The 72,089-nt window shown below is 42.0% G+C and overlaps 3 protein-coding genes across 5 annotated transcripts in view; 1 reads left to right on the top strand and 2 right to left on the bottom strand.

Moving 5' to 3' along the window:
- dhh (desert hedgehog signaling molecule) overlaps positions 1-12,765 on the top strand; it is a 15,697-nt gene extending 2,932 nt beyond the window's left edge. The window contains exons 2-4 of one of the 2 annotated variants that reach the window (XM_041239314.1): positions 1,867-2,289; positions 10,214-10,475; positions 10,802-12,765. In XM_041239314.1, the coding sequence (XP_041095248.1) occupies positions 1,990-2,289; positions 10,214-10,475; positions 10,802-11,484 (1,245 nt within the window). In that variant the 5' untranslated portion in view covers positions 1,867-1,989 and the 3' untranslated portion in view covers positions 11,485-12,765. Of the gene's footprint in view, positions 1-1,863; positions 2,290-10,213; positions 10,476-10,801 lie in introns of both variants that reach the window. The other variant, XM_041239313.1, reaches the window with a different exon arrangement.
- A 5,732-nt stretch (positions 12,766-18,497) lies between these two features.
- On the bottom strand, positions 18,498-41,611 carry acvrl1 (activin A receptor like type 1). Its single transcript, XM_041239267.1, has 12 exons — positions 40,788-41,611; positions 33,890-33,955; positions 31,261-31,434; positions 30,046-30,084; positions 29,152-29,373; positions 27,217-27,422; positions 26,595-26,694; positions 25,711-25,857; positions 24,815-25,090; positions 23,142-23,339; positions 19,917-20,047; positions 18,498-19,315 (listed from the first exon to the last, which is right to left on the bottom strand). The coding sequence occupies exons 2-12, from the start codon at positions 33,951-33,953 to the stop codon at positions 19,181-19,183; spliced, it is 1,692 nt and encodes a 563-aa protein (XP_041095201.1). The 5' UTR covers positions 33,954-33,955; positions 40,788-41,611; the 3' UTR covers positions 18,498-19,180.
- An 8,384-nt stretch (positions 41,612-49,995) lies between these two features.
- On the bottom strand, positions 49,996-57,237 carry ankrd33aa (ankyrin repeat domain 33Aa). Of its 2 annotated transcripts, none has more exons than XM_041239230.1 (6): positions 56,876-57,237; positions 56,035-56,159; positions 54,764-55,102; positions 53,958-54,087; positions 53,701-53,841; positions 49,996-52,406 (listed from the first exon to the last, which is right to left on the bottom strand). In XM_041239230.1, the coding sequence occupies exons 3-6, from the start codon at positions 55,046-55,048 to the stop codon at positions 51,604-51,606; spliced, it is 1,359 nt and encodes a 452-aa protein (XP_041095164.1). In that variant the 5' UTR covers positions 55,049-55,102; positions 56,035-56,159; positions 56,876-57,237; the 3' UTR covers positions 49,996-51,603. The 2 variants fall into 2 exon arrangements, with proteins under 2 accessions (XP_041095164.1, XP_041095166.1); XM_041239232.1 differs by lacking the exon at positions 56,876-57,237 and adding an exon at positions 56,808-56,841.
- Positions 57,238-72,089: the final 14,852 nt, after the last annotated feature.

The following is a 72,089-nucleotide window of genomic DNA, read 5'->3' as shown; positions in this document are numbered from 1 at the left end:
TGTAATAACATTTCAATAGGGAAATGCAAAATAAATAATTCAAACATTGTTGCATTTAAATAATAATAATAATAATAATAATAATAATAATAATAATAATAATAATAATAATAATAATAAATTGTTGTTTTATTAAAATCCTAGAAAACAATTTTTTTTTTCATTTAATGTAACCCATATTTAACCCAGACAACAGTGATTTCAGATTCCTATTCAAAACATCTTCCCAAACGAAACACTGCAGTTTTTAATTTGATTTGAAATTCATTCCAGTCATAAGCAGCCGCAAACTGAAATAAATTACACCCAAAAACCAGTGGACACTGTGAGAAGAACCAGCCTAATAAATGAATCAGATCTTAAATTGTAAACTGTAATAGCAGATATAGCGAGGCTTTCCCAGGCAGGGTTCTGTAAACTAACCCAATGATCCAATCGCATAGCGTGCAATGAAGAGCATTCAAGCATAATATAAAAATCGCAGTGACAGCAAGATAAGACGCATAGCATTCTGTTATAAAGCATCAATCTTCCCCACAGTAGTCTATAAATTACCGGTATTCAAATTGTATTTGCATATTTATGGGAACGGGGCATCTAATATATAATAATAATAACGATAATGTGGGTTGGAGATATCACGTCACGTAATTTATATGTGAATGCATGTTTGTCTTAATGAGACACCTATGGAAGTTTTATTAAAAAGACTATTTAAAATGATACAATATGTACCTAGCAAAAATAATGCTACTACTACGAATCACTGCTGCTTTTATGACTACAGGTATCACTACTGTGACTAATAATAGCAATGATATTCCTAATTTCTTTAAGTATAGACCAGGGTATGGGGCTGCAGTTCTGAACTGTTGTGTCTGTGCGGGTGCGTGTGTGGGGGTGGCGTGTGGCACCGGTGTCGGGAGCGCGCAGGGATGAGGGCTGGCTCCAGCCACTTTCGGCTCTTATTAAAGAGCGGAGCCCAGGCGACAGGGCACACGCACCGCGTCAGACTCTTGAATTCCCAACACGGGACAAGACTAGAAAGATACAGATAGGCTAGGGCACTGAAAAACTAATCCTAAGAGTCTAACATTTCAGATTCTTTTTAAAGGATTTAAAACACATCTGTGTGGTGAATTTGAAGAATACGATTTGACAGTGCTCCACAACGCGCTCACCTGACCCGGCTATGGAGCTGCGTGTTTTCAGAGAGCAGGCAGCGCGATGAGATATTTATTAACGTTTTCAAAATATTATTTACATGGTGAATGTACAGTTGGACAGCAAGCAAGTTCAACAGCAACTAGTCAATTATTGGACTATAGTTTTGTTTATTGTTTCTTTTAAAGGGGTTATTATTATTATTATTATTATTATTATTATTATTATTATTATTATTATTATTATTAAAGATAAAATAAAAGGAAAAAAAAATGTGAGCAATATATATATAAAACTCTGTATTTTATAAAAGTTCTGAACCCCAAACAGTGCGATTTGTTTGAGACGGGGAGCTACTGCGATAAGGTTGTAATAAATAAATATCTGGCGCTTTTGAAGGTATTTGATTGCGACTAGTTTCATTTATTTATTTAATTAATTTTAATTCATATATTTTACCGAAAACGAAGACATTGAAAGTGGAAGGTGTCTGACTTAAAATTGGCGGTCTTTTTTTAGAAGAAAAACTGAAATAAAAACAATTTAGTGACTGTGCGTATTTCTGTGCAAGACAATAATAATAATAATAATAATAATAATAATAATAATAATAATAATAATAATAATAATAATAATAATAATAATAATAATTTAAAATATTTTATTTATTCTATTGTTTTAAACAACAACAACCACCAGAAGACTCAAATCAAATTTGATGTCGGTTCTGTCGGCTTCTTGACTGGACTGGTCTCGAAGTTGGATTATCGTCTTCACATGGCTCCTGCTCGAGTTTGCGACTGAAGGTCTCAGGGTCGGTGAGGGATGCTGTCCTGGCACAGGCTGGCACGGCTCGGCCTGCTTTCCCTCTTCTGCTGGGTGCTAGCCCAGGGCTGCGGACCGGGACCGGGTACCGGCCACCGAACACGACTCAAGAAGCTGACGCCCATGCCCTACAAGCACTTTGTACCCAACTTCTCCGAGAACAACTTGGGGGCCAGCGGGAGGCCGGAGGGCAAGATTACGCGCAACTCGGAGCGCTTCAAGGACCTGATTCCAAACTACAACCCGGATATCATCTTCAAGGACGAGGAGAACACGTCGGCGGACCGCCTGATGACACAGGTAAGCTGGAGCTTGTGAAAAAACTAACACCGCGCATCTTTTACTTAGAGAGAACCATTGGACTTTTTCAACAGGGCGCAGTCTCCCTTATAAAAGTGTACCACAGTATGTGTGCAGCTTACCATGGCTGCACTATGCGCTTACCCTGGTTTGATACGTTTATTAATATGCTTTGCCATCTCTATTCTTTACTGTGCCTATGCTTTAGCATGCCTTCACTGTGCTTTATGGCATCTTCCTATGCTTTTTACTACAGGAAGGCTTGGTAAAAGCGTACACGTTTTAAATTCGACTTGTTTAAGAAGGTATGCTAAGTTCGGTGGGGTCCTAATACCTGCTACACAGGAAGTGCATTTATTGTGAATTCATTAAAAAAGAAAGGCAGACACAGAGATAAGGGTGTGAAGTTTAAAAGACCAACAGCTACAACTAAAACTTTATTTGACAACATTATTATTATTATTATTATTATTATTATTATTATTATTTTAGCTTTACAGCCTAATAACAATGCTTGAGTTTGCTTTAAACTCGAGATAGCAGCTGCTAAATGTGTTCAGTGTGTTACTCACAGTTTATTTTAGTACATTCTCCAATGATTACCAAATGACAGCTTCATTTTGGTACTGTTTGCAGTGTCTTTACTGGAGCTCTAAATGTGGTACAGTCTAGGCGTTTCTGAGTGTAAACGGTACAGATGGAGCTGGTGGGCACATTTACGAATACAGAATCACAGTTATGTGAAGATTAAAGTTACAATTACAATTTTGAATTGCACAATTACAGTTGTAACTGACCCCAGCTCTGCTGCTAGGGTAAGCCACAACTGGAGTATTAAGAGCATTTTACAGTGCCAGGGAGTTTCCATTGACCAGGTGGATTCCATGAAGCTGTAAAATGCTCTAAAGTAGGTTTACTGAAAATAAAAATGGGATACATAGGTAATCTAAACAGGAGAATAGACGAGTTGTAAAAACGATGATATCTCAGTACCAAGTTCCCAGTTTGAAAGAGTGGAATCCCAAGCGCCATCTATTGCCAGCGATATGGAGGGACACTTGAAGGGGTAGATCTCTGGATGACACAGGCTGCTACTTCTAGAAGGACACTGTCCTTGGAACTCCACAGTATTTGAGTAATTTCAATGCGACCAGCCAGGATGATTTTATACACTGTAAAAAAGGAAAGATGAAGAAAATGCCATTTGAAGTAACACGCTCCTTACTGAAAGAGTGCAGGGGTAATATCACTGAGTTTAGTCTAAACGTTTGGGGGATGGTTTCATGTTCAGAGCTCAGCTAAAATGAAGAGGTTATTGGTGCTGGAGACCTCAGGCTGCAGAACCTTGGTAAACATCTGCTATTTCACTGGGCAGTATTAATCCATCTTAATTTGAGGAACCTGTAAAGCACCCTGTAGTGGCCAGTGAATGGAATGCAGTTGTTTAAGGGTATAATTTCCCTAATCATGTAATTATATTTTCATAGCTTATATATTTGTGTTCTATAGTATTCTCCGTTTCTGCTTAGATCAGTATTTTCGAGGCATGCTAACTGGGTTTTCAAAGGGCGGGTTGAAGAATGAACACTAAGGGGTGTTCAGCTATCATCTCTGTCACTGTCGCAAAGAGGGCAAATATTGCAGTAACACACCCCCTAGTGGTCACTCCAGTAAGGGCACTTTTAGAAGTAGCTGCTGGAGCTGTTGGAAAGCATGGCAGTGGATCTGTATAGGAATGACAGAAAGCACAATAGCATATAGACAAGGTAAGCAATGGAATATTTTGAAAATACATATGGTATAAATGCTCCCTTTCAAGGTGCTGGAGAGCTGATAATTAAGACCGGCGCTCCTGATCAAGCTGCAGAGAGTTTGAGAATGCTGTGCTTTAGTGCTCCTTTCCATTAGACGCAAACAGAGTTAGAAATTGTGGTAAAGCTACCAGACGAATCAGGCCCTTGTAAATGCAATGCCTTCTCTTAATCTTTAAGTGAAATCTCATGTACCAGGACAGGGTAAATATTCTCCTAGTTCTGCTGGCCTGCCCTGCGTCTCACTGTAGGAATGTTTCACTTCCTTACAACAAGGTTTGAAAAATCCCATTGGGGTTGCGTTATAATCTTAGCGTACAGTCTTGCCATGAAGAAATGCCAGCCTAGCCAGCCATGGCAATAGACTGGGTACTATTGCATGGCGGTCCTGCTTTGGCAGCACCATGTCTCTCAGCTGTGATACCTCCGTTCTGCAGTAGATTACCAAGCAATGTGTGTTTATCCTTCATCGAAGACTTCTAGTCAAAATGTCGGTCATCGAATTTGTAAAGGTTCTTTTACTGTGGCTGTAAACATTCGATATTATCAGAGACTGTGAAACTGGTGCTGCTACTGCATTGCTGAAGATTTTAGGATTAAAACACCAACCCTAATAAAAGCTGACCCTAGTAATACAAGCTTATCAGAGTATAATAAAGCATAAGTCAGAGAGGTGTAGTAAAAAATCCCTTTCTGTTGTTCAGGATACCCATATGTAGTGTCTGTGTGTTTTGCTCTGTGCCAGTCACCGCTAGCCCTGTCTCTCACAAGCTCTCTCTATGATGCCCAGGGCATTGTTTCTTGTTCTGGGTGTCATGGTAACTGGGATGGGGGGAGGTGGGGTTTCATCCGGTTGCCTAGGAGACAGCAGTCCAGTCTGCATCCTGTTTCCATGGTGATGCCCCTGAGGGCTGCTGCGGTCGAAATGACCTGCAATTCCTCCCCTCCCTCTCCTGCCTCCCCTTCTTGTTTACCTCCGCACTGGTCCATCTAGCAAATTCGAGCGGCCAGCATTCATTTTCAAAGTGTTTTTATCAAGCTCCTTTCCTGGGCAATTTCTTTTGTGAAATGAAAATATATTGATCATCCTCATGTAATATACACGGTTAATCATGAAGCCACTCTCAGCTAAAAAAAAAAAAAAAACTGAAGAGATTTCATTACATTCCAGCACATCTTATTCTGCTGTAGGTGTTGTCTTTTTGCACGCTAGGCTGCCAATGGTCTAAACTTCTAAAGAGACAGATAACAGCAGCTCTTCTTTTAATTAAAACGTGATTTATTTGAAGTTAATATGGAGCGCTGCCCCTGACTCTGAATGTTGTAAAAGTGTCATGTCGTTTCACACTCTGGGTGACAGAACCACTCAGCTGCACTTTGCAGCCCTCCTGCTCACCCACATTTCTCATGAGAAACCCTCTTAAGCTGGGTCCACACCTGAGCGATCACTTGCAAAACGCTGTCAAAATTGCACAACTTAATCACCTGCAACTGCTTTGTTCACATCAAGTTTCCCGCGGGTAGAAGTGTGTGTAGTTTGCGGTGCTGGCTCTGTCTGTTATTTCCTTCAGTCCATCATTATCTTTCATTAACGATGGCTTAACCAATTACCGATGAAGAACTGGCTGTTATAGTCGCCTCATCTGTATTTGAAATGCGATATTAAAAGCAGAAGCGAAGCCACGTAAATGCTGGGCAAGACTTTGGCTGAGGTGTCATCAGAAACACGAGGCATGTAGTTGACAGCTTTTTAAATTCACTGCCTCTTTACCACACAAGAAAGTAAACAACAGTCAGGAGATTGTAACAACCAATCATGTTTCGCAAACTGTGCACGCGATCAAAAATGTTACCACAAATTGCTCAAATTTAAATTAGCGTGTGTCTCTACTGTAAGCAACCAGTTACAAGTGATTCAGTTGCACACAACCAAGTTGGGCTACTGATTGCTCAGGTGTAGACCATAAGAGAGGCAGGGTCAGCTCAACTGTACATATTCAAGAGTAAGTTGCTTCAGATTTCATTGTTCTTTGTTTTTCTTTTACTGTCCCCTTAACTTTTTTATGATGTTTGCAATCAGTCTTGCATCCTTTTACATCCTTTTAAGGTTCAGTTCAGGCACTGTGCTTCAGTTCTGGTTTGCCTGCGACCGATTTATGTAACATAGACAAGATCGGGGAAAGTGTTTTGTTAAGAGCAAGCCAGCGCCATCTAGTGGTCTGCCACTTTGGATCAAATATAATTTAGTTTCCCCAGCAATACACTGCTGTGCACTAGCTGGTGCTGGTGCTTACTTAAATATAAAGACACTCAACCTTTCTAGGCTACATTACATTTATCTGTGGAAGGCAATTGGAATGAAAGACAGCTCCTCAACTTATAGCCAAAACTTAACTGTAAAAGAAAAAAAACAGTGCCTGAGTATTTGTACTAAGAATGCAAACATGATTAAAAGTTAACCAGGGCTTTGAAATGTATGTTCTTACCTCTTGTAACGAATCTCCTCCTAGTGTTTGATGAGTTAATAATACTGACGTCAGCCTCAGACAGGCACTTAACTTTCCATTCAATTCAATGGGCTGAGATGCCAAATCACGAAACTCCTATTAGCTTTATGAGCATGCCAGCCCCCCTTGTATTGTGCTGAGAATGGCTTCTCTCACAATGCTGTGGAATAGATAACCTGCTGCCACCTGTGCTGTAAGTTTGAACTAGAACACATGATTAGGTATCAGGAAGCACAGTAGCTTTGACATGCCTGCTTATTGCAAAATATATAAAATCTAAGCAGAGCACCAAGAAAGGCTTCATTGTGTAGCCTGGTTCCAGTGCGGGGTCGCCTGCCTGAATTCTCGTCTGCTTGAGTAATTCACTGTTTGGAAAAGCCCCTATTGTTGTCACGAACAATATCACTGCTTCCCAGCAAAGTGCGAGAACTGTACGGGCGCTCTGTCGTTCTCTCCGTCACATTCTCGCTCTCTCGCTCTCTCTCTCTCTCTCCCCCTGCATTCTTTCCATCTGCCTCTCACTCCTGACACAGTCCTATCCTTTCACAAGTCTGTCACAATGCATCCAGCATTGTGCTGAGTGTTCAGTGAGGGTTCATTGGGGGTCTGTTAGAATGACCTAATACCGCAGTTTTTAATATTAATGCGCCTTGTGTGATTGATTGACCCTCTTATTAATATCACTAAATGCATTCATCTTGCATGGTTATGAAATATTTCAGTTATCCCATGCATTCTTCTAGCAGTTAAGTACAGTTGAACCCGACTCCATGGTATCAGATCATCTTCTCATGGCCCCTTTTGTGGATGGCAAAGATACAGCCCATAGGTGTAATTCACACGGGGGGCGTAGGGGTCATGTCCTCCCTCACTTTTTCAATGACGAGGAAATGCCCCCCTCACGTTGCAGCCCTTCTAAAATGTTTATTTCTCAATAATGTATTTATATAATCACTAGCTAGCGTAGAAGTCTCCTCTAGGACTCGGCGGAAATGAGAATCAACCCAGGCAGTGTTGCTGTGCATTGCATTATGGGAGATCTCAAGCAGAGAAAGAGCAGACCGCCAGTAAAGAGGCTTTTGTTTGGTTTTTATTGCCAAAAAGATACAAATAAATATTATGCAAATGCAGAATCTTTAATTCCTTGTAAGTTTACCTTGACTGCTTTTTTAAAAGTTATTTTTCTTCTAGAAATGTTCATTCATCGTCTGCTTGTTTACATAGAAAGTAAAGCGCTGGTTCACTTTCCTCCATAAACACTGTGGATAAGAGCTCGCCAAACACTCTTGTTTGCGATTATAAGATATGATAGCAAATAGGCTTTGACTCAGAGCACTGCTCAATGTTGACTCAGCCAAGAAGCATATTTTTATAACAGTCAGGTTTATTCTTGGGTATATGCTTTTATTCTGTGAAAATGTAGTTTTTGTATATAAGACCATGTGTCTATATCTATGCATAAGCACTGGCAAAATACCAAAGATATTCCAATAGATATCCAACAGTTTCTTTTGTAAAATACAAGCCCACATGAGTCTCTCGCGTACAGTATAAGTGCACTCACCAATTGTAAAGTAACTGCTTTACACTGGGAAGAAACTACATCAAACAATGTATTGACTATACTGACTAGATTCAATCAAAACAATTACAGCACCCGCTGTTATGTCCCTGTTCTATGGCGGCATTCATTCAAACTTTCTAGAGCTGCTGTGAATGTCTTTTAAACAAAGTGCTTCTAAAATGTAACACAAGGCTCTCGCTAATGCAATGATGTGTTAAGGGAGTGTCCTCCTATGTTTGGAACTTGATGATTGAATAGCTCCATAGTGCAAGAAACACTGATTGAGTAGCGCCATAGTGCAAAGAATGCAGGTTAAATAGAGCGATTGTTAAGGGAAACAAATCTGTGCTGTATTTTGGATTGATTCCTGCCAGTTTTCTACCATTCAAATAGTTTTTTCCCTTAGAAAAGTTTTTTTTTCCCAGCTACACACACAAACACTGAAAGTTATTCATTATTAATAAACACTCAACAATGCTGAATCGAAAAAACACTGAAAGAAACTCAAATTTAATGACAAATGTTCCAACTAGAAGTATTTACAGCCAAGCGTTTTTATCATAGCATTTGATGACCATAAAAACATTTCCAGACCCTTGCCTCAGAACACACTACATTTATTTCTTGCAAAACATTTTTTTGTTAGATGACAAAATATAAAAATGAGAAAAATATAAAAAGGGTTGTTAATTTTTTTTTTTTTTTTTACATGTTCTACCTTTTAGAGGTATGTTTTCAATAACTGAACATTTTTAGAAATAAGTTATGTTATCTTAGATGCTGTGGGATAAACTAAAGTGATTTTTTTTAAAAACTAATTTAATTATTTTACCTATAGATGTAATACTGAACATAACCAACTGCAATGATAACAGGATGCCTACAAACACTTTATAAAACTGCCAAAAGTTTATTAATCAAACCTGGTAGTTGATATATGCCCAGGTAACAATGTCAAAGCCCTGCAGAATACAGTGAAGACTTGCAGTCGAAACATTTGGCATTGAATTTGAGTTTTAGTATTTCTTACAGCACTGAAAGTCCCAGCGCGGGTGCGTTGGGGAGTCAGGGAGCTGTCTGGCACACAGTGTTACACAGTTCTGCACAGCCTCCCTCTCTCCATTAATAAGTGATCAGGTAGTTTCAAGGGCCAGTGCTTCCTGCAACCACAAGGGCATGGGGAGGGCTTGCTTAGAGAGATGGGTTAATTCTTTACCGGGACAGAGCCTTGCCTGCCAGCTCCTACCAGCCCCCCTCCCTCTCTATCTCCCTCAAACCTGGAGTCTCAAAATCCTCTTACCTGCGTGGCAATAATCACCCGGAGGCTAGTTGCTTTTTCATAGACCGGATTTGATCCTTAAAGGCTACACATGCAATTTAAATGATTTTTTTTAACCCCTTCATTTTTTGCACACATCATTAATATTGCTGAGGGTTGATATCTTTTTATTTTCTCTATTACCCCTTATCAGGGTTGAGTTCAACTGCATTCAAACGCAAACAAGGTGTAAGCATGCAAATGCAAATCCACCTGAACCCAAACCCTGCTCCCTGAAGGCGTACTTTTCTTAATATAATGCAAACATGGAAATAAGACTCCCATTGCACAGCAGTTTGATCCATTCCTGATTTTACTAGGAGTTTAATAAGCCACACTGGAGCTTGTTACCTACACACTGTGGCTAGTCAAGCTCGTTATAAAACCTGGAAGGGGTGAAACTGCTATGCAGTAGGATTCTTATTTCCATCCCTGTAATATTAAAGAGTAAGCAGCTTCTAATTCTAATCTGATTCTTTTTTTTTCACTGTCATCTTGCCCCTTGCAATCACGCTTGGTGTTGTGATTTTTTCAAAGATAAATTCATTTTGTACCGAAGGAAGGGTGAAGGAAGGCTGGTGAAAATACAGTAAACATCCAGCCAGGAATCGTAACACTGAACCTGACTGTGGGACAGCTGGAAATGATTTGGGCCTGAACTCGGTTCTGCAGCTGTGTCTGTGAAGCCTGTCCTGTAACTCCCTCCCTCCCTCCCTCTCTCCAGCGCTGTAAGGACTGTGTGAACTCCCTGGCCATCGCAGTGTTGAACCAGTGGCCAGGAGTGAGGCTGCGTGTGACGGAGGGCTGGGACGAGGACGGACACCATGCCCCGGATTCCTTGCACTACGAGGGGCGGGCCGTGGACATCACCACCTCGGACCGGGACCCCCGCAAGTACGGGGTGCTGGCACAGCTGGCTGTGGAGGCAGGTTTCGACTGGGTGCACTATGAGTCCCGCTCACACGTGCACTGCTCCGTCAAGTCAGGTGAGAGGGGCGGGGAGGGGGCTGGAGAGCACGGCTGCAGCCCAGCGATTGCCTGCTGTGATCTTGATGAACAGTTTTAGGGGACTGACTATCTTGTGTTAATTGCACCCCCTGCTGATCTAGCAGATTCCCCATGCTTTTTGTATGCATTGACAGTAGTTTACCATGCTTGCCATAGTTTAATTTGCTTTACCATACCTGTCTGGGCTTTACAATGCTTATCAACGCTTTACCAAGCTTTCACTATACTTTATTACACACTACTGTGATTTTATTATCTAATCTTTTGTAGGGGTATCTAACCTCCCCTCTCTCCTGCCTCTCAGATCACTCTGTCACAGTGAAGAAGGGGGGCTGTTTCCCTGGCAGTGCCCGGGTCACTCTGGCTGGTGGTCAGCTGGTCACTCTCTCAGCCCTGCGGCCGGGGGCTCGGGTCCTGGCGGTGGACGGCTCGGGGCGGGTGGTGCCCAGCCAGGTCTTGCTTTTCCTGGACCGCGATGTGGGCTGGAAGACCCAATTTGTGGTCCTGGAGACAGAAGAGACCCAACTAAGACTCACCCCGTCCCACCTCATCTTTCTGGCCCCCAACAGGACGCTGGACCCCAAACTCTACCGAGCTTCGTTCGCGAGCCGGGTCCAACCGGGCCACTTTGTCCTAGTGGGGCACCAAAGGGAGCTCCGCCCCTCCAGGGTCCGGGCAGTCTCATTGGAGGAGGGAGTAGGGGTGCACGCCCCCTTGACGGAGCATGGCACCCTATTGGTGGATGGTGTCCTGGCTTCTTGCTATGCACTAATCGAGCACCACAGTTTGGCTCACTGGGCTTTTGGGCCTCTGAGGTTCCTGCACCTGCTGTACAGTGCAGTCGGGATGTCCCACACAGGGAACCTGACCCAGGACAGTGTGGGGGCGCACTGGGGTCAGGATGGGAACACTGGGGTGCACTGGTATGCAAGGTTGCTCTACACAGTGGGACGCATGGTTTTGGATCCAGAGAGATTTCACCCCTAATGGTGAAGGGACCCCAACGAAACAAGTTATTGCACCAAAAATCAGCCTGCCTATTAGATCTAGTTATTAGAAGGGTGGTTTCAGACTAACTAAAGAGATTAGTATCTTGAAAACTAACACAAAAATTATATCGAATCCAACCAAAATTACTGAACTGGTAGACAGCATACCCTATTCTCAAGACTTTAACCCCTATTCATTGCCCTTTTACCCAGCAAAAACCTCTTCTGAAAACACTCCTTAATGTTGAATGTGGGAAAAGGAGTTGGGGAACACATTAACAGTGCACTGAAGCCTGTGCAACACAAATATGCTTCCCCGCCTCACTTCCCTGCAATCTACCTTGAGTCTTTTCACAGTTTATGCTGGAATAGTTAGTAAGCATGGCGATTAGTAATCCTAGCATAAACCTTAGAGAACTCTACAGAACACACACAGGCAAGACAATTATTATTAGGAAAATGTAGATGATTTAAAGTAGCCCTTTTAAAATGAAGTGCTATTCTTTTTTTTCAATATGATGGAATCTATTTAACCTCCCACTCCCTGTGCAGCAGGTATTAGGACCCCACGTGAAACACTAAACTCCCTTTGCTGCGCACAGGACTATAGGCGGAGTCAGGTGGGACCCCTGTAGCTGCCGCACAGCGAGTGAATCTGCGCTCTGGTATTCAACCTGTCGCTACTGGAATCATAGTTCACATGAAACGTCCTTCTGTTTCAAAGAGAGTTTTCTAAATAGAGTTATCTGCCCCTGGCTAAGATATCCAGATAATATTGTGTTTTGTAAACACTACGCAGTGCACTGAAAACGATCGTTATGAGAAACTAACTCAAGCAGACAAAAGCTTCGTCTAGAGCCTTCATCGAGGCACAGTACGCTTAAAAAGGAATGAACTGAAGCATTTGTCTGTTTGTTTCTTGTAACTTGATAATCTGTTACCTTTAATCCAACTGAAAAATATTTTGACAAATCAAAATGCACATTTGTCCCAAAATCGTCCAATTCCGCATTGTTGGTCTGGTTAGAGATAAGAGATTAGGAAATATATTAGCTGGGGATACACCCTAAAGATGTTACAAGCCTGCTAGTTTTGCAATCCTTCTGGGGGGAGATGTCTAATTCTTGTATGCCTGCATTTGAATATACAGTTGCTGAGTTGAGTGCATTCTTCTAAAGAAAACCACTAGTTATGCTGTAACTGAATTGTCACTGGAGATGAAGATGAAAATATTTAGCTTTTGATGTTTTGAAAGTTTAAGTATATATATATTTTCTAATATATATATATATAAAACTAAAAAAGGAAAAAAAAAATGTTTCCGGTATTATATGTTAAAACTATTGCTTTTTTTTTTTTTTTTTTTTAAATAAAACGAAACCAAAAAATATTGTAATTTGGGCGAGTACCAACCAAAGCTTTATTTTTATACCTGTTTGAATCGTAATATAATTGTTTCATAATTTGAATAATGCCTGGAGGCAGAGTTTGTAATATTGTATGTTATTTTAATCGTTATTAATAATGTCATTTTTGTTCTGGGTTTGTATAATAAACTAATGTGTGTGTTTTTTATCTTATGATCGAAAGGTGTTTTATAACGGGGTGTCTGACACTGGGGAATTTATTTAACAGAAAAATAGTCTGGATGAGTCATGCAGTCAGGGGAGCGCAGATTCACTTCCTGGCTGCGCCAAGTTGCTGATGTTGGCTGAGGATTCTATAGGGAGCGTCGTATTGGCTCTGGTTCTCCAGCAGGTTAGGGAGGCAAAACTAGCAGGGCCTGTTTCTCCTCGGTGCACAACAGCGACCCCTACTGGCTAAACACCCGGTGAACGCAAAGCAGACACCTGCAAGGCTGGCCATTGTCCACCAGGGGCCGATAGCTCGTTGATATTCAGTGCAGAGCACTGGGTGTAAAGAGATGATTGGCTTGGGATGTCCACTGACCTTCGGTTCTCCTGAGCTGTGTGGAGATTGATGCAAGAGAGAATATAATTGGACATTCTAAACTGGGGAGAAATAGGCAGGTAACATAACTGTATATAAAAAAAAAGTTACCTGCATATTTATACTAGATTACACACCCAGACGGATTCTTTACCTGCTCCCAAGCTATAACACAGCGTTTTGTATATCCATGCATACCTAGAGTTAAATGAGTCAGATCTTGAATGCAGAATTCTCAGACGTTTGGACTCTATACTAGTCCCTGTCTGCTGTTTGCCCATGCTGTTCTGTATCAGGTGAGTGAAAGTCTAGTGCAGCGGTGTGTTTCCAGACAGTACGTGCTTCCCGCTGGTTTTCCAGCCTTTGCTATGCTGCTCAAACCCCAGGGCAGTGCCCGCTGCCAGCACGGCACACACCATCGCTCGGGGCAAACATGCTCTGCAAAACATTAACCCAGAGAGCAGGAACTTAACCCTTCAGAAGAGCTTTACTCTGAGCAGGAACACCATCTGACTGTCGTGATATACACAGCAGGGATAGGCAAGAATTGCCCTTCAATGGTCACTCTTTATCTTCTCTGTAGCTCTCCAGTGTCCAGTGTTGCTGCGGGAGGGAGCACGATCTGGATACGGTGAAGTTTGTAAAATAAGTTTCCTCGCAAATTCTTCCACAATAAAAGTTTAAAAATATATTGATGCGATTTAGATGGGATGGGATACAGCAAAGGTACAGTATTGAGTTTCTAGTAAACAATACAGGGGCCTCTGTAACACCTGAAATCACAGCTTCACCCCCAAAACATGCAACTTCGGATGTGTCTGGACTGCCAGTTAGCTTAACCAAAACATTCTTCCTGTTGTTTCATTTTGGTTTCAGTCCTCCCATTCTGCTGACTGTTTATCAGTAGAGTGCTCAGAATCCTGCCTACCCTCTAAGTATATCTGTGTCCTGGACTGCAGAGAAGAAATATTGCATTTGTTCTATGTGCTATTTCTTACCAATCTGTTATATCCACTAGACCAGAGTGTTGCAGGGGGGGACAAATTAATGGTTACACTCTGGTGTACCGGCTGTACTTAAAGAGAATGTTTGAGAGACAATCTGATACCTCAAGAGTCAGGCACAGTGCAGAGCAAACAATAGCTTGGGGAAAACATTAACCAAAGGAACCAAGAACTTTACCCTTCTACAGTAGATCCATCTCTGAGACCATACAGGGCGGGCATATAACATGGATTACACAAGAGATGAAGCATCAGAGTTCTAGCATCAAACAGATTTTCTATTTAGAGTGTCTTTGAAACAGAATACTGCCTGCACGTTCACTGAGTGCTTATTTCATTCATGTGGCTCGTTGATGATTGGTTTGTGGAATAATCACTCCATAAACATTCATTGAGGATCATCTATGCAGGTACAGCTCAGGGCAGATACGGAACACAGTGACTAGCAAAACACACACACAGTAGACACGGCACTGCAGGGGTTAAGCAGCGCTACCTGGATTATATTAACCTCCGTCGGGCAGGTAGTTAATCAGCAGCCAGGTCCTTGTTTTGTGTCTGGGCTCGTCCCGTCGCTCTCTCGCCTTCTCAGGCTGTATTGTGGAATGTGCATTGTGTTTGCAGGTGTGACACAGAACTGTGTATTTAAAGTGAGCCCCCCTGCCCCCAGCAGATCCAGTCCTTGTTAAATACAACCACAGATCCACAGTGAAGGGGGTGTAGCTGGCATAATCATCCCCACAATCTTGTCCACTTCTGTTCACTATACAGTATTCGGGCTTATTGAGGATACCAATTAAAATGTGTTGTGTCGAGATCGCAAGGGACACGATGCAGTTTTTAAAGAAACAGATTTCATAGCAAACTTGAGTTGTTGACTTCTAAGAAAAAAAAACTAAAACATGCAGTGTGTCTGCTGTCCAGCAGGGGGCTAGGACTCTAATACAATGCTGGTGTAATGTTAACATAGTGAAGGAAATTAATAATGGGGAACAGATTGACTGTGCACATTTCTAATGGGAAATGTTTTCCTTGGCTTGTCCTTGCGTGTGGAGAAGTGTTGTCTCTCCTTCTTCTTAATTCTGACCCCTAGACCCTGTGAATAGGTTCCCTTGCACCCCTCAGATGAGCAGGAATGTGTGATCTGCAGTCCCGACTTTGATCAGTGCTGCTAAGAGAGGGCTCCCAAGTTAAACTTTACTCCTCAAGTTAATCATTGCGAGCCATTCTGCTAATACTGCTTCTTATGATGTGGAAGCTTGGTATGGATTAATAGAAATATTTGTTACTGTATAAATGAACTTCAATAAAATGCAGTTAAGTCTGAGACTCACACTGACACTGAGCAGTGAGTGTGACACACCGATACTGATATGAATGGGTAAGCACAAGGGAGCAGGGTGCAGAGCAGGGAGCAGCACAAGGGAGCAGGGTGCAGAGCAGGGAGCAGCACAGGGGAGCAGGGTGCAGAGCAGGGAACAGCACAGGGGAGCAGGGTGCAGAGCAGGGAACATCACAGGGGAGCAGGGTGCAGAGCAGGGAACAGCACTGGGGAGCAGGGTGCAGAGCAGGGAACAGCACTGGGGAGCAGGGTGCAGAGCAGGGAACAGCACAGGGGAGCAGGGTGCAGAGCAGGGAACAACACAGGGGAGCAGGGTGCAGAGCAGGGAACAGCACAGGGGAGCAGGGAACAGCACTGGGGAGCAGAGTGCAGAGCAGGGAACAGCACAGGGGAGCAGGGTGCAGAGCAGGGAACAGCACAGGGGAGCAGGGTGCAGAGCAGGGAACAGCACTGGGGAGCAGGGTGCAGAGCAGGGAACAGCACTGGGGAGCAGGGTGCAGAGCAGGGAACAGCACAGGGGAGCAGAGTGCAGAGCAGGGAACAGCACTGGGGAGCAGGGTGCAGAGCAGGGAACAGCACTGGGGAGCAGGGTGCAGAGCAGGGAACAGCACAGGGGAGCAGAGTGCAGAGCAGGGAACAGCACAGGGGAGCAGAGTGCAGAGCAGGGAACAACACTAGGGAGCAGGGTGCAGAGCAGGGAACAGCACTGGGGAGCAGGGTGCAGAGCAGGGAACAGCACTGGGGAGCAGAGTACAGAGCAGGGAACAGCACAAATTTTCACTTTGAATTTTTTATTTCAGTCTGTTTCACTCAGCCTCTTGCCAATTCTAAATTACAAATAATCTTACTGGCTGCTGTCAGTCACTAGAGGAAGCAGCTGGATCCTCCCGGTGAGCGAGGAAGAGGGCACTGCTCAACCTGGTCTGCAATCAAGAGAATGATTTAACCTGGTCTAGCACCAGAAGTGATGCTTTCATTTAAAAACACATGTCATGCAATACATGTTTCTTTCAAAACTGCACCTTTGAGACCTGCGTAAACAGGTAGATTATTCTGTTAGCTACAGTCTAACTAGTACCCCCTGCGGGGGACAGGAGCCTCAGACATTGAGCCCTTGCTCCACTGCAAGGTCACACTCTACTGGCAGCATCCCTTCCTGTTTTCTGCATGGCTCACGTTTAAAAAATAGCCTCTCTGTCTCTTCGATGGTCCTCTGTCGCTTTGCTGTGGTCGCCTTGTCCTGTTCCTGTTTGAAACCCAGCCTCGGCACACCTGAGCTGCGTTGGGGGCACAGGTCTGCAAGTTTAGATGCGGTTTCCCTCTGAAGAGAAGAATGCGACGGGCTTGGCTCACTATCTGCTCGATCGAATTCGACTTATGGATCAAATGTTTAATTGCTTTTCAATGCCATAAGTCCACATCTTAAGAAATGTATTTATTTAGCTATTTGTTTGTTCAGATTTACCCATTGAGACCGAGGCTTCAGTTACAAGGGGGTCCTGAGACAGGCTCTCTCTCTCTCGAAGTTCTGTTTAATTCGTTATGAATAAGACTCTGATCAGAATAATATTGCAGTACGGTGCAGATAAAAAAAATTCTCGATAAATGAGTATCTGGCGCCCTCTAGTGTTGATAGCATGTATTATAAATTACACACTGAGCTGGCCAAAATGATTTAAAATGGGTAATGAAAAGGAGTACTGTGTTTTGAATTGGAAATAATCACTGTCTGAGCACATCTTGTGGTTTTATTAAGCAAGCACACAGCAGCAGCATGTAATAACAAGATACAGGGATAGTTTAAAAAAACAATGCTATGAACTGGAGCAACAGTAATGCACTTTAGTAATACAACATCAAGTCTTAATGTAAAAAAATACTTTTTATTTTGGTCCAATAGTAGTTAAGTGATACTATACTCACGTACAAGCAGTTCAAAGTTTTAAGCTTATGTCCAGTGAGCCGGGCTGCACCCAAAAGAACTACCCACTTAAAAATGGTTTGTTCCACAATCACTATTGGACATCTTACTAACGGAGTGCACCATTTCTTTAAATGGAAGGGCTCTTTTCTCTCCTGTGGATATGCTAGTGGTTTGGGTGGAAAACACCCTTAAAACAAATTGAATATGTTAAAAAAGAAAAGTGCGTTAGAAATAGGCTTTTCACTTAACAGGAGTAACACAAATAAAACATGTATCAGCTGAAACCCAGTCAGTCTGTCTCGACGGTGTTAGCAAATAGCCATGTTGCAGTAAAACAGAACTACAGTCGTGAGCAAATGTGTCACTGATATCCTTTATATACCTGCCTGCATGAAAACCTCAGGGGGTGAGAATTTCAATTTCCACTAATTGTTGATACAGAAACAACAGGCACCTCTGTGTGAATATGTTAGACCCCTTGTGCTTTAATTAGGCATCTTAAACGACTTCTAAAAAGCTGCTTGTATTTTACCATTGGTGGCGATGTGTTCCTTTTCTCTCACTGTTTTAAATGAATTGCCATGTGGCCAATTAAAGTCATCAATTAAATTAGACAATCACTAATTTGGCAATTTTCCAAGATGTTCAGTTCCAGTGGTTTGATTTCATGTGCACAACAAACCAACACTGCAGAAGCAATGGGGTGTTGTAATACAGAAGAAATGGGGTGTTCTGATACAGAAGCAATGGGGTGCTCTAATACAGAAGCAATGGGGTGTTCTGATACAGAAGCAATGGGGTGCTCTAATACAGAAGCAATGGGGTGTTCTAATACAGAAGCAATGGGGTGCTCTGATACAGAAGCAACTGCTGTAGGTCTGAATATTCAATTCCCAATTCCAGACACAGAGGAGTGTAAATACCAGACAGCCACTTCTGAAAGACTTGCCATTAATATCTGCTTGATATCCATCTGGTGAGCTAGCAGATTGTCTGCTTCATTCCTGTATCCTATCTTGAATGATAATTATTTTGCTTTTCCGAACCGGTCCTATTAAGGCCACTGTAGCTGAAATGCATTGACTGAAGGCTTAGTTGGCTGTTATACTCTAAATGACCACCAGGTGGAAGCACCATCACAGCTGATGGTCAAAGCTACATAACTCCTGATGCTACCTCTTGTCCTGTGTTGAAGGATTCAGTTCTGTTGATTAGACTGTGTGGACTCAGAGCTGTGGGAGAAAGGGGGTGGAGGATAGGGGATAGGGGACAGGGGATAGGGGCAGAAGGAGGTCTTCCCTTTAGCTCTTGTTGTGTGTTGGGCTTCAGAAGTGTACGAAAACAAAGTCTCTTCCCATCCACTGAGATTTTAAATACGTAAAATATTACTATTATAAGTATACTATTATATACACATATAAATACACAGTATATATTTTGATATATAATATGTATGAGAGACGGGTTGTCTAGTTTAGTAGTCTTGTTTCAGCTTGTCCACAGGGTTGTCCAGCTTGGACAGGGTCTTTTTGATCCGCAGGGAGGTCAGTCTGGCTGAAGGGCTGGCATACCAGCACTCCTTCATGACCTTGGCAATCATGGACAACGTCTGGGAGAAGAAAAAACAGCAAGTACCAGACTTTACTGGAGCTGCCTAACTAGAGCTGAATCATCTGCTAAAGTGAATCTCACACCGCATCTCTGCTGTGAATTTCAACAGCAAACCAAGGAATTAGTATACACTATACTTAACTATACTACACTGCTCTAAACTATACTGAACTATACTACACGGCACTACAATACTATGTACTGTGCTACACTACAATAAACTCGGTCACACTACACTAAACTGAACTATATTACACTGTACTACGCAATATTAAACAGGATTACATTAAGTTAAACTATACATAAGCAATAATTTGTTTTTAAGTGTAGTGTATGAGGAGGTAGGCATTGTGATCTGTAATAAATATTTGTGTTTTTCTCCAAATTCACTGCACTTAACAAATCAATGCTGTTACAGCAGGTTCTGTACTAAAACAGCCTCAAATCCCTTTCTGGACTGAATAAATGACGCATTAAACTCTACTGCAGTTTTGTCGAGCTCAGCTCAGCTCATCTGCCCAATTTATTTTCTTTCCTAGACTGCCCTGTAGGGGTGGTTTGTGAATCTGACCCGGTTCTTCAGGGTACTGAGTCCTTACCGGGTCGGAGTAGTATCTATTGGGGATGTTGGGTCTCTGTTGGTCGGTGCACACCACTTTCTTCATGTCCTCGAAGCTGGGGTCTGTCGGGACCACGTCGAAAAACGGGGGGCGGTACTCCTCAACGATCCCTGCACACCAAGCAGAGACGAGAAGCATTAGATTTCCACTGGGATAACCGTGCTCCTTCACCCCTTTCAAAGCCTTCAGAAGCAGCTCCTTTCTAAGAGTGTTGAGCTTCATTTATTTTTAGCTGACAGAAGACCTTGACAAGTGACCCCCAAAAGCCGGTAAACAGTTCAATTATGTTTTTTTTGTTTTATATTTATATATATATAAAAATGTTCCCCCGTTTTTCTCCCAATTTGGACTGTCTAGTTGTATTTAGGCTCAGCTCATTGCTACCACGCCTGCGCTGACTCGGGAGCGGTGAAGACGAACACACACTGTCCCCCGAAGCGTGTGCCGTCAGCCTCCCGCTTCTTTTCACTCTGCAGGCCCGCCATGCAGGCGTCCAACCAGCCTACAGGGGTTGCTGGTGCGCGATGAGCCGAGGACACCCTGGCCTCCCGGGAGGCGCTCGGCCAATTGTGAGCTACCCCTGGGAACTCCCGTCCACGGTGGGCAGTGGAATAGCCTGGACCTGAACCCGTGATGTCCAGGCTATAGAGCGCATCCTGCGCACCACGCGGCGCAACTTTACTGGATGCACCACTCGACAGCCCGATAAATGACATCCCAATATCCCACACGATCACCCACAGCGACGCGCTCAGCGTCTAACACAGAGAACAACTTTACCACTTCTCAACTGCGTGTTTCTATAAACAGTCCCGGAGGCTGAGGAGTCCTCCTCTGCACTACTTACATCAAAACGTCCTCATGAAAACACTCTGAGATAAGATTAGGCTCCAGCCTCCAGGCTGCAGGAAGCACAGCGGAAAGAGAAAGAGCTGCAGTAAAGGCCGGCCCTTTGAATCACAATCTGGAGGGCCTGAGCGCGAGACCGGCCGCTGTGCCAGTCTAACAGCGCACAACCTCTGCTGGCCTCTCCCGTATGCTGGCGGCGACCTCTAATCAGGTTAATTTCTCACGCACTCTTTACTGTGTCGGAACTGTCTTGCAAGGGAGCGCTAGAGAAAGCACACCTTCAACCATTATCACAGGTGAAACCGTTTCGAATGTTTTGTCGTTGACATTCTGCATAGAGGACTTCCAGTCTCAGTTGGCTCCAGTGGGGACACGACTTTTAATTAGGGATATTAGCACCCCACAGCTAGTTCCACAGACCCCCGACTGCACTGCCCTCAGGTAGCATTAACCCTTCACTGACCGCTGAATCACCCTGGCGCCCTATTCAGAACCTCACGGGGCTGCTCAGTACAACACGCTATCCTCGCGCTCTGCTGGACTAAAGCTCTTCCGTTTCTATTCATTGTGGGATGAGAAATGCCAGAATCTAAGGAAAGATGGTCTTCTTGCTTTTTATAATAAAGTTTTCTCAATATATATTATATTACTAAGTATGGTGACATGTACTTTACATGCACAGCGCTACCAGATTTCCAGAACGAAAAACTGGGACATTGCTTTATATCTTTTTACCTGAAGCAGTTAAAATTATTATTATTATTATTATTATTATTATTATTTTATTTAGTAGATGCCTTTATCCAAGGCAACTTACAGAAACTAATCTCTGTGATTAGCATAATCGTCCGGATTATATACATATATATATATATATATATATATATATATATATATATATATATATATATATATATATATTAAATATATATTTTGTTTTAACATGGTCCAGGGAGTCACGCAAAATATTAATTATTAAACACATAATCATAAATATTAAACAAGTAATCCATAAATGTGTTTTATTTTTGTATGATAAATGACTGTGCTGTCGACTTGCTGAGCACACGGCTACAGTTTCAGACTGGGACAGAAAGCTGGGAGAGCAGCTGTTTTCCTGGCAGGTCTGACAACCCTGAACAGGCTTGCTTTCAGCAGGCTTTTGTAAAGTCTGCAGGCTTGTTCTGCGTCTTGCTTTTGAATAATAAAGTGTTCCTAATGCACCAATTACTGTCTGATGTAAAATTAGGAAAGGGGCTGCAGATTACAGTTGCTCCTCTGGAGATCATCCTTTAGAGAGCGCTGTTTCCTGGCCTAGCCGGGGCCTTCTCGAACGCAGACTGGGAGTATCAGTGAAGCCTGAGAGCTCTGACTGAGGAATCAAGGCCAGAAATTCCTGTCATCGTCTCTCTCCCTCTCCCTCTCTCGTGTTTCGAGTGCCTGGAGCGAAACACGATTAACGCCTCCTTGATTAACGCTTATTATAAACACTCTAATCTGGTGTCAACACCAGGTTCCGGGATAAACCGACCCTTGAAGAGCTCAATCAGGAGTTTATTTGTGAAAATGCTGACTCCCCCCCCCCTCGAGGAGACAGCCAGACACACAGATAGGGTGAGCCGCTGGACTGCGTCCAGATTGCACAATGAACACAGCAGAGACCAGGCCTGTGAGTGGAGCACTGCTCAGTAAAAGAATCCCTTTGGTACGGCGTGCAGCGACGTATCCATACATTACAACATAGCCTGCTGTGTACAACACAACACAATGTATCCCAGAGCGCTGAACAAAGTTACAAGAGCGCTCATATATACAATACACTCTACACCCAATTATATAAAAGCGCATTCCAAAAAAGGATGCTGTCAATTTAGATTTAAAAGGACCTACTGTTTCAAACTGCCGGAACAGAGTGCCACAAACGAGGAGCACTGATTCAGCTGACTTAAGACGATTTTTTGGAATAACTGAAATCTTCGATCTCAAGGAACGAACGGGAATTGCACAGAGCTAGCAGTTCTTGAAGACAGGATGGGCCTAATCCATGAAGGACCTTATACATTATTACAGAAACTTTCAAATCAATTCACTAACTCACTGGTGTCCATTCTAAGTACTGGAGTAATATGTTTCAATATTTCAAATGCAATTTTCTGGACAGTAAGGGATTAAGGTGGAAGGCATCAGTTTACGACGACCGTGAAAATGCTTTTTTTAGTTTCTGTGATGGCGTTTACATTACCATAAGAATGAGTAAAAATAGCAGGAACTGTTTTGCAGGGCAAACGCTTCTTTGAGGTGATTATCAGAGGGAGGATGGGAGTGCCAGCCCTATGGTGGCTGCTGTGACGGTACCGTTGATGACAGTTCTGCGGGTGATCTCCCACAGCACCAGCCCCAGGGCCCACACGTCCGTCTGCTTGTAGGACTCAAAGCAGTCCGTGCGGATGCTCTCCTCCAGCACTTCTGGGGCCATGTACCTCTTGGTGCCCACGCGGAGATTGTTCCCAATGTCCAGGCTGTCACTGGTCTGGCAATGCATCACAGCCAGGCCTGCGGAGAGAGCAGCATGCAGTCTCTTTATACTGGCTAACAGGTTACAGCAGAGCTGTGCATCTCTATACTGCTCAATGGATACAGCAAAGCTGTGCATCTCTATACTGCTCAATGGATACAGCAGAGCTGTGCATCTCTATACTGCTCAATGGGTTACAGCAGAGCTGTGCATCTCTATACTGCTCAATGGATACAGCAGAGCTGTGCATCTCTATACTGCTCAATGGATACAGCAGAGCTGTGCATCTCTATACTGCTCAATGGATACAGCAGAGCTGTGCATCTCTATACTGCTCAATGGATACAGCAGAGCTGTGCATCTCTATACTGCTCAATGGATACAGCAGAGCTGTGCATCTCTATACTGCTCAATGGATACAGCAGAGCTGTGCATCTCTATACTGCTCAATGGATACAGCAGAGCTGTGCATCTCTATACTGCTCAATGGATACAGCAGAGCTGTGCATCTCTATACTGCTCAATGGATACAGCAGAGCTGTGCATCTCTATACTGCTCAATGGATACAGCAGAGCTGTGCATCTCTATACTGCTCAATGGATACAGCAGAGCTGTGCATCTCTATACTGCTCAATGGATACAGCAGAGCTGTGCATCTCTATACTGCTCAATGGGATACAGCAGAGCTGTGCATCTCTATACTGCTCAATGGATACAGCAGAGCTGTGCATCTCTATACTGCTCAATGGATACAGCAGAGCTGTGCATCTCTATACTGCTCAATGGATACAGCAGAGCTGTGCATCTCTATACTGCTCAATGGATACAGCAGAGCTGTGCATCTCTATACTGCTCAATGGATACAGCAGAGCTGTGCATCTCTATACTGCTCAATGGATACAGCAGAGCTGTGCATCTCTATACTGCTCAATGGATACAGCAGAGCTGTGCATCTCTATACTGCTCAATGGATACAGCAGAGCTGTGCATCTCTATACTGCTCAATGGATACAGCAGAGCTGTGCATCTCTATACTGCTCAATGGATACAGCAGAGCTGTGCATCTCTATACTGCTCAATGGATACAGCAGAGCTGTGCATCTCTATACTGCTCAATGGATACAGCAGAGCTGTGCATCTCTATACTGCTCAATGGATACAGCAGAGCTGTGCATCTCTATACTGCTCAATGGGTTACAGCAGAGCTGTGCATCTCTATACTGCTCAATGGGTTACAGCAGAGCTGTGCAGTCTTTCTGGCTGAAAGGCCATCCGTGGTTACTAGGAATTCTCCTACAGTCAAACAAAAATAAATATGCCTCACTCCTCTTTACTAAAAAGCTGCAACACAGCTGCTCATTGAGCACATTGCACGTTTAAATGACTGCGGTCTGCTGCTGGTCAGCTTGTAAATGCTGCCTCAGTCTCAGTGGGTTTACTGCTGATCTCAGGAGGAATTAGTCTGTAAGTAAAGCATTATGGACGGCAGGGATTCCCTGCCTGGTTCTTTACCCAGGTCTGCGAGGCAGCACTGCCGGTTCCTCTTCACCAGGATGTTCCTGCTCTTCAGGTCGCGGTGGGCGATGGCTGCCTTGCCCTGGGTGCTGAATATCTCAGTGTGCAGGTGGACCAGGCCGCAGGCGATGGACAGGCAGAAGCGCAGGCAGCCCTGGGGGTCCAGGGTGGTGAGCTGCAGGTAGTCGTACAGTGAGCCGTGCTCGTGGAAATGGGTGATGAGCCACAGCTGCGTACTGGAGTTCTTGGAGGTCATGTCCGAAGCGATGAAGCCTGCCAAGCATAGCGGGGTTATCACTGATCCTGGAGTCTCCCAAAGCACCAGAGTTATTTCAGTCTTAAAAATAAGAAAGCGCTGAGCCCCATACAAATTAAACAAACTACACTGCTGCTGAATTAGAAGAAAAGGGGGAACCTGAGAGTCCACTTTACTGTGAGTTTAATAAGACACAACCAAGCTTGTTACCTGTATACAATGTAGCTAATCAAGCTTGTATTAAAACCTGGAACAGGTGAAACTGCTATGCAACAGGAGTCTTATTCCCATCCCTGCTATACTAAAACAGGGCTTCTCAAACTCGGTCCTGGGGTCCCCTTTGGCTGCTGGTTTTTGTTCCAACCAAGCTCTCAATTACTTAACTAGATTTAGAATTAGATATTTTTACTTGTTTTCAGCTCTTGAACAGATGCATAGTTCAAGTTAGCTGTAACATTTGATAAGTAACTTGAACTGCAACTGTTTAAGAGCTGAAAACAAGTAAAAAGGTCTAATTAAGCACATTATCAGTTCAATCAAACCTACATCAAATGGCATCAAGTAAGAAGGCGTGATATTTAAACACAGGAATCCGAGTGCCGGACAGCCGTTCCCGTGGCTGGCTGCACTCACTCACCCAGGATGTTGTCGTGTCTCAGCTGAACTGTGTTGTAGATCTCAGTCTCTCTGAACCAGGACTGCTCGTCTCTCGAGGAGAAGATCTTCACAGCCACATTCTCCCCCATCCACACCCCCCTCCACACCTCACCATACCGCCCCTTACCTGCGCGCAGAGCAGGGAGACAAATACACACTGTCAGTGCTCAGGGTGCTGTAGACCCTAGAAGCAGGGCTGCGTTTTTACACTGTTGCTTATTTCAAGATCTAAAAACAGTATTTCAAGTTACTTCATGAGTAAACTTTATATCAATTAAAGCAGGAAAAACTGTCCCATTCAAAATGCCTCATTTTTCCACATGTTTCAAAATATTAAAATTCTTACCTGGAAAACAGTAGAAGCTACATTGTAGAATATTTCATTTTTTATGTACACATTTTAAAGACTTTCTATTTTCACCGTCAATGAATTATCAAACCAAATAAAAACATACATGAATGTAAAAATGACAGCAGACGCGTGAAATGCCTCTTTAAAAAACTGGACAGAGCGATCTTTAGCAGAAATATTTCTGATCTTTGATGCCACTGGTGTCTTTTTGGTTGAAGATATTTTAAAGTGCAGCTCTATGCAGTGTGTTCTATCATTTACCTGCCAGGTTCCTAAATGCACCGTAAGACGCTGTGCATCAGTAAGGCAAACGTTTGCTGTGTTTATTTTTAAGTGATAAAAAAATATGTATTTTTCGAGGGACAAACTAGCTATTCGATTGATGATTTGTTCTGGTATTGGAAGCGCCTAGAATATGCTTGATGTTACGCGATTTTAACTAAGGTTAAGATCGCTGCCAGAACCATCGTTTTGCTTAATGGATTAGAAACTTCCAAGGGAGACAGACTCACCCACACACTCCATGAGAGAAATCTGTCTGGCCACTGTCCTCTGGACTAGGTATGGGAGTCCAGATCCACTCCCAGAGGTGCAGAACTCATCAAATATATCCTGCAACACAGAGAAAAGCCAAGGTCTGATCAGACTGAAAAAGAAATTCACCTTTTATTTCACTCCCTCTCAAGAGGACTGCTAGCAAAAGTAACCGTGATAGGCATTATTAGTCACAGTTACAACTACACTTCTAATTGTGCTGCGCGTTTGGATCTTGCACTCAGATTGTCAATGACACAGCAAGCTTATAAGTGTACGGTGGCTAGCTCTGATCAAGCTGAGGGTGTACTTTCTCTAGCGCTCCTTGTATGACAGACCTGACAAAGAGCTAAGAGAAATGTGCTCTCGACAGAACATACATTATAGGTGCTACGATCTGAAACATTGCATCATTATTTCATGCATTTTAGTGCTCGTGTGCTAATAATGAGTGCGGTTACTTTTGTAATTGTACAGTATTTGTTTGTCTGCTTGTGATGAGGGGGACAGGGGACGGGGGACAGAGGGCTGTTATACACTTGATGAGGTAATACTCCCACAGCTTTGACCCTGATTCAATAGTAAATCAGTAACTGGTACCCCACAAGTGCTCTCTCCCAGGCTGGGAGTCCGAAGCACGTTGACGTTTCCAAACTCTTCCTCTTTGGCGATCACCCGTTGGCGGCGTTGGGAGTTCATCCACCAGAAGACCAGTATAACCAGTGGCACCAGTACAATGAGAACCAGCACTGGGATCACAGTGAACAGAACCAGCTGCTCCACACTGCCCTCTGGTGGTGGGGTGGCTGTGGATACATGGTTAAGTAACAGTTAGCTCTCTTGAAAAGGATCTCAGGGTTATAGAGTCACCATTGAAAGCATCTCGCCAGTGTGGTCAGGCAATCAAAAAGGGAATTGAATGTTAGTCTGTATTGCAGAAAGCATGGAATACAAGTCAAGAAAGATTATGCTATGATTACACTATGCCCCAGTTACAGCCCACCTAGAATACTGTGCACAGTTTTGGTCCCCTCGTGACAAGAAATACACCATTTCACTGGAAAAGGTACAGAGAAGAATAACTACGCTGATCCCAGGACTAAATGACATGAATTATGAGGAGTGTGTGGGGGATCTTCCTTCAATTTCTAATCCATTAAGCAAAGCGATGTTTCTGGCTAGGATCTTAACTTTAGTTCAAATCATAAGAAGATAAGAACATAAGAAAGTTTACAAACAAGAGGAGGCCGTTGGGCCCATCTTGCTCGTTTGGTTGTTAGTAGCTTACTGACCCCAGAATCTCATCAAGCAGCTTCTTGAAGGATCCCAGAGTGTCAGCTTCAGCAACATTATGTCAGCTTCAACAACATAGACCATGAAACATCAGGCATATTTTAGGCACTTCCAATACCAGGGAAAGAGGGGACTTTATTGAAGTTTATAAAATATAATGGTATAGACAATGTGAACCCAAGACACTACTTCAAATGTAGCACAGAGAGAACAACAGGGTATAGATGGAAGCTGAGTAAAAGTATGTTTAGAACAGACGTTAGGAAGCACTTTGTCACACAGAGAGTTCTAAATGCATGGACCTTGAAGGGCTGAAGGGCCTTTTCTCATTCTCAAACTTTTCTTATGTTCTTACAGCAGTGTGCAAATTTATCAGAACTTGTTGCTTCTGTATTAGAGCACCCCATTGCTTCTATATCAGAGCACCCCATTGCTTCTGTATCAGAACACCCCATTGCTTCTGTATTAGAACACCCCATTGCTTCTGTATCAGAACACCCCATTGCTTCTGTATTAGAACACCCCATTGCTTCTGTATCAGAACACCCCATTGCTTCTGTATCAGAACACCCCATTGCTTCTGTATCAGAACACCCCATTGCTTCTGTATCAGAACACCCCATTGCTTCTGTATCAGAACACCCCATTGCTTCTGTATCAGAACACCCCATTGCTTCTGTATCAGAACACCCCATTGCTTCTGTAGTTTTGATTTGTTGTGCGTATGAAATCAAACCACTGGAACTGAAAATCCTGGAAAATTGTCAAAATAGGCAAATTAGTGATTGTCGAATATAACTGATGACTTTAATAGGCCACCCACCACCTCAATTTAAAATACTGAGAGAAAAGGAACACACAGACACTAATTATAAAATGCATGAGACTTTTTCTAAGTTGTTTAAGATGCCTAAGGGTGGTCCAGTGGTTAAAGAAAGGGGCTTGTTACCATGAGGTTCCAGGTTCAATGCCTATTTCAAGAACACACGATTGAACATTTTCACACGAGGGTCTATTGTTTATTTATCACTGATCACTGACCAAAAATTGAAATTCTCACACCCAGAGGTTTTCAGGTGTATAAAGGATATCAATGACACATCTTGAGGTGCTCTGATACATTTGCACACTGCTGTATGTTCTTACCGAAAGATTAACAGTGCACAGAAATAACTGAATCAAGCAATACGGACAGTCAGAAGGATTCATTGTGTACTCAGGTAAGACTGAAGCAATGCGTACTGGGCAGGGGCACAGTCAGGTTGGCGTTACAGAGGGTTCCTTCACAGCACTTCTCTCCCGGGGGCGGCTGGCGACAGCGTTCCATGATGTGTGTGGTGTAGCAGCCTTTCGTAGTGTGCCCCTTGGCAGGCACAATCACGAAGCACCTGCGACCCCGACATCTACCGTCTTTACATTCCCCGGACCTCTCGCACACACACTCCCATTGACCCAGGTTGGGTTCTGAAAAACCAGGGAAAGAGAATGGCTGTTTGGACCCCAGGGATGAAAACAAGACTCCCATTGCATAGCAGTTTTACACATCCTAGTTTTACTGGGAGTTTAATAAGAGCTGGCTACCTATACACTGGGGCTAATCAAGCACACAGTAAAGCCTGGAATGGGTGAACTCTGCTATGCAATAGGAGTCTTATTCTCATCCCTGTACTTTATGTTTGTGCCACACCTTGTATGTCAGTAACAGACCACTGCAAATCTGAAGTCAACAAAAAATAGATTGAATCAGAACTTAAAATTGGCCATGTAGAGATTTTTGAGTTTCCGCTGCGTGTTTGAAGGCGCAGAGCTCCTTGGGAGTTGTATTTCCCAGGAGTGTCTGCTTCGAATCTGTTTAATGTTTACTGTATATGCTGTAGGACTACAATACCCAGAATGCACCCCCCCCCCCCCAACACATTTCTCCGGGTAACGGTACTTTTATTTTGCATTTCAAGCTCTGGATATAACAGATCCCTAAGACCACAGTGTGCAAACAGGTACAAATAAACATGAAACCTCCCTTCTAAGACCAGTCAAAATGTGGCTTTAACAAGCCTTGCGACTGAAGGTACGCAGGGCAGCTGAAACATTTCTCAAAGGATTTTTATCAAGACATCATTCATCTGTGATTCTTACCATTTTCATTTTCCTCATAATCACCGAACGTGGGCTTCGCTGGAATAAAACGAAACACAATTTCAATAGCAAACAGCCCTGCTTGCAATCCTCAACAGAAGAACTCAATAACAGGGTTCCTGTGCACAGATGCCATCCCGTTTATAGAACATATAGCAGTTCTACCCATAGTTATTTAACACCAGTTCCTAAGTACAGGATCCATTGTGTTTGGGGTAAGGGTTTGCCGATATGTTCAGAGTAATTGCCTTTAAGAAGTATTTGTGGTTGGCAGGTATAAAATAAATCCACTCCATTAATGTGTTGGTTTCAAAACAAGAAACACCGTCCTTCCCTCACCTTTACAATAGAGTACCAACCAATGGCAATTTAGTATTTTAAAAAGCCGTCTCGAAGCACATGTTCCTCTCCTCCTGACGTTTTTTTTTTTTTTTTTTTACTTGCTGTACTGCTGAAATGAGGCTGTAAACTGTCAATTAAAATATGTTGCGAAATCAGCAAAGGCAACCGACTTGTCACATAATTTGTCCTTTCTTTAAACCTGACCGCTGAGGGAACAGGGAGTTGTGTTTCTTCGTCAAGTTGAATCAGAGATTACATTTTGCCCAGGACTACAATCCCAGAATTCACTGCAGGGATTACACATTTCTAAGTGAAATAAGGCTCTATATTAAAAACACTGTGAATTTGCTATTGATTGAAACTCAATAACTGTGCAAACAAGGGAAACCAAGGGGCCGCATAGCATTGTGTTGAGCAATTAACACGTTTTATTGTATTTAATTAATACCTAACAACTTCAAACTTCTTAAAACTAATCACTCTGGAAACAGACATCATTTCACACAGTTTGAGCAGGCAGTATCCTATTGCCCGGTCTGCTTGATATGATATCTCTTAAACAATAAAGAGACGCCCGACATACATCAAAGAGATAAGGAGAGGGCTTTTTAAGACTTGGATGGCATTAATTTCAACTCATAGCAGAGAAAATGGGTAAACCGGAAAAAAAAAGCAATTTAATTTGTTTCTGCTATTATCAATAAAAAGAAACCGTGAACCAATTATTAGCAAAAAGTCCTTTCAGCCCAGTATCCAAGACAAAAAGCGACAGAAATAATGATAAATAATAATAAATACAGAAAAAAAATCTGAAAGCCACAATAAATGTGCCTTTATAACCCAGAAAAAAAGAGTTTGATTATAATCACTTACCAGGGGATGGCAAGATGGTGTTTGCATTGCACATCTCTGTCTCACAGCAAGTAAAGCCCTCTGGACAAGTATTATTCAGACAGCCTTTCACAACTGTGTTTGCAAGTCTAGCAGTAAAGCACAAGTCCCCCAAGCATCTGGACACATTTACTGAATCTTCGCATGGAATGTGTTCTTGCAAAAGAAAACAGAAAAGCACACTTATTCCAAACTACAGATCAAATGGGATCCTTCGCCTGTATTCTGTAGTATATACATGATGCATCTCCCTGCTGCAATATAAGATCAGTTCACACCAAGAGCTTTCTTGAGCCATGTTTCATTTTGGAGAGAATGAGCAATGAATATAAAGCCCAAGTTTTTACAGGTTTTTTACAGGTTTACAGCAACAGACGGTCTGTGTTTGGAATTTCTACAGCTGATCAAGTGTTCAAACGAATGTCTAAGTAATTATAAGGACAGCCGTTACTGTTGTGCATGTGTGACTGAGTGGCAAATGGAAAGACACTTAACTTTCAACACTGAAGATGCATGGTAAAGAAAGTTCGATAGACAAACCGCTCGAAGCAACAGACCAATGAAATGTATAATGCATGCTAAATATTTATAACACATTCCCATTTATATTTTCTTCGGCAAAAGATGCAGAACTTTATTAATTAATTACAAAAATAGAAATAAAAAATATCTGCATTTTGTTAAGGAAATGTTGTGTCCAGTGACAGTGTTTCGGGTTGATTAACACCTTTGGATTGAAAGCAACTTTGACAGCGTCAAAACACACCGGGCAGTGACACTTTGACGCGACACGTTTGTGTGAAAAGACCTTTAGATTCACAAATCATGAATCCAAGATTACAACATTTGTCAGTTCAAATGACATGCTGAAAGCAATTCAGCTGGATCACGGGAGTAAAAGTGACCTACATCACAGGAAGCCCTTAGGAGGAGAACAATGTATTCCTTTATTAATCTATAGAGTTGTATTTGAAAAGGATAATCCTGGATCACACTCCCTTACGTTGGAGGACTGGGGCTACACATTAAATAACAAATACATGGTCCTGTAATCAGAGCAGTGGAATTTCATGCCGGCTATGAAGCTCAGCACAATCTGAAGGGCTGTGTTTGCAGAGTTAACAGCTACATTTAGACACGATCATAGCGATATAAAGAGAAAATTAAAAAAACAGGTAGATTTAAAAATGTCACAAAAAACGTACAAAGTAGCCTGTCCTCAGAAAATAACGGGGTATTTTGTCAACTAGAGGCTGAGCCCTCCATGCCGAAGGGCAGGCAGCGGGATGTGTAAAGGGGAAGAGAAGCATGTGCAGCTCATACATGCTGACTCAATGAGGCTCTGCTTGGGAACCACGAGCCAGCATGAACCAGACAGCCAGTCACCAGACAGGAAGCCAAGAGGAAGCTTTCCAACACTGAGCACGGAGGCCCACACATTCCCCTTACAAAGTAAAAATAGTAATCAGTATAATAAGAATTATCAGAATGACAGTAATAATAATGATAATAATATTATTAATATACAATCTTAGCAGGACAGAATGGATTCAGCTGAAGATTTAAAGGGCACCTTTTTATTTTATTGTGTTACGTGTTCCCATGTGTTGCTACAACTGTTTACATGAGGTGTGTGTATTGTTTTATTTTTTTAAATTTTGACCACTTTTTTTAAACTTTTAAATTGCATTCCCTGCCTCAAGATGGCTTCCCATGTACCCGCATGGACCTCTCAGAACTACATTTCCCATCCTCCTCCTGCTCACATATGTAACTGAGATGGATTTACCAGTGAGCAGGAGGGTGATGGGGAATGTAGTTCTGAGAGGTCCGTGCAGGTACATGGGAAGCCATCTTGAGGCAGAATGCATTTCAAAAGTAAAAAAAAAGTGGTCAAAATTTAAAAAAATAAAACAATACACACACCTTATGTTAACAGTTGTAGCAACACATGGGAACATGTAACACAATAAAAGGTCCTTATGTGCCCTTTAAAAAAAGAAGATTATGAATTCAGTTTCACTTTGTTACAGACTGTCACTTCATGTAAAACAAATTGCCCAGTTGAACCAGGTTTAATAAAGGAAAGCATGAAACCAGGAAAGCGAGGGATTCATCTGCTTGCTGCACCCTTAGAAAGCTGAAGCAAGATTTGCTTGACCGCTGAAGCCAGTTTGTGTTTGCACGCTCTGTTGTTCTTTTTTCAACGCCAGTTCTGTCTCGGGTTAGCATGGAACCAAACTGTCAGATTACTTTGACATGCGCTGTTTCTGCAACGCTGTTTTGAAAATTGCCGAATCCTGTATTCAATCATTTTCACTGATGTTCTTTGTACAGTGTGCGTGCTGTAGTGTGGGGTTTTACACACACTGACGTACCTGGCATCGTTCATAAAGCAACTACAACATAGTATAACGACTCCCTCTTAAATATTTTCACATATCTCATGGACCCCTGGAAGCAATTCAATCAGATGTGACAGGCTCTGCTGTACTAGAATGTTTTTTGTAACCTTTAACAGCTGGCCAGTGTGGGTCTATTGACTAAATACAACCGATTGTGCATTGGAACATGTCCACAAGAATGACGCTTGTATTTGGGCTGTGCCTACCTGTTAGAACACATGAAAGAACCAGGGTGGCAAGAAGCACAGTGCAGGTTAAACCACTGGACATCTCTGTTAAAAAACAAAACAAAAGAGAAAGACTATCATTACACTGAAACCACCAATCTCATTTCACTGAACCCGGGTTAAATAAGGCTTTTGCAGGGATGGGAATAAGACTCCCATTGCACAGCAGTTTGATCCATTCCTGGTTTTACTGTGAGTTTAATAAGACACACCTGAGCTAGTTATTTACATCATAATAAACCTTTAAAAGGGCAATTATACAAACACAATAAAAATGTGTGAGGATCAAACTTCATCAGCAGCATACAGAGAGCAGAAAAAATAAACTATGTGTTAAAGGGGACTGAAGGGGACTGAATTGTTTCGAACCTCTTGCATTGGCAAGAGGTTCGAAACAATTCCCAAATCTTTAAAAACCAGAGAGAGAAAGATGATCAGCTTCCATCTTCATACTGTGATGGGAACAGCTCCATGTCTTCGGGGGGTGATCTGCAAAAGATAACTCTCCTGTACGTGTTTGAACACTTGGAGCAGCCAAACGAAGTCCTGAGAGAGAACCAGTGGTAGTCCTTTCAAACAGAGCCCTCAAATAAGGCGGTAACAAACCTTTAAAAACCTGAAACACAAAACAATACCAAAGAAAACCCCTCTGGTTCATAAGTAAAAGCCAACCTAGTTTTATGTGTCAACGGGGAACAATCCGCCACATGAATTACACAGTACATCTAGTAGAAACTGCTTACAAGTAAATATAATCACCACAGACTAAAAATAGTAACAGTCACTAACTTTACCTGCTAGACAGGGAAAGAGCCTTCTCCTTCCTAAAATGAAAACCCAATTTTAAAACCAATTTATGATTAGGGTCATTATAAGTAAGATTCTCATCAATCTGTATACCTAGATATTTATAAAAGGAAATTTTCTCTAATAAGACTCCAAAGAGACCTAACACATTTTGCACCCTACTGTAGAATACATTTATATTTATATGTTTCAACAGCTTTCTAAATATCTCAAACATGGTATAATGTCATTTCTGACAAATCTTGAAGAGGAGTTCCTTAGTCTTTTTTTTTTATTGTTTATGATATTTATTTATCAGGGTCACACAAAATTATAACATAATTGTCACTTGCATGGCATAAGATTGCATTTTCAACTGAGCAAGTAGGGTAACTTCCATTGATAGGCCCCGGGCAGACATTGATGTTCAAAACTAGACATCACACAACCAGAACAGGCATTTTCTGTTCAAGGAACAGGGCATTTCCCACGCTAACTTACTAACTTCCACACTCCAACTTTGTGAAATTGAAAACCCAGAAGAAAATGTACAACCAGCCTCTGCCAAGGACAGCGAAGGACCTGCCTTTAGCTGCTGCATCCATGCCAGGAAGCTTGAAGCAATAGTTCCGCATTTAGCTGTGAAACGGTGAGGGAGAGTCTGGGCTGGTGCTTCAGTACTAAGGAGGGGGGCAGTGGAGAGCTGATGGACTACGAGGGAGGCAGAGTGGCAAGTGTAGGAGCTAGTGAAGTGGTTAGAGAGGTGGAGGCAATGTACATTAACAGCGTGGGCTAGTGGTTTCAGCTGAGGGAGCAGTGTAACCTGTAATTAATTGTGAGGGGGCTGTAAAGGAAGGCACTGTGGCTTAGAGCTGAGGAACTGGGAAGCAGTGTGACCTTGGGGTTCATTGATACAAATGAATTGTGTTCTCTTGGGCGGCTGGGGGACGGAATGCCCTAGCGTCGAGAGAGAGAGAGAGAGAGAGAGAGAGAGAGAGAGAGAGAGAGAGAGAGAGAGAGAGGTTTGGCTGTCTGGGTGCTAGGCGCCGGTGTTGAGTGCACCCCTGCGAATGTTCTTTCTCGTCGAGGCAAGGTCTCCAGGCTGGGGAGAGCCGGGCTACTAATTGCAAACCTCCAGTCTGAGTCTCTTTCTTTTCCTTGTTGTCCAAACATTTTATAACATAAATATTGCTGTCTGTGCTTCCTGCCATTGAAAGCGAACGCACCCATCGCTGTAGCAAGTGGAACAGGAATCCAGATTGTTTCGATCTTGGTTGAAAAGTCACGCAACCTCAAGTACCAACAAGAGACATGCTGTTATGCGTAGCAGACAGCCAGAAAGACTAACTGGCAGGCAATCAACTTAAAAAACCCACTCAATTAAAAATGATAATACAAACTGGGGCTTATCACGGTATAGGTTGATTCAGTCTGTAATTGTTTATCATAGACTGTCTCCGTGTTCAATGTTAAACACAGATCCGATTCTATCTCTCTCAATTCCTTATTGCTCAAGGGAAAAGCTATTGTTGCTTTTTTCCTCCATCTTTTTCCAGCATTTTTTATTTCTTCCTGCCATTATATTATATACACATTCAAAAAGTTCAGGGTTCAAATGGGGGTGAAGTGATAGGACGTAAGGTTATGAAAATGGCTCTGAAATGTCAACAGTGACAAAATAAAACTCAGTTCCTTTAAATATCACACATCATTAAAGGAAGTTTCTTACTGTAAGACGTGAAACACATTGGACTTTTGTTTGTTAACTCCCTGGAATACTTTCACTATATAGCCCAAGACCGCACACTATAACTGAGGGAACACGGAGCCACTGGCTTGGAATGTGGTTTCAGGAGACTAGTTTTCAGGCCACTGCACGAGCACACCAGGGGAGACTGGGGTTTCATACAGAAAAGTTACCTCAAACTAGGGTTCCTGGAACCAGGTTTCAAGCCACTGTTGCTGAAAATATGGGTCTGTTCTCCCTCAGCTTAACATGCTCTGGAAAACAAAATCTGCAAAATCTGAAGCCAGCTATTTGTTTTTAAGCTGCAAGGTTCCACAAACATTTTTGACTTTACACAAAACCACAAAGTTGTTTATAGCCAATGAGAACAGAGAAAAAAAAAACACATTTCAGTGTCTTTTGCTTCGTTTTGAAGTTGACCAGAAGACAGTAGTCAAGGCGGACAAAAACAATGTTGATGAAGGAGTGGGCTTAATGTACAGCTCTGGCCAAAGGCTTTGCATCACCCTATAGAATTAACTTATTTTGCTTCATAATGTCGAGGGAAACCTGCTGAATAATGTTACGCTAACATATTGAATTACACACTGCTTTGACAAAAATAGAAAAATGTGACATTTCGAAACCTAACATGAAATACTGTACTACTATTATGGCTTCTGGCAGACACGGTAAACAACGGCTTATTTCAGGGTTAAAAGTATTTATTTCAAGATATTTCATGACTAAACATAATATTTATTAAAGCAGAATAAATTGCATTGCCGGATTTAAAATGGGCCATTTTCTCTAGACTTATTACACAACAAATATCCCTAAATAGATTGAAATGCTTACCTGAAAAACATTAAATGCTTGATCGTAGAATATTTCAATTTTCATGTCCACCTTTTAAAGACAATCTATTTTCACTGTCAGTGAATTATCAAACAAAATAAAGACACGAGAAACGTCCCCTTCCTGTGCTGGGCAGAGCGATCTTCGCACAGATATTTCTGATCTTTGATGCCGCTGCTGTCTTTCTTGTTGAACGCGTTATTATAAAGAAATCGCGCAGTGTTCAATCATTTACTAGAAACAAAATAAACTTGCGGTGCAACAGATGCAAACTTTTGCTGTATCTAGTTTTTAAGTGATCAAATGTGTATATTGACACTATTCTTTCAGAAATAGGAATTTTCACAGGGAACTATATATTACACTGCAATCTGCAAATTTCACAGAAATCATGACATTTCTGATAACTGAAAACATGACAGCCTTAATTATATTATATTATATTATGTTATATTATATTATATTACATTATATGTGATGTTGTTTTCGCCTTTGTAAATATTCTACACATTGTATTTGCTTTTGAATAATAAAAGTATTCTAAATGAATCAATTATCGTTAATTATTACCTGCCCAACATTAGGGAATGTTAGGAATGCCAGCTGATGGTTTTTAGAGCAGGGATGAAAATAAGACTCCTATTGCAGAGCAGTTTCACCCGTTCCAGGTTTTCAGACAAGCTTGATTAGCTGCAGTGTGTACAGGTAACAAGCTCAGGTGTGTCTTATTAAACTCAGCGTAAAACCAGGACTGTTAAAACTTTGTATTGCTTACCATTGTCTTTCCATACAATTTCATATCCCTGGCAAACAGGCAGAATTGATCACACAGATCAGATTATTAATCGATCAATAGATATATAATATGTTTATGTTTCATAACTTGATTTAATTGATCACTTCATTATATAAATAAACATATTTAGCTCTATAAACCAACATAAATACAGTAATGGGTGGAAATAAGACTCCCATTGCATAGCAGTTTGATCTATTCCTGGTTTTACTACGAGTTTAATAAGACACGCCTGAGCTTGTTGTAGAAACACTGCAGCTAATCAAGCTTGCATTCAAACCCGGAATGGGTGAACTGCTACGCAATAGGAGTCGTATTACCATCTAAACATACCTTGCTTTGATTTTATTTGAGGTTCATAAACAGGCTAACATATTTTACTATAGTACGCTTTACAGGTAAAAACGTTTGTTGGTTTTTACCAACCGCATACGGATAGCAAACTTCTTAAAAGCAGTTTGAAAAAAGTATTTTTAAAATGTTTTTTTTTTTTCGCCCTTTCTCTGTGTTGTGTGTGGTTAAAGAATAGCCATGCCATGCTTCCTGTCTGGCTTCAGGATGCAATGCAGGACATGGCTCCTTTTCCAGGCCTGGGAGCCCCCACAGGAGGACCCGACTGTAGATCAGCACAGTTTTAAAAGCTGTCCTGTTATTTATACAAAGGGAACAGAGAAGGGAAATGACAGCCGCTTCCAGGTTGGCAAGCGAAGCCCCGGCTCCTGTTTGGAGATTATCAGGGCTTCAGATCAGGGAGCCTGGGCAGACCTTACCGCACAGACTAAACAAAGAGCATCTCTCAAAAACAACAGCTCCCTCTCTCTCTCAGACTGCAAGATTCCAAGCAGTTAATCTCATCCCTTTAGAGCTTTTTTTTTATAGCTAACTTGGCATGATATGATAACGTGTTGTTTCTGGTTTGCTCATACCAGATTTTTATTACATGCAGTAAAACTTTTAGTATGTAGATGTAAGAGTGAGAGACGGTCATTCCCAATTCAGCCACCGGGTTGATTTCAAAACATTGTCAGATCTTAAGGGATTCCAATGATTCAGCAGGTAACCAATTCCATGCCCTCACCCCCTCCTGCCCTCTGTCCTAAGTCTGTCTTCTCTTAGAACTGTGAAACCGTGTCCCCTGGTTCTGGTTCCTGGGCCGTGCTTAACGTTTTGTCTAGGAATAACTTTGTCAGCTCCTTTTATGACTTTAAAGAATTAATGACTGATGAAGGACTCATATAATAGTTAGAATTAAATTAGCCTGGAGGTCGCAAGTTTGACTTCTATTCTATTGCAGACGAGAGCTCCCAGGGGATTGGGAGGGCTCAGGTCAGCCAGGATGTCCTCGGCTCACCGCGCACCAGCGACCCCTGTAGTCTTGCCGGGCGCCTGCGGGCCTGCCTGTAAGCTGCCCAGAGCTGCGTGGTCCTCCGACGCTGTAGCTCTGAGGTGGCTGCGTGACAGACCTGCGGAGTGAAAGGAAGCGGACAGCACACGTTTAGGAGGACGCGTGTGTCCGGTGTGGCAGCGGAGAGCCAGCTTGAAATAACCTTTGCTCAGAGGTCACCAAGACAGGGTGATGGAGACCCCCAGAAGGGAGACACAGTTGCAAAGGAGGCACTGGGGAGATAAGCTTGCAGAACAAGTACTGAAAGCTGAGCCTGGACTATATAGGTTAGGGAAGCAATAGGGTTGGTGTAGCGAGCTGAGCCCTGCTTTTGGAAAGCTTCTGTTAAGTGAAATGGTCCCATTAACAGAAGTCATATTTCACAAGCTTGACTTTAAATGGAAATAAGACAAAAACACAGCAATCTGAAACATATTGAGACTAAACGGTTGATTTGATTGTTCTATACCTACTTGCAATTATTTTAGAGAATATACAGCAACAGGGACGCTCTCTGTGTTCCATCAACAGCTGAGGCAATCTAGGGTGATTCCACAGTGCTGTAAAATGCTCAAAACACTATTTAAATTGATCAAGTACCTTCAAGACTAATATTTCACTGATGAAGGCACCTGAGGAAATGCTGTTCAGGTTTATTTCAGTATTTAAAAACTACATGCTCCAAAATAGTGCTCTTTTGAACAGGGGGAGGTCAAAAAATGTCAAATGGCTGGACAGCAAAGTTCTCGCAAAATCAATCAAACAAACCACAAAAAACATCTGTTTTATTTCTATTATTATACCGTTATGTCAGGTTGCCAACAGCAACGTTTCAGTTACAATGCTAAAGTAAGAAGCTGCAGAAATCATCAAATTGTTGTTTAAATGTGGAAAATGTCCAGAATCATGTTGGGACATTTGGACTGCTTTCTTGACAGAAGTGACTTCAAGCTGTCAATTTAAGAAATCTTAAGCCTGCCATGTCGTTTCTTACTGGATGTGTATCGTTTCCGGTGTTGTTTATTTATTTTGAAAATAAAACTCATCGTTTTTATCTTAGTAACCAATAACTTACATTCACGTCACCTGTACACACAGTCCTTGCTTGGTATAGTCTACAGTATAGTTGTTAATTGGTTACTTTTTCACAAAAATAGTCATTTTTACAGTAAATACATGTCCAATCTCACACAGTTTTATCAAAATGAAGTGTAAGCCATATTGTAAATTCAACCAGATAATAACTGAATAATTGGATACGACAGTAAGGTGTTTACACGCTGGTTTTTAAACAATGCCGCAGTCAGCCCTCAGGTATGCTTCTTACCTGTTGAGTTCAGGGGAGCGGCGTTGTCAATCGAAACAGCTCAGTGTTGATGCTCCTTTCCCGTTCATTCAAAGCACAAGGAGACGTCACTTACATGAGAGATGCAAAAAAAAAAAACTGTCCACGGTTTTAAAAAATAGCCTGTTTTAATATTTTGCCATAATAACAATACATTGTTCAGCGTACTGGGCAGAGTGAGTGCCGAGCGGTTAACTTTTCTGAGTCGGGTCAAACAAAACTAGTTGGCTACTACATTATATCTCTGTTTTGTTGTTGTTGTTTTTAATACGCAGTAAATAAAGAACTATATACGAAATATGTCAGCAAGCAAAATTAGACTGAAATCACGACAAAAAAAGTGTTTTATTAAGTTTCCTCAGCTTCCTTTTTTTCCCCCATAAATTGTGGAAACATTCCAATAACTTAAAAAAAAAAAAAAAAATGCTAAAAAAAACTTTACTCCCGAGTGTGTGTCTTCAACCCAGTACAGCGCTCCTGGAAACGGCTCAGTCAGAACCGAACCAGATCCGCACCGCCTGTATTTCAACTCTTTCGTGATGGCACGGGCTTCATATACTGTCAGCGCAGATCGCAATCAAAAACGAAACTGAATTTTGTTCTTTTTTGTTTTCAGTTTATAAAATTGTCCCACCCCTCATTGTCTAACGGTACCCTGAATCTGCTCCCAGTTGTTTTTCCTGTCTGTGCGTGCTTGCCTGCTGAGATTTTTTTAAATTTTTTTTTTTAAAGCTGTCTAGAATGAGGGAGCGATCTGAAATGCGTGTTCTTCCTGCCGGTTCGCTTTACTCTGCTATACTCAGCCGCTAATACAACGTTTCCTCTGGAAAACCGCTGGCAGCTTTCTGTATAAAGGGACCGCCCGGAACAGTTAGCCATGTTTGTATCTATAACTGTACATTGAACGCTTTTATTTTAGGATTATTACACTTGCTATACCTTTAGGGAAACTTTTATAAGGGTTAGTTTACCATGGTTTGTTTTTTTAATGTGCTTTACCCTACCTCTCTGTGTTTTATAATGCTTGCCTGTGCTTTACCATACATCTCTGTGCTTTACAATGCTTCCCTATGCTTTACCAGACCTCTCTGTGCTTTACAATGCTTCCCTATGCTTTACCAGACCTCTCTGTGCTTTACAATGCTTCCTTATGCTTTAACAGACCTCTCTGTGCTTTACAATCCTTCCCTATGCTTTACCAGACCTCTCTGTGCTTTACAATGCTTCCCTATGCTTTACCAGACCTCTCTGTGCTTTACAATGCTTCCCTATGCTTTACCAGACCTCTCTGTGCTTTACAATGCTTCCCTATGCTTTACCAGACCTCTCTGTGTTTTACAATGCTTCCCTGTGCTTTACCATACCTCTCTGTGCTTTACAATGCTTCCCTATGCTTTACCAGACCTCTCTGTGCTTTACAATGCTTCCCTATGCTTTACCAGACCTCTCTGTGCTTTACAATGCTTCCCTATGCTTTACCAGACCTCTCTGTGCTTTACAATGCTTCCCTATGCTTTTACCATACATCTCTGTGTTTTACAATGCTTCCCTATGCTTTACCAGACCTCTCTGTGCTTTACAATGCTTCCCTATGCTTTACCAGACCTCTCTGTGCTTTACAATGCTTCCCTATGCTTTACCAGACCTCTCTGTGCTTTACAATGCTTCCCTATGCTTTACCAGACCTCTCTGTGCTTTACAATGCTTCCCTATGCTTCACCATACCTCTCTGTGCTTTATTGCAAATGCAAAAAGTCCACCTGTCCCAGAAGAAAACACATCACAGAACATCACAGAACATCACTGGGGGGGGGGGGTTTCTTGTTTACATTTAAAGGCACACTACAGTACTTTCCAAAGTCCATTTTCAATTGCTTTGCTCATGAGTTAATTTTGCACCGCTCCGCTTTTGACATTATTGCTCCGAAACACTGTTTTCTAAAGCCGTTTTTAACATGGAGCAACCGGGCCTTTGGCTCCTTTGCATCTCGTTATACTGGTGCACCTGTTGCAGACGGATTGTTTTCAATCCGAAAAGAGGAGCAGGTGAGTACTTTGAGCTTCACTATTTTACACCTTCCTTATGGTGGAGCAATCTATAAAACAGGACTCTCAATGTGAATCACTCTGCACTGCCCATAATGGCTTTCTGTTCAACCGATCAATCACAAACTGCATGATTGAAATGCATCAGTTTATAAAAAACAGCTGCTGCAGGATGTCAGAGGGAGGCTGGGATATTTAGTTAAAGCATGGAAACCTCTCAAAGATTAATAGTAGCTTACATTTTTCATGAATGCCGGTACATTTTAAAATGATAATTGAAAAAGGAAAGACTGCTTTAAATCCCGTGTATGGTACCATGCATGTTACGAGAACATACTGGATGTTAAAAATAACCATTAAACTGCAAACTATAACTCACACAAAGCACTAGAGAGGACGGACTTTTCAAAACAGGAATCACTTGAAGTGGTTTTCCTTTCTGGGTTATGATATTTTTTTTGTGCAAATTTTAAAATGTATTAGTATTGCTGTTTGCTCCTGTTTGGCAAACGCAATGGCAAATGTTTCGACTAGAAGTCTTTCTCAGCGTCTTCGGTGTCTTAATGGGAAATCTTTGAGTTTTTAGTTGAGCATTTGGCAGTGGTTCGTTCTTGGGGGAGGGTGAAAGCAGGAACTGACCCACGCAGATTTGTGTTTCTGTTCCAGAGCAGCCCACACGGTTTGAATTGCAGAAGTGACTCTTATCACAAACTGATTAAAACTGGCCCTCAGCACAACATCATTAAGATGAACTGACCGGGACGTTGAATTCAATTTAGCCTGAAATTACTAAATCAAACAGTGCATCTGCAAACTGTTTATATATATATATATATATATATATATATATATATATATATATATATATATATATATATATATATATATATATATATATATATATATATATATATGTGTGTGTGAACATAATTTAGATATTTTAATTAACATAATGTAATTAAAGAAACTACAAAATTATGTCGCAGAGGCCTACCAGAAGCCATAATAGTAGTACAGTATTTCCTGTTAGATTTCAAAATGTCACATTCTACATTTTTGGCAGTTTTTTGTTAAGTATATGGAAAACTACAGAGAGGTAAGTCATTCAATATGTTAACTTAACATTATTCAGCAGGTTTCCTTCTGCTTTATGACGCAAAATGAGTTAATTCTATAGGGTGATGCAAAACTTTTGGCCATAACAGTAGGCCACTTTGGTCTAGAGAACGTCCCAGAAAGAATTGGAAGCAGAAATCACTGAAGAATGGACAAGTATGCAGACAGATTAATTAATGCAACACTTTTGCCCACAGCTGTCCATCAAATGGATTGCTACTTTGTATCAGGTGTTTGTTGGAAACTATTGCTTGTTGGAAAAATAATTCCTGAGCAAACACTGAAACAAAGAATCAATCTGGATACTCGAGATAAATTGCTTTTCAGTTGTGACATCTGACTTCTGAACAGTACTGTGTGATGAGTATGAACTGGCATCTCAGCCCATTGAATTGACTGGAAAGTCAAGGGCTAGATGCAAACCACAAGCTGTGCAGTTCAACGATGAATTCCTCAGCATTCAACTGAGCAGCAAGCTCTGCAGTGGAGAGGTAAGTAAGTATGTGATGCGGATGTCAGTATTATCAGCTGATCAGCCACTGTGAGGAGCTTCATTACAAGCTCCTGTAACACAGGGCTTCGCTTGCCTCAGTTAGAAGCAGCCCCGAGAGGGAGGGCAGCGTGGCAGCGAGTGGGAGTGCTGGAGCACGGCCGCTGGGTTGCCGTCAGCGTGGAGCCTGGCTGGTGATTCTCTGGTTACTCATGGCTCAGCAGCTCTGCTTGGCTCTTTCCTTTTCTCTCAACTCGTTTGTTATTTTTGGATCGCCTTGTATCCAGCGAGGCTGCTGAAATCTATATGGAGCGCATTTTAGTAATGATACTCCAGGGACAAAGGGGCAACAGTTGGGTCAAGAACAAACCCATTGTTTTATAAATAAATATACCGTGTGTGTATATGAATAATATACAGTGTCTATATAGTGGTGGAGTGAGCCAGACTGCGCCAGACTTCTACAGTCAGCTCAGGGTCTTTGTTCTGCCACTGATGCACAGACGCATAGTCAGGCAGTCTGAAAAGATAGAGAAAGACACTGTGGAAATACTTGTTAAATGCATGACCTGTTATGTAAGTGTTGTTTAAGAACATCTATATTTTAATGATGTTCCGATACCTTCAGATTTTGGACTACACCACTGGTATAGGAGGCTGTGTGGTCCAGTGGTTAAAGAAAGGGGCTTGTAACCAGGAGGTCCCGGGTTCAAATCCCAGCTCAGCCACTGACTCATTGCGTGACCCTAAGCAAGTCACTTGTGCTCCATCTTTGGGGTGAGTTGTTGTTATAAGTGATGCATAGTTCACACACCCTAGTATCTTGTAAAGTGCTTTATGATGGTGGTCCACTATGAAAGGCACTATATAAAGGTTGTGGTTGTTATTGTTATATATACCAATTTATTAGGACCTAATAGAAGGGCAAGACTGTGTGACACATCATGGCATAGATTCCACAAGGTGCTAGAAGGTTCCTTGAGGCATTCCATCCTGCCATTCATATTTCAGAAATACTAAAAGAAATTCAATGGCAAATGTTTGAACCAGAAGTCTTTTTCAGTGTCTTCAAAATAAAAGACTTCTGGTTGAAATATTTGTTCTTTCAGTATTTCTGAATTGAGCCCTGTTGAGTATTTCATAGTTTAATAGTGATGGCTCTTTAGTGTTTTACACGAGCCAGTCTTTTCCCCTCTATTCGCCTCTCACTGTTTGCAGTCACAGCTGTCCAGTTGGCCACTTTCCCTTTGTTTTGCTGTTGCTGATCCATTCTAGTTGCAGCAGTCTGGCCAGCAGGACTGTCCTCACCACTGTCAATGCCGTTAGATCTTTCTCCATTACTGGTAGGCTGCTCTTGCAGATTTATAGCGATGCAAGGATTGCATACTGTATCACATGATCAGCCTAATCTCTGATTCAGGGTGATGACAAATCCAACGGGGTAGACAGATCCATCTTGCCCAGCTGCAAAGTTTAGGATTATTTTCCAAACGTTCCTGCTCACCTACAATGCCCTTCATCACATGGGTCCTGAGTACCTGCTGACCTGCTATGCCCCTGCCTGTAAGCCCACACTTGGACAACGCTCGTTTAGCTTCATGGCTCCGACTCTCTGGAACTCTCTCCCAGCTTTGATGTGTGATGCTCCCACCGTCACTCGCTTTAAATCAACTCTCAAGACCCACCTGTTCTCTCTTGCTTTCCATGCACTTTAAGCCTGATCTCTACTATCATGTATTATGCACTTTCCACTGTATTTAATGTATTATTTCGTGTATTATGCTACTATCATGTATTATGCACTTTCCACTGTATTTAATGTATTATTTCGTGTATTATGCTACTATCATGTATTATGCACTTTCCACTGTATTTAATGTATTATGCATTGTTTTTTACTGTTTATCATGTGTTATGCATTTCTCTGTATTTAAAATATTATGGATTTTCTTGTTGTTCCTGCATCTTGTAAAGCGCTTTGTGATGGTGGTCCCCTATGAAAGGCGCTATATAAAATAAAGACTGATTGATTGATTGATAAAGTTGCTAACTGCTCAATCGGTTCACTGGTTAATAGACTCACATTTTGTAATATAATAAGGAGGTTTTCCCAGTTAACACTAAAGTGTATTACAGCATCCACATGCTGCTACAAACTGAAAGGTGCTGGTGGAAACGCATCAATGCACATTGTATTATGGGTCGATAACAGTGCATTCAGCTGTTAGCGGACAGAATGGATTCAGCTGAAGATTAAAAAGCAAACACGAATGCGAGGGATTCCTATAATGACTGTGCTGCCAGAAAGCTGAAGGGTTTCTTTAATCTACCTCTAAAGCCAGTTTGTGTTTGTGTGTGCATTTTTGTGTTGCTGGCAAAGACTGAGAAAGCCCAGTAAGAACTGTTTCTGGAATGCTGTTTTGTAAATTGCCAAATACTGTATTCCATTTTGTAATCATTTTTACTGATTTTCTTTGTAGGCCTAAAGTATACATGCAGGATCATACTGTGATGTTTTAGACAGACTGATGTACCTCACATTAGCTTATAATGCCCAGGCATTAATACACCTTGCTTGGCTGCCCATTGTAGCTGCACACCTTGTTGACAATGTTATGGCAGGTGTTTCTCGTTTCTCTTCAGATTTTTAGAAAACTTGGGTCATTGTTGTTTTAGGTCATTTTCCAGCAGCACTTAACTTATCAAGCGTTTTATAAACCTAAAACACAGTAAAAAAAAACAAAAACAAACGCAACCCAGTTATCACATGTATCACTAGACACGCTGAGAGGCTGGGAGCTGTTTTCAGATCTCATCGAGCTGTAATCGTAGCCCAGCCTGGGAAACGTACTGCAGAAAGACGAGGGTCAGCTGTTTTTTCTGCTCTGTCTTTGGGTCTTGGGGCCTGGCGCGCTCACAGTCTGCTCTCTAGACAGACTGGGAAGGTCTCAGAGCCTCCTCTGTGGCTCCGGACTCATTTCAGCTCATTAATAATAAATACATGCTTCCTTTCAACACATCTCTGAGCCTGACGCACAGCTCTCAAATCTTAGCATTTTCTTTAAACTTACCAAGGCTTGCTGTTATTATCGAGGGGAGACCACAGGCCACCTTCTCCCCTTGTTGGTTTACCCCAATCGTTAAAAGCTGAGACTTGCGGTACCTTCCATGTGTTCTTCCTTCCTTCTCCCTCTCTCCATCTCCCTTAAATAACAATTCGAATGCTTTATCATGCCTTTGCCTCACTTACTGAACAGTCATTCTGAGATAAATTGTAAAAGCGAAGGCGTAACACTTTGAAACGATGGCCACAAATTCATAGTGAATTCCGACTGAATACCACAGGATTAGTACCTGCATATCTTCTGCATGTCCTCTGAGCTCTGAAGCAATGCATTCCGAATTCAGCGCTGTTATTTTGTGACCTGTGATTGCCCACATTCTTTCCATGTACCTATGTACGTGTGTAAGGCATGCATTCACTTCTCACAGCCCCCTGGTGGGCGACTACGAGGATATGAATACATGCTTTAGACATGTGATTAATAGCAGACAGGGCTCCTGCACAGTATTCATCCCCACATTGCAATACTTTAAAGAAATTATGATACTCTCCTGCGCAAAAAAGGTAGCCAGTAAGTAGCCGTTTCTGAACGTTTCCAAAGGCAAAAGCATAGCAAGGTGTAGTAACGCTTATAAAAGTTGCCCGGAGTAAAAGCCCAGCAAAATGTAATACAGGATAGTGAAAGCATAGCAAAGCAGAGGTAAGCATGGTAAAGAATAGCAAGGTATGGTATAGCATATTTATAAACACGGAAAACTGGGGTAAATTATGGTAACTGCATAGTATAATGCAAAAAATACCATGCACAAATACTGTGACAAACTTGTGTAAATTTACTCTAAGCCTACTTACTGTACGTCCCAGGCAAGGCTGGTGTATCGCATATAATGGACTTATGATGAAGTATAGCATCAAAACAACATTGTAAAATATTACTAGAGTTGAATAACCGAGTAAGTTTATGATAAACAGCCCTATTGCCCTTAATCTTTTTTGGCTGGCTACATTGCACACAGCTGGTAAACGTCACAACATGCATCAAATGAAATAAAGATAACAAGTTTGTCAGCGACTTCATTCCATTTTCTTTTATTTTTGGCTTCGTGTGTCCCCCCCCCCCCCCCCCCCCAGAATCGTTCCCAAGCTTGTCCTTTTCCCAGGATGCTATAATGGGAGCAGTATACTGTTCCCGTCACTGTCACAAATAAAACAGCTGTTCTCTGTCCGGCTCCACGCCGTCAGAGAGTCGCCCCCCAAGCCTTTCATCACAGTCAATACCGGGGAACACGACTCCCCTCTCCAATTAAGAGACGCTCGTCACCTGTTTTGGCACAGATTACTGCGGTTTACAATATCAGGTTTGTTGGGTTCAAATATTTACAAATAAATAAATAAATAACAACCCTGACGTAACGATAATCACAGCATAACCACGTCACTTACTGCTTCTTAATTGAATGCAGATGGAAGGTGGGTGGAGAAAAGATCAGGAATTAGAAAAGGCTGTTTGGTTCATCAAGGCTTGCCCCTGGTTAGCACACCATTCTCCCCTACTGGAGGAATCTAATTTAAAAGCACAGAATCTAGTCTTTTTCAGAATGTCCCTCTTTGTTTTTCCCAGTGCAGCGGACAGTGTTGTGTGCGGCTCTGACTTTATGTGACCTGTCGGTGAGATGAGATGAGGTTAAAAGCTCTAAAACCACGAATCCAGACAAGCCTCGTTCTTTTGCACAGAGGTTAAGACGCTTGCTTGCAGCACGCAGGGTCGCCAGTTTGTGCCCAGCCTGCGCCCAGTCTGCACCCAGCCTGCACCCTGTCACACAAGCATTGCATTTGTTATTGCGTGAATTGCGTTTTTTTTGACAGGATGTAACTACTCATGTTGTGTTCAATACTCTTCTCCCCCCCGCCCTGTTAATATAGGAAACGCATTAGCCTTCCTCTTACATCTGGTTTTACAATACAGTGTATTTTCCATCTCCAACGCATATTTATATAACTAAAACAAAAAAAGAAGATTCCAGCAGGGGAAACAAACGTTTCGAAACTGCAAACAAACCACAGGTGATATATTCTCGGTACGCACCTTTTATAGAAACATCAGCAGCAGCTAATTATTACTTGGACTTTTTTTTTGCTGATACCCTTTCAGAAAAGTTATTTAAAAACAAAATACCATTAGAGGAATGATTACAATACTAGTGTAAAAGATCATTAGCAGACCACAGATTAGACAGCAATAGACACACAATGCATGGTGAACACTTATTGCACAGGAGTCCTGATCTGGCAGCTCACCCCATTATGATAGTGTGCCTCAAAATATAAAAAGGCAAAACTTTACATAGTGTCTCTAATTACTGTGTATTTACATAGTTGTTACATAGTAAATACATGTGTACTTCCACATAATTACAATGTTATTATGCACAGTTACAATGTGTTTATTGTTTTGTTACCTGATGTAATTACATAGTTCACCATGTTCCAAGCCATGCCCAGGTAATTACACTTCACAGATAGTTACAGTGCGAGGGGTTAAGTGATAATGAATCTGCTGTCTTACCCTGAGCGGAGGCGACTGCACTGTGAGTTACCTGAGTCCACAGTGGCTTACTTCTTTAATCCTATCACTTATAGGCACATGTTATTAATACCACACGGCTGGAAACAGACCGCTTATGCCAGATACAGACACTGCTCCCATAAATACATTCAAATACTTTATTTTTCATCTAAAGACCGTATCTTTTTTTTAAATCTCTCAGCTCATGTTTTCACTTAGAAAATACAATAAAAGTAAAATAAACCAGAAACAGTAGCCCAGTTCTGTAATAAATAAGCTTGATCCTCCTAGTCTTTGGGTACAGCGTGTAGGGAAGAGCCTGGATATTTGAATAGCACTTTACTTTGTGTCTCTATACACTGTGTATTTGCAAAGTAGTTACCTGTGTACTTAAACATAATTACAATGTTTTTATGCATAGTTACAATGTAATTAAGGCATAGAGCTTTATATATCTGTATCAGAAAGGGTTAGGTTTAGAGTTTGGGTTAGAGTTATGCACATAAAGTACATTGTAACTATGCATAATAACTTTGTAATTATGTGTAAGTACACATGTATTTACTAACTACTATGTAAATGCACAGTGTCTAGAGACACGTATTGTAAAGTGCTACCATGTTGTCAATATTCCATCAGTTAGCAGAGACATACAGTGGTCTTATCTGCACAATAATATACTTGAAGCATAAAAGTAGTGAACCATTCAAAGGGGTAGATTTCAATAATTCAATACAGCACTGCTGTATCACCCCATTCTTCACCCAGGTTACCCCAAAAACACATCGTCAACGGTGTCATTCCAGAGCAATGACTTGACCGAAAAAAGTGGATATGGAGCTTGCTTCAGAAAAATATGCACGAACGTCTCCATAAAAGAGGGAAATAGCGCAGATGCTGTGTTTTGTAGTGAACCCATATTGACACTGTATACCAAGTCTGATATTTCCGAATAAACAGTTTCAAACAGTGATGGGACAGCACTTTGTAACAAGAGATGATGTTATTTTGTGCTGTTTTAATGGATCTTTTTGCTATGGATTTGATGGTCAAAAGAATATGGCATATGCTGATCACAGTATCAATCCATTCAAGTAACAGGACAGTATAAATTAGCTAAGTGCTGCTTGAGTTGAGCAGTAACCCAACCATCACTCCAGCCTGGATGACTCAAGTGTTCCCTGAATAAACACGTTTTGTATTGAAATCCACTCCTGTGCATTTGTCCCTCCAGAGACTCTGGGAAAGGCTGGATATACATCTAGTCAGTATGGTCACTGGAAGCTTTATTCCTCACAATTGCCACCAATTTCCCATTGCAGGATCGGAGACTTGTGATCTGACTGTAGCACAAATGGAAGACCATGTTTACTTTGGAAAAGTGAAACAATTCCAGTTCCCTCAAGAGAAGAACCTGCTAGGCAAGCAAACATCTCAAGGTTGCATCTCAGCAAGCCTGCAATTCAGTCCTGTTTCTTGGAGGTGTGTTGAACTTGGAACCATCTGATCAGCAAATTCACTTCTTCTCCTCCTTGTCCTTCTTGTTCTTCTCTGTCTTGTCCTTCTTCTCCTGCACCTTCATTTCCTCTTTCTCCTTCTCTACCTTCTTCTTCTCTTCCTTCAGCTCTTTGTACCTCCACTTGGGCAGCTCCAGAAAATGCTTGCTCTTGGACTTCTTCGTCTTCTTCTCCTTCTTTGGCGTGGGTTCGGTGCTCTTGGATACCTTGATCTGGGGGACACACCCCGCTGGGAAGACGTTGTTGCGTCTCACAATGAAACCCCGGACTCCCCCTGTGATGGACAGCATGCTCCCTCTCTGGGACTCCTCTGTGATTCCACAGCAGGAGGAACTATCCGATACGGACCCATTCGAGTGCTTCACCGAGTCGTTTTCTGTCTGCATGCCCGGATATTGCCGGAGGATCTCCGGGACGGTGAAGCGTTTCTTCCCGACGGCTGGAGGGCTGGTGGGACACAGAGGGCGGCAGCCTGTGGTCACAAAGAGACTGGAAAGGCCAGTGGTCATCCGGACCATGTGGTCCATCACTCCTTCATCTTCAGGGTCGTGTGGGAAGTTGATGGTGAAGGTGGAGCGGATCCTTTGAGCGATCTTCTCTCTCTTGGTCTTGACCCTCACTGCTTTGGCCACCAGGTTTCTCAGCTCTGGCCACTCCGGTGTGTAGCGGTCACAGAACTGCTCGGCACAGGGCTTCTCTAGCAGGCGACGCATCTTGGTCAAGGTCTCAAAGCGGCCGGTCAGTATCGCCCACTCTTTGGCAGTCTTGCCTCTTGTCGGGTCGACCGCATTCAAATCAGCACCTGGGAGAAAAGGGAGAAGAGGCCTCAGCTGAAACATCTGGAATATGGAAAACTACAAAGTGCTATACAATTCAATATGTTAACAGAACATTATTCAACAGCAGGTTTCATTCTACGCTATGAAGAGAAATGAGTTAATTCTATAAGGTGGTGCAAAACTCTTGTGCATCTAAATAAACTCTAAAGGAAACTACTGAAATCCTTTAAGAAATGTTTAGACTAGAATAGATATTGATAAAGACTTTGAGCAGAAACATTTGTCAGTGTGTTTTACTAGTTTTATTTAGTATTTATAGAAATGATGAATTAAGGTTTACTAGAAACTCTGTAAAGGAATATCTTTACTTCTTGTTGTATAAATTAAATTTGAAATCACACAAAGGGAATAAACACTTGACAAAAACTGGAGGGAAAACACACTGATTCAAGGTCTCTTAAGTACTTAAACTGGGATTATTTATGTAACTAGATTCTGTTTCTTGTGCAAAACACATTTCTGGCAACACATAGTGCTCTGCATGTGAACAATTCTGGCTCATGAGGCTGGATTTAAATGATACTATAGAGGGGTGCCTAAGCACTGGATCAGATTCATATGTGAGACAGAAATACAGGGTTAGGTTTGTTTCTGTAACATTAAGGTGTTAATTAAAAATTCTGGAGCAAGTGATGGAGTAAAAATCCATAAGTGTATTAAAGGAATTCTCTGCTTCATCTTTTATCAATCTTCATGTAAGACCCAGTGAGCTCTACTCTTTGCCACTGGTACTTGCTATTCAAGAAGGTCTTCATGTAAGTATCTCCAGTGACATATTTGTTGCGTTTTTATAAGCACCAGCGCCATCTAGTGCACTGCACAGTATTGCCAGGAAAACAAAAGGAGACTTAATCCACAGTGTCATATCACTAGATGGCGCATCTTCTTCTGTAAAGACACTTTGGCTGATATAGTCTTAGTTGCATGCATATACAGTAATGTGCTCAAGATTTGTCATTTGTGTCCTTTATATACCGACCTGGAAGAAAACCTCTGGGTGTGAGAATTTTAATTTTTCGGTCAGTAATCAGTGATATAGAAACTCATGTGTGAAAATGTTACAGCACGTTTTGCTTTAATTAGGCATGCATTTTGAAACAGTAATTGAAACCACTTGCACTGACTGACTGACTGCACTGTACAAAAGGGAATGACAAAAAAAATAGATTTGAAACAGCTTCCTCATTGCAGAAAAGGCTGTGCAGGGTAAAGTGAACCGCCCTATGCTGTCCACGCAAACCTGCTGGAGTCACTCACCTGCCATCATCAGGGATGAGACGCACTCATTCCTCCCCTGCATGGCTGCTTTCATGAAGGCAGTGAACCCCCGGCTGTCTCTTCTCTCCAAGTCCACCCCTGGGTAGTAATTCATGAGGTAATTCACGATGGTCACGTGCCCTGCACATCAAAACACAAAGCTTTTGTCAGCTGTGAAAAAAGAAGTCACTTTGACCCGACCCAGCGTTTACCCTTCTTGCGGGTAAGAGGAGGAGGAAGGCTGGGCAGAGTCTCACCTGCCTGGGCCGCTATCATGAGGGCGGTGTTCCCTTCGTTGTCCTGGTTGTTGACGTCCAGGTAAGGACATTTGTCCAATCCGAAGACAATGTCCACAAAGCCCTTGTAACATGCCACCATCAGGCCGTTCTGTAGGAGAGGGGGGGAAAAAAAACAAAAAAAACTCTGTTGTATTTACTCCAAAGCACAGAGCGGTAGCAGGCAGCTTTTAATCTATAACTCTGAATTTGAAAGACCTGCGTGTTTTTGATAATTAAGCATAACAATACAGGCAATTAACCAAATGGATCTCCACAAGAAAAGGGGGACCAGTGACAGTTAATAGGAGGTGTCTTGTCATCACACTGGGGCCATATAATTGGAAAGACAAGTGGATTTTCCTGGTGGTTAATGCCAGAGTGGTTTTATATTTCATTTGGTATTTGTTCCCGTGAGGGGGGAGGGGGGTGCGGGGGATTGGACTGATGTTGTAATGGCAGGGAGGTGAGAGTGGGAGTTGACTTTAATGATAGCTGATTATGAGGGGGTGAGGACTGTTCTGAAACTAGTCAAAACCTAACAGCGTAATCCTTACACATCCCCTAAAGGTAAGAAAATCCTAAAATACACAGCAGTGCGCACATTTATTAAAACACCTCAAGATTTGTCATTTATATCCTTCATATAGCACAGTGGGGTGTTCTGATACAGAAGCAATGGGGTGTTCTAATACAGAAGCAATAGGGTTCTCTAATCCAGAAGCAATGGGGTGTTTTGATTCGTGCACACTGCTGTGAATGCAGTGTGAGCAGCTCTCTGGAGTCACCCTTCCGTTGATGTCGAGCTCCAGGACCTCCTCCTCGGACACTCCCCTCTCCAGGCACTCATGCAGGGCCCTGGCGTTGTTCACTGCGCAGGCCTGGTACAGAGTGAGGGCCGCTGAGCTGCCCCTGCTGCTGCTGTCCTCCGACTCGTAATCAGGGAAGACGGAGTCTTCAGAGAACAAGCTGGCCTCGTCAGGGTCCTCCCCGCTCACCCACGAGATCTCCGAGCAGCCCTCCAAGTCCCCCGCATCCAGATCGGGGTCCTTCTCGTCCTGTTCATCCATCATCCAGCCTTCTCACACAGCAGCAGCAGCCCCTTTCATAGCTCCATGGTGGGAGAGCTGCCAACACAAGAACATGAGAACATTTCATCAGTACGCGTTCTGAGCGGCTGAATGATCTCAAAACCCCGTCAAGAGCCAAAGAGTCTCAGTGATCCACAGCATGACTAGGAAACCCATTCCATCCCCTCACCACTCTCTGTGTGAAGAAGAGTCTCCTTCAACAACATGACTAGGTAACCCATTCCATACACTCATCACTCTCTATGTGAAGAAGAGTCTCTTTCAGCAACATGACTAGGAAACCCATTCCATCCCCTCACCACTCTCTGTGTGAAGAAGAGTCTCCTTCATCAACATGACTAGGTAACCCATTCCACCCCCTCACCACTCTCTGTGTGAAGAAGAGTCTCCTTCAACAACATGACTAGGTAACCCATTCCATCCCCTCACCACTCTCTGTGTGAAGAAGACTAGGTCTCCTGTGAAGAAGTGTCTCCTTCAGCAACATGACTAGGTAACCCATTCCATCCCCTCACCACTCTCTGTGTGAAGAAGTGTCTCCTTCAACAACATGACTAGGTAACCCATTCCATCCCCTCACCTCTCTCTGTGTGAAGAAGAGTCTCCTTCAACAACATGACTAGGTAACCCATTCCATCCCCTCACCACTCTCTGTGTGAAGAAGAGTCTCCTTCAACAACATGACTAGGTAACCCATTCCATCCCCTCACCACTCTCTGTGTGAAGAAGAGTCTCCTTCAACAACATGACTAGGTAACCCATTCCATCCCCTCACCACTCTCTGTGTGAAGAAGAGTCTCCTTCAACAACATGACTAAGTAACCCATTCCATCCCCTCACCACTCTCTGTGAAGAAGAGTCTCCTTCAACAACATGACTAAGTAACCCATCCCATCCCCTCACCACTCTCTGTGTGAAGAAGAATCTCCTTCAACAACATGACTAGGTAACCCATTCCATCCCCTCACCTCTCTCTGTGTGAAGAAGTGTCTCCTACTCTTTGTCCTATGTCTTCAAACGGTGTCCTCTGGCCCTGGTTTCTGTGTGCATTGGCTAACGTCAAACGTTGTTAGGTATGATCTCCTGTGGGATTCTAGGGGTTTTTCAATCAACAAGTTGTCAATAAATGATCTCATTAAAAACATGCAACTGCAGTATATACCCAGAATCTATTCCTCTCAATAACTTATACTAAATAATGCTTACACCATGTTTAATCACAATTGGATACATGGTTTTACAAATATATGGAGAGATGTGTGACATACAGTCGTGTGCAAATGCATCAGAACACTTCATTGCTTCTGTAGCTTTGGTTTGTTGTGCGTATGAAATCAAACCACTGGAAATGAAAATATTGGAACATAGTCAAAATATGCAAATGAGTGATTGTCTAATTTAATTGACGACTTTAATCGGCCACACAGCAATTCATTTAAAACAGTAAGAGAAAAGGAACATATAGCCCAAAATGGTACAATGTAGGAAACTTTTAGGCAGTTGATTAAGATGCCTAATTACAACACAAAGTGGTTGAACATTTTCACACAGACGAGTGCCTATTGTTTCTATATCACTGACTACTGAGCGAGAATTGAAATGTTGATTACAAACTGAAAGATCTAAATTATTTTCATATAAATGGTTCTTTTTAAAATGAGAAAATTCTAGGTGATGCAAAACTTTTGGCCAGAGCTGTACATTGTAACTGTGCATAATTTGCAAACAAGTTGTTTCTTACCCTTTTACAAGCCAGCAAGGCTCCTTAGTGCAATCCACCTTCTAAATTCAAACCTAAAATTCACTTACCAGAAAGACTCTTGCAAACTGTTGCCCCACTTCCTATGTTTCTTGTTCTTCTCTTTTACTTCCCTCGCCCTCAGTGAGTCATACAAGAAACAGCCAGGATATCAACACAACACCGTGGCCTCCTTTCGGCTTTGTGCCCCCTTAGCTCAGACAGCTGACTCCTTCAGCCCGTGCTGGTCTAATGAGGCAGAGTCTTCACTGAAAATGTTTCCGAGGGCAGGCAGCATGCTCCTTTATCCAGATTAGCGGAGATTTCAAAGGGTTTACAGCGATGGAAGGTTTCCTGGTTTTAGACAAGAGGCTGAAGAGGCTGAAAGGAGAAGCTTACTGTGTGAAGCTGTTGTTAAGTAAACATTATCATTTGACTGCACGCTTTGTTTTGAGCGCAACCCTTGTAAAAGTCTCCCATAGTAATATTACTAAATATGGCAAACCAAGGTAAGCTATGGGAAAGGCATGGGAAAACTGCAAAAAATACCATGCAAAATACCATGCAAAAATAATTTCCATAAGGCTATAAAATGAGAATTTGCCTGCCAAAAATGAAATATTTTCTACAAAATACTTCCCACCTTTGTATGTATGTATTGAATCCTATGCAGGCTCACTTGTGCAATGCTGCTAATTGCATGCAATCAATGGGTCATGCTCTCGCTCACACCTCATAATGCTACACAGCATACTGTAGGTCACATGGCTGCAGTGGGACTCTTGGAACTGCAAAAACAAGAAGTGATCACTGACAGGAAGCAGTAGCAAATGCAATACAGCATTGCGAAAGCATGCGAAAGCATTGTGAAGACCGGAGAGGTGTGGAAAAGCAAATTAAAGAACATGGCAAACCATGCTAAGCGATAGTAAATGCATAGGAGGACAACAGGAAAAGCACGGGGCGATTACAGACTTACTGTGCAAATTTATAGACCAGAATAAACACCAAGGTGCTTATTGCTGACCTGGGAATGAAATGGGCTTTCAAATCAGGCCTCCAGGCTTGGTTATGAGATCCACAAAACGCTTGGCAGCCTTCTAGTGGCACAATGCAGCATGACTTTGACACATGTTCTGCTTTAGCCAATCATCCCTGCTTTAGAACCTTAGAACACAGAATGCCAGTGATGTAACTAAGAATGTCAGAAGAGTTTACCAATTTGGAGTGGCCAGAGGTCACATGGATCAAGATTAGTCCCTGAGAGCTAATCTCAGTGCATAGCAGTACAGAGGGTGGACAATAAATAGAAACGCCTTTATTAAAATGGACGGGAAGCCTTGAGGTATTCACTGAGACAGATGAATGGAGGATTACTGCCTTGTTTACTAAAGGCTTCTTGATAAACGCAAATCTAATCCTTGCAGAAAATACCCAGTTTGACAGGTCAGTGTGTTTATGGAAAGCCACGCTGGGTTTTCTAGTTGCTTGCAATCGTTCTGAGTGGGTCTGGTTCTGGTTTCTAAATCTGTCTTTCCCAGGCTTTGAGACACTTTGACTTGTCTGGAGAATCCTACAGTAAGTGTCAGGTCAGAACACTGCTCCTCAACCCACTCCAAACCTACTCTACAAATACACAGACAAAATATTAGCACTAGCAATAGCACTTTACAAAAAACAAACAGAACATGAATGAACCTCCACGAAATGCAATTAGATAATTACAATATAGAAGAATAAAGGACAATAAATGAAGAAATAGACAATACCATGATGTCTGAAGGGTTAAATATAATGGAATAGTAGATTGTTATTATCATCAACTATGACATGACAAATACATTCAGAGATTAAAATTGAAAAACAAAATTTGAAACACACTTTTCCTTGACTAAAGTATGTTGCATGTGTGGCCTATGAAAGTCATCAATAAATTAGACAATCACTAATTTGCCTGTTTTGTCAATTTTCCAAGATTGTCAGCTACAGTGGATTTCCCACGCACAACAAATCAAATCTACAGAAGCAATGGGGTGCTCTAATACATAAGCAATGGGGTGTTCTGATACAGAAGCAATGGGGTGCTCTGATACAGAAGCAATGGGGTGCTCTGATTCTGCAATGGGGTGTTCTGATACAGAAGCAATGGGGTGTTCTGATACAGAAGCAATGGGGTGCTCTGATACAGAAGCAATGGGGTGTTCTGATACAGAAGCAATGGGGTGCTCTGATACAGAAGCAATGGGGTGCTCTGATACAGAAGCAATGGGGTGTTCTGATACAGAAGCAATGGGGTGTTCTGATACAGAAGCAATGGGGTGTTCTGATACAGAAGCAATGGGGTGTTCTGATACAGAAGCAATGGGGTGTTCTGATACAGAAGCAATGGGGTGTTCTGATACAGAAGCAATGGGGTGTTCTGATCCATTTGCACAGCACTTTATATATATGAGGGTACATTATGAATTCTCCAGACAAACCCAAAGCCAAGGAGTCATTTAAAAGGAAATGATTAAACGTGTGTTTTTGCAAACAGTGGGATTATAGCCGTATCTATCGACCTTCCTGAACTGGCAAAGACCGACTTGCAGCAGTAGGATGTTATACACAGCCTCTTCATCTACTTTTATTACTATGGAATTTGCAAATTATACTCACAGCAGAAACCACATTTGGAGGTGTCAACAAACTGGACTGTCAACAAGGAAAGCAAGGAATTACATTCCAGTGTCGAACTGAACAACAAGCTTTAGATAGCTATTGGAAACAATATATGCAAACATACCTCTTTTGTGTCCACGTGAATGACTGCTCAGTCTGCCGCGTTCACGTTGTTTTCCATAGCACTCCATAGTGTGTACCAGCAGGTGGCGCCACCACACCTTACAGAAGAACAGAAGGTTCTTTCCAACAGTTCAACATAGGGCAGAGTGCACTACAGACAGCATGGTAAACTTGGACCGCAAAACAGAGAGCAAAGAATGACCTTTTTGTGTAAAATGCATCAAAAAAATCCCCCAAAAATAACAAAGTATTCCTAAAATATTTATTGCTATATATCTTATAAGTCGGGCATCCTAGGCATAGTTGTTAACATCAGTTGTCTTTGTATTTATATCAGATGTGAGCAAAGAGGAGCACATGGAATTTGATGCGTGGTGCAGATTGTCAAGAGGGTGTGCCTGCCTGATTTAACACAATATAATCTGATCTGCACAATGTACAGTATTGACTGTGATACCAGGCTTATGGGACACAGTGTGGAAATCACTTCATTGGGAAAGGGGGTCTACCTAATACTGAAGGCAGCCTGTCGCTGCAGCTCAACCCTTTCCGTCCTGAATTACCTTTGTCGAGCTGAGGAATAAACTCCTTTATTGAGTATACATGAGAACAGGACCACTTTTTCTTACATATATTTCTACAGGACTTCAGATTAGGACCTTGTGAGCTTCAAATGTGATTTCCCACACGTATGTTAACATATGGCGCTAAGATAAGGAGGTCCCGCCAGGACTGAAAGGATTAAATTACATGTAAGGGCATGTAAACAAACTGGACAGCCAACAAATATCTAAAAACACCACCCAGAGCCAGGTTCCTTTTAGGTATAGATTACAGAGTTGGTGGATTAGCGGCTTAGCGTGACAGTCAGAGCTTGGGGAGGTACACTGAGGTACACAGATAAGAATGGGTACAGTGTTTTTTACTTCTTGTATTTAAATGAACCAGCTTGGGTCACTAAAGGACAGGCGTTGCAATATTAAACAGGACCGTGCCTGCAAATCACATGTTCTCGTTTTTTGTAGCCTCCTTACCCCCCTCTGTGTTTAAAGTATCTTTAAAGTATCTTGTAAAGCAGTTTGTGATGGTGCTCCACTATGAAAGGCGCTATATAAAATAAAGATTGATTGATTGATTGATTGATTGATTGATTGATTGATTGATGATATAAAATAATGGGTCTCGTTGCAATTACTCAAATATTGTCAGGCTTTTTTCTGTGCTATGGTGCTTCATATACAGACCACGCGAGTTTCGTGGTCAGATCCACAAATTGACATTAAAACACACAGACCCGCGACAGTCATTGTCCAACCTGTAAAGTAAATCTCATATGGAAGATCGGATTTAAGGTCAATCTTGGCTGGATTGGTGCAGCACAAGACTGGAGTCGGAATAAAACGTAGATGAATGTAGAAAAGTGGATTGAACTCTTTGGGTGATTGTAAAAAAAAAAATATTGCATGTAAACTCCATTCATTGACGGGTTGACTCAAGTTGCAAATTATATCATTTTAAATGAACCAATGTTATTGTTTGTCTTTTTTTTTATTGACTCGAAGTGTCGTTCTAATAATTTAGGTCAGACTAATCATTGTCCAAAATGATCTCGAGGATGGGGGATCCCCGGGAAATCGCATTATTAGGAGCAGTCTACAAGGATGCTTGCAGGACATGACAAGTTACTGCAGCGTGGGCTTGGAGAGGATTACACTGGTACATCTGTGAAGAGCCCGTAGGTGTTTTAGTGTTTGTGACAGCAATCTGCAATCGTGCCTCATTCACTCCCCCAATCAATCCCACAAGTGTATCAGGCAGTGATACACTACGATCAGCTGTAGACACCCCACACACACAGACACACATGCACACACTCTCTCTCTCTCTCTCTCTCTCTCTCTCTCTCTCTCTCTCTCTCTCTCTCTCCGTGCCCTTCTCAACCTCCCTCCCCTCTCTCTCTCTCTCTCTCTCTCTCTCTCTCTCTCTCTCTCTCTCTCTCTCTCTCTCTCTCTCTCTCTCTCTCTCTCTCCCCTCCCTCTCCGTTCATCTTCTGTCTCGGAGGGGTGGGCCCTCTCTCTCTCTCTCTCTCTCTCTCTCTCTCTCTCTCTCTCTCTCTCTCTCTCTCTCTCTCTCTCTCTCTCTCTCTCTCTCTCTCTCTCTCTCTCCCTCTCTCTCCTCTCTCCTCTCTCTCTCTCTCTCTCTCTCTCTCTCTCTCTCTCTCTCTCTCTCTCTCTCTCTCTCCCCCTGCGCACCCCCCCTCCCCACTGTGCTAGAGTTTAGCTTCTACCCTTCAGATAGAGTTACAGATAAACTTTCCCAGATGTAGAAAAGAACAGAGGAGCCAAGCCAGACCCGACAAAACGAAAGAGCAGAGTGCGGAGCTGATTTCAGAGTGTAAACAAAGAGTGCATTCACTGCAAGAGGTTTCCCTTAAACTGCCTCTTAAACAGCAATACATCTGTACTGCTCCATCACCACTAGAGCTCTGCAGTGCCTTCACTGCATTGGCTATATTTAAGGTGCATAGCTACCCTTATAAAGGTTTACCGTTGTAAAAGCACAGCAAAGTGTGATCAAGCGATTTGCTGTTTTACCATGTTCACAAGATCTTTATGCATGTCCCTTATATAAGTTTGTGGCAGAGCAAAGCTCTGCCCTTTTTAAATTGGCAGGGATGGGGTTGCCCCTACCTGCCTGGGTTTATTATGTTCAGGTGGCTGGGGTTAATTAGGTTAATTAACGATCAATCAGCGCCCAGCCACCTGACATAAACTCTGCTTCTCATTGAGGAGGAGGGAGCTGAGGAAGCAGGTGGTTGTTTGTGGTTGTTTGTGGTTGTTTTGTGGTTGTTTGTGGTTGTTTGTGGTTGTTTGATCCAGTGAAGGCATTGCACAGCCTGGAAACCTTTATTTTTGTGAGTTTTGTTTTGTTGTCTTTCTTTTTGTGTCTAAATATTTTTATTTTGCCCTTGTGCATGTTTATTTTGTGGTTATTTATAATAAAATTAGTATTTTTTCTGAACTGCAGTCTGTCTCTGGGCCTCTTTCCACTCGCCAGCCTGCCACAAAGTTTCTCACAGTAAAGTATGGTAAATCATATAAAAAACCAAACAAACCATGGTGCACTAACCCTTATAAAAGTTTCCTGTAGTAAAAGCATTGCAAAGTGTAATAAAGCACAGTGAAAGCATGGTGAAGCATAGGCAAGCATTGTAAAGAATAATGAGGTATACTAAAGCATATTAATAAAACAAGGCAAACCAATATAAAGGCTTCTTTTCACTGACATTGTTTCTTCCTGGTATCGATTTACTTCCTGTGTGACACTATGCTACATCACAGGAAGTGGTTTTGTACCAGGAAGTAGCAGCAGCATTTCCTTTGATCATTGATGTCTAGAAAGCGAGGTCATATTTAATATGGTGAGGGAGATACGCTATCCAGTTTGAAGACTGACGACATGCTATTGTTGTTGCACAGTTCCAAGAAGGCAATGATGGGAAAAATGACAGGAGGTGAAGGGGTTAAAATGAAACCTGTTGCTCAGATTCCTGGAATCCCAGACCAAACTAAAAGGAATTGCCTTTGAAAGAGTGACTGGGTTGCCTTGAGAGGGGAGCGGGGGAAGGTGGACTTCTGTATACAGAAAACATATGCCATTTGAAAATAGTTAAGAGAGAGAGAAGGAGGGAGAGAGGAGGCCAGCCAATAAGAAGCAGAGAGTTTGGAACACGGGGAGTGTCATCTTAACATTCTAGACTGCTTTCAAAACTTACTACTGGACTTAACACTATACTGTGCAGACGGTTGCATCAGTTCATATATGTTCATATATATATATATATATATATATATATATATATATATATATATATAGAGAGAGAGAGAGAGAGAGAGAGAGAGAGAGAGAGAGAGAGAGAGAGATTGATAGATCTATATATATATATATATATATATATATATATATATATAGGTTCCCTGGAAGCCGTGTTTTTTTTGAAAGGTGTAATGCAAGCAGAAGTGGGACAGCACATGATTTAGAAAGAGGGATTTGAACCAGCTGCTACTCTTGCACAGCATTCTGAAGCATGAAAGCGCTAGAGAAGAATTCGGTTCGGATGGATCAGATGCTGGGTGCGATGGCAGACATGCTGAGCTCACTGGCACTCCCCAGTCAGCAGTGGGTAAGTGGGCATGGGTATGGGTGCCAGCTTAGTGGGGTGGTCAACGCATACACACACACACACACACATATATATATGTGTGTCACTACACATGAATATCTGAATCACATATTGCAATGTGTTATCCAATACTGTAATAGTGAAGTGTTCTGTATTTTAGATTAAATACACCAAATGTACAATATTGTATTTTTAAAAAAAATGTTTTTGTAATTAACTCCAATTCAGTTTCGATTTGAAATCAGCTTTACATGCACGACAAGATTATACAAGTTTGGCCAAAGCCATCAGTCAGCTACAGGTGTACAAATGATATAGCAGTGAGAATACAGCACAAATTGAAAGAGCAGTGCCTTTAAATTGTGTAGCAGGCTGCCCCACATTCAACAACGAGTTCTGATGCTTTCTCCAGCCTGCCCAAAACATGTTGCAACAGTGCTAAATTTAGAAATGATAAAAGATGCTTGACACGTTTCGAAGACAAGGCTTATTCAACACTGAAGACATTGAGAAAGACTTCTAGTAAAAATGTGAGTTATAGATGTGGCAAAAATGGAAACATATTGTGTAGCTTTAAATACAATGTGGTTTGATATGAAAGAAGGGTTTATTATAGATCTAACCTTAGATAAGGTTTTACCAACTGTCTTGAAAATATACAGCCAATATACAGCTATAGCCAAAAGCTTTGCTTAGACTCTACAGAATGACCTAACTTTGCTTCACAAAGTCGAATGAAACCTGCTGGATAATGTTACATTAGCATATCGAGTTACATACCGCTTTGTCGTTTTCCATATACATAATGAAAAACTGACAAAAATTGAAAAATGTGACATTTCGAAATCTAACACAAAATACTGTACTACTATTATTGCTTCCAGTAGATGTTTGCGAGATCATTTTGTTGTATCTTTGATTGCATGATGCTAAATAAAAGATAACAATTATGACGACGCCCAGTTTTTGATTGCCCAGTCAGAGTTTCTGGCATTGAGGCCCCCGGTGTTGGGGGGGGGGGGGGGGGGGGTTGGGGGGGGGAACGAGAATCAGCTGGAATGTCATAATTTTCATTTGTTGGATTGGCAAAACAGTGAGGCCAAACAGTCCAGGGTACTCTGTTCCTGTTACTTAGCGCCCTCACAGGTCGGGTCGCACCAGTAACCATTGTCTTTCTGTAACAAGTCTACTGAAGGAAATTTGCAACATCAGCCTCAGGGCACCTTCTCATTTTCTCTTGAATGATTCCAGTGTCATAACTGCTACCACTCTGCGTGGCAAAGCTATTCCAGAAATGTATTATTCTAATTATTCTCGTACGAAAGCCCTTTCTACCCTTGAATCTGCCTTCACTTAACTTTCTCTCTCCAGTCCCAGCCTCTGAGTTTGAAACAGTAATTACTAAAGAGCTTTCATTTCATAAGATTTTATTTTTAAGATAAATATAGATTTAATTTACTGATTTACACTAAGAATTTCGATATAAGAAATAAACAATTTTTCTATACTGGTCTTATATATTATTTATTATCCAAATTAATGTGGTTTAGCAGCTCTGTATGTTCTGTTAACTACAATTTTAATATCTTTTTTCATAGTTTGTCATAGTTTGTTTTTTCATTGTGTGTGTGTGTAAGCAATTGATAAACAGAAAGATCACAATGTTAAAAAAAAAAAAAACTATATTGGAAATTAATAATTATACAAATATGTTTTTATTATTCAATAAATAATATTTAATTCAGGACGCTTCGGTCCTTCATCAGCCTAATTATCACGTTATGCATGTATTGATACAGCACACAGAGTCCCCAAATCAAGTGCATTAGGAGTTCAGCTATTCTGTCTATACAAGGTAACCTGCCTCCCTCTCTGACACAGGGCAGTAGCTGGGAAGGGGACCCAGAGCCAGAACACTTTCTCAGTCTACCAGAAAATTATGTAGCTGAAAGAAATGCTTCTGTTGTGATATGACTAGCCCCTTAAAATCTGTAGCTTCCGTTTTCTAGTGTAAAGCTGTACACTAGGCACCCCCTGGGAAAATGCTTTGCCATTCGTCCTATAGAGTGTTTTAGTCATGTGACGAGCCCTTTTTCTGCAGCCTGGCCAGAACCCCTTAGCAATGAGGCCCCTGGTTAAATAAATGCATCTATGAATGAAATGCACAGGCAGCTTCAACTAGCAAGCTTGGGTATCGTCAGAACCGAGTATAACGCCAAACAAGGTCTCCTTATTTAGGAAAGGGTTCTAGTTTAAAAACACTTTCTGAGAGCCCAAGTAAGTTTATTTTCAATATTATTTGATAAAGGTATTTTTTTTCTTGGGGGGGGGGGGGGGGGGGAGTATATTTTAATTAATATGAATTTGAATTAGCTAGAAAAAAAAAAAAAAATCTCTCGGGAGAAACAGAAATCCAGTACCTCATGAAATTACCTTGTAATCAAAGCAGAGAAAATTCTGTGCAGTGAAATGAGTCTGATTTATATCACACAGCATGTAAGCACTGGTTTCCTTGCAATTATTATTATTATTATATTATTATTATTATTATTATTATTTATTATTATTATTATTATTATTATTATTATGTTTTTATGTTTTATGTCTTTTTATGTCTCATATTAATTCTGGTGTAGGAATGAATATGAGCTATGTTTTCCTCTGAATACAGTTCAAGAGGGGTCCTTTGTATATTTCAATGTTTAGGGCGTCTTCAACATGGCTCTTTAAACTAATCTGGTTGTCTCGCGCCATCTCTACGTCCCTCCCTGTCTCTCCCTGCCTAACCCTCTCTCCCTGTCTCTCACCCCTTCTCTCGTGGCACAGTGGTGCTCAGGGGTTAGACTGTAAACAACAAGATAATTAAGGAAGGGGAATAACATTTTTGTTTGTGGACCCAATGTACTGACTTTGATCTGCAGACCCTCCCTTGCATTGCAGCCAAGGCTGCTTAGCGCAGGAAAGCAAAACAGAAGACAGAAGCTGCAGTTAAAGCACAAAGCACACTTTTTATTTCCAAAACAAAAATGAAAGAAACACTGGGGCAAAATAAAAGGTTTAAAAAAAAAAACACTTTAAATGAACAGCCCTTGCTTCATGCCGTGCAGACGCCTTCACTGAAACACACACACACACACACACACACATTCTCCCAAACTCCTCTCCCCAAACAAAGGGTTTGGTCCTCCTTTTACAGCATGTGGCTGGGCTAAATTTCACCTCAATTAATCAATTAAGCAGCAGCCACATTCTGCACCAGGATTTGACAGAGATGAGACTTTAACCCCATCCCTGCCAAACTTAAATTCAAGTTATACAATCTTTATTTACACATTTCATAACACACACGATTTACCAGTGCAGGGCTTCTGCCCCATCACACTCTCATATATACTTCAGGTTCTCAATCTGCTTGTTGGTTTCGTGTCTTATTGTTGGTGTCGGGAGCTGCAAGCCCACCTTTGCCTCGTCGTGTTTTAACATAATCTTCAGGCTTGACTAATACCAGCGACAGAGCGATTAATCTGATGAACAGGAGAGACGACACTGCTGGCCACTAGTTTTTTGGCCTCTGAGTTGTAAAAAATGTTTTATTACTCATAGACGTCACATCCTAAAACATATTGTTACAAAACCCTGCTGCCGTTCAATTCATGAAACAGGAAAGCGTGTTTTTTTTTTTTTTTTAATGTACATATTATTTACAGTTCATCATTTATAAACTGTATAATTCTCGCCCGTCAGACAAAAATGTGCTGGATTTGGGATCAAATAAACCACTGGTGATGCTCAGACTGTCTCAGGTTGTCTGCAGCTGAGCAACACAGTCCAGTTCCTTCTTCCACCTATATGGACGACAGCCATTGGAATACATAACGGGGAAAGTTGGAGATGAAACTAAATATCTGACTGCTGGAACGGACAAGTATCACGAGATGGGAACTGGAAACTCTACCTGTGAACAGGAACACTGAAATATTTACTATGGGACTTGCTTCCCATTTGATAGAATTACCACAGGCTCTAACTGAAGAATTCACTTTCTAAGCCCACTATTTCATGTCCATCTTTAATCAATATAATCTTTTAATATTGATCACATTTCACAATGCTGAATGACACACTGAAGACTGCCGTTGTTTTAAAGGTAGTGCTTACATTAGAAACAACTGAGGCGAAAGTAGGGAAACTGACTTATAAAGGGCAAAAACGGAAAGTTAAAGAAATTGAAACTTTTGTTGCAACGTCTGAAATGCATTAAAAAAACAAACAAACTACACATTACTTCTTGTTCTCTTTCCAGGCCGTGTCACCTAATCATGTGAAAATGTACAATTACAGCAAAACACAAGTGAACAAATAATGTATTCAACAGAGAATGCTTGCCCTGCACAATGTCCCAAGTAAACCTGTCCAACTGTAGCATCAAAACCAGTGTTATCTCTTGGAAGTCTGTTTAATTTGATCAGCTAATTCAGGGGCCTCTATTTAGCTGTCAGGCAAATTATTCACTCACCTTCACCCCCTAAGAGAAAGGGTGCTCCCTCCAGCAGGGCAGACTTGAGGCATGGAGACTGAATGGCTCCCTCACCCCCTAAGAGAAAGGGTGCTCCCTCCAGTCCAGGGCAGGCTTGAGGCATGGAGACTGAACTGCTCCCTCACCCCCTAAGAGAAAGGGTGCTCCCTCCAGTCCAGGGCAGGCTTGAGGCATGGAGACTGAACTGCTCCCTCACCCCCTAAGAGAAAGGGTGCTCCCTCCAGTCCAGGGCAGGCTTGAGGCATGGAGACTGAATGGCTCCCTCACCCCCTAAGAGAAAGGGTGCTCCCTCCAGTCCAGGGCAGGCTTGAGGTATGGAGACCAAATTGGAGACTGAACTGCTCCCTCAACCCCTAAGAGAAAAGGTGAAGTGGTGGTAAAAAAAAAAAAAGAAGACCTAGAATCCCTCCAGTTCAGCGGCCTTTCTTTGTCTCCAGTACTAACAATTGAGAACCTACAATGGGCACCATAGTAAATCTGTTATGGGGGTTCTGCTGCAAATACATTATTCAAATTCTGGAAACCCTTTACATTGTGTCTCTTATTACTGTGTATTAACAAAGTAGTTACTTAGTAAATACATGTGTGCTTACACATGTTATTATGCATAGTTACAATGCATTTAGTTACAAAGTACATTGTATCTGTGCATAATAACATTGAACTAAGTAACTAGTATGGAAATACAGAATAATTAGAGACACTTCATGTAAAGTCCTCTGTTGTGGGGTTTGTCATGATCTGTATGAACAATATCCTCACCCTTAAATATATAACCACATGATGCAAATGCATTGAAGTGAAGTCTATTATCTTGTGTGCCGTTAAAACAGTGGTTCAAGAAATCTCCCAGTTGGATTAATATTGGGTAAAAGAGTAAATATTGGGTTTTAGATTAGCTGCTGGTAACATCAAAAAGACCCTGCTGTGAAAAATCAACAGTGCAAAGTTTTAAAAACCCATTTACACGCTGCTGGCCTCCAGCTCACATGACATCTCTTCCACTTGGCCCGGTGGACATAAATCATGTTGCTCAGTTTCTTACACGAAGCAGACATATTTACACAGAGATGATCTACTACCAAAGTTAACAATAATCCAGAAAAAATAGTGGAACTGGCTCGCTCAGCAACTCAATACATCACTCTCCCCTAAAACAACACACAGAGGAGGCTGCGCTTCGTGAACCATCGCTGTGAATCATAACAGGCAGCAGTCTGTATACATTCTGCTGTTTAAAGATGTTGAAACACCACGGTCGTTGCGAGTTCCTTCCACTGTCGCAGCTGCAATGCACCCTGTCTCATTTGCAAGGGTTATCAAACTGGGATGCAGTGGGGTGGTTTCAGGAGCCTGTCGCACATGAAACATTTCTTTCTCTCATAAATGACCCAGAGGAAGCGAATTGCTCCCCGACCTGGGGTATCAATTCAGAACGGAATAGGCAATTATATTCATGCGCTTTATTATTATAACATATTTCTCATATTTAAATAAATAAATGCAGGATACGGTAGAAGTTCTTGATAAATGGTCTTTCCCCTACATAAATAAAATAAACCACTCCCTGCGCGCTTACCTTTCTTTACAGGCAGGTTTATGTTGTAAACGTTTATAAGGGAGGCTGCACGGATACGTGGAACAGGAGCCACCATTCTGCACAGAGGGGCGCTCTGTTTGCATTGAGGAGGAGAGCGTCCGCTCTACAGGATAACTTCTACGGAGCCCCTCGACTGCAAGACGGTACCTGTGAAGGCTCTACTCAGCCAGGACCGTCTCCGCAGTCGCTGAGAGGCTCCGGACTTCGGGAACGACAGCAGTAGGTTAGTTTAGGAGATCTGGATCCCAAACAGCATAGAGAGAGTTTGCGTAGAGAAGAAGGTTCCTGGAGAGGGGCGTCTCTTTCACGAGACTAGCGCTCGTCTTGTGTGGCACACTTTTTTAGGGTTGTTTTTCTTCATTAAATTTGACGGTAGCGCTACCATTGCTGGTACCCTAGTGGCAGCACTTGTGTAATTAAATGTGCATGCCTGTGCGGCGTGCCAGAACTCAATGCTGTGTGCGTGTGCCTCATGATTATTAAGTGACGGCACACCTATGCAACATCACCCTGTTACAGATGCTTATTCCTGCTCTTTTGGATAAACACTTAGATTCCCTGTGTTGGTGGGTGAGCACATGTTATGCTCCTTTCTCGAATGTATTTTAAGCTTCAATAAAAGTAGGATTAGCAGTGTGACAAGTCTGCTTCTAAGTGACCGAGCCCAGGCCCCTAACTCAAGCTGCCCAGTTAGAACACACTAATTGACAGCTGTGTCGGTTTCTTCCAGTTCCAGGAAGTGATTATGTTTGGGTTAAGATTAAGGTTAGGTTTAGAGTTAAGGTTAGGGATAGGGATAAGGTTATATCATGCAGATACATTTACACATTAATTACACTGCAACTATGCAGAATAACATTGTAATTATGTACAAGTACAAATGTATTTACTGAGTAACTCCTATGCAAATAGGTGCTGTTACTTATACATACTTTTTACCAGACCTGTCTGGGATTTACTGCGTTATTACATATCCCTCAAATGTGCAGTTTTGAAAGACACACATATTGCAAACATGGATTTTCATTTCAGAACATGATAGTGGTACTACACTAGATTAAGAAAACTCTGTTTGGAAGCCATGCTTTTTGACTGTCTTGTACTTCCTGGGTTGCCTTCCTGACCCTTCACTAGCTTCTATCCATCCTGTCACTAACCAATCAGCTGCTATCCTATTGACTGACATGCTTTCAGCCAGTAACATGCTTTGACCCAGAAGACAGTGCTGAGGCAGTACAAGGGCAAACCTGAGAATAAGGCATCGGAACTAAGAGCTCCCTTTAACCCAAAGTAGCATCAGATTATCATGTTTCAAAATTAAAATAAGTGTGCACATGTTTCTTTCAAAACTGCACATTTCAGACGTATGTACTGTAGCTAATGGAAAAGCAAAAGGGGTAAGATTTATGGAATTATTTCGCAGCTGTAATTACTTTAAGAGCCACTCAGAATAATTGCAAATGTCATGCAATAAAGATCTGACAATGTGCAGCAGAGTGCAAATTCATTAGAGACAACTGCTTCTGTATCAGAACACCCCATTGCTTCTGTATCAGAACACCCCATTGCTTCTGTATCAGAGCACCCCATTGCTTCTGTATCAGAGCACCCCATTGCTTCTGTATCAGAGCACCCCATTGCTTCTGTATCAGAACACCCCATTGCTTCTGTATCAGAACACCCCATTGCTTCTGTATCAGAACACCCCATTGCTTCTGTATCAGAACACCCCATTGCTTCTGTCAGAACACCCCATTGCTTCTGTATCAGAACACCCCATTGCTTCTGTATCAGAACACCCCATTGCTTCTGTATCAGAACACCCCATTGCTTCTGTATCAGAGCACCCCATTGCTTCTGTATCAGAGCACCCCATTGCTTCTGTATCAGAACACCCCATTGCTTCTGTATCAGAACACCCCATTGCTTCTGTATCAGAACACCCCATTGCTTCTGTATCAGAACACCCCATTGCTTCTGTATCAGAACACCCCATTGCTTCTGTATCAGAACACCCCATTGCTTCTGTATCAGAACACCCCATTGCTTCTGTATCAGAGCACCCCATTGCTTCTGTATCAGAACACCCCATTGCTTCTGTATCAGAACACCCCATTGCTTCTGTATCAGAACACCCCATTGCTTCTGTATCAGAACACCCCATTGCTTCTGTAGTTTTGA

Source organism: Polyodon spathula, chromosome 53 (genome assembly GCF_017654505.1).
Source record: "Polyodon spathula isolate WHYD16114869_AA chromosome 53, ASM1765450v1, whole genome shotgun sequence".
NCBI classification, from domain to species: Eukaryota; Metazoa; Chordata; class Actinopteri; order Acipenseriformes; family Polyodontidae; genus Polyodon; species Polyodon spathula.
This window is presented reverse-complemented; position numbering and strand designations above follow the sequence as displayed.

Coding starts and splice junctions, on each gene's coding strand:
- acvrl1 (XM_041239267.1), bottom strand. CDS start 33,953: ATGTCCAGTGGTTTAACCTGCACTGTGCTTCTTGCCACCCTGGTTCTT. Junction 31,435..33,889: donor TCTTTCATGTGTTCTAACAG/GTAGGCACAGCC, acceptor TTCTTTTGCAAG/AACACATTCCATGCGAAGAT. Junction 20,048..23,141: donor CCGCAGAACTGTCATCAACG/GTACCGTCACAG, acceptor CTTGGTGTGCAG/GGATCGTTGAGGAGTACCGC.
- ankrd33aa (XM_041239230.1), bottom strand. CDS start 55,048: ATGATGGATGAACAGGACGAGAAGGACCCCGATCTGGATGCGGGGGAC. Junction 53,842..53,957: donor CATGATAGCGGCCCAGGCAG/GTGAGACTCTGC, acceptor TTTGATGTGCAG/GGCACGTGACCATCGTGAAT. Junction 52,407..53,700: donor CTCATCCCTGATGATGGCAG/GTGAGTGACTCC, acceptor CTTTTCTCCCAG/GTGCTGATTTGAATGCGGTC.